A 72,089-nucleotide genomic window follows, 5' to 3' on the forward strand; every position below is an offset into this window, starting at 1 on the left:
GAAAACACTCAAAAGAAGCACCTAGGAAAAGAAAGAGGTCTTTCCTAATAACTCCAATACTCAGCATGCTTGGGGTGCTAGTTCCCATCCAACAAAATCACACTCCATGACTGAATAAACATAGCAGTCATGAAACAGAATCTCCCTGTTGAGAGGCAAGACACATGTACCACAATTTGTGCATGTGGTGTCAAATATGCACCAAAAGACCATTGAAAGGGGAATCTGCTTTCTGGTCATACAACCAGATGACCCTGCTCTAAACAAAAAACATTTACACACATTTGACGAATCAAATACATTACTCCACAGCGAAACAGATGAATATAAGGTATAAGGGTAACAATCAACAGAAGCACCTAGGAAAAGAAAGAGTTCTTTCCTAATAACTAAAATACTCAGGATGCTTGGAGTGGTAGTTCCCATCCAACAAAATCACACTCGATGTTTGAACCAACATAGCAGTCATGAAACAAAATCTCCAAGTTGAGAGGCAAGAGACATGTACCACAATTTGTGCATGTGGTGTCAAATATGCACCGAAAGACGATTGAATGGGGAATCTGCTTTCTGGCCATACAACCAGGTGACCCTGCTGTAAACAACAAACATTTACCCACATTTAACGATTCAAATACATTACTCCACTGCAAAAAAGATGAATATAAGTTATAAGGCTAACAATCAAAAGAAGCACCTAGGAAAAGAAAGAGTTCTTTCCTAATAACTCCAATACTCAGGATGCTTGGTGTGGTAGTTCCCATCCAACAAAATCACACCCCATTTTTGAACAAACATAGCAGTCACGAAACAGAATCTCCCTGTTGAGAGGCAAGAAACATGTACCACAATTTGTGCATGTGGTGTCAAATTTGCACCAAAAGACGATTGAATGGGGAATCTGCTTTCTGGCCATACGACCAGATGACACTGCTGTAATCAACAAACATTTACCCACATTTCACGATTCAAATATATTACTCCACTGTGAAATTGATGAATATATGTGATGAGGGTAACAATCAAAACAAGGTCTCAGCGAAAGAAAGAAGTCTTTCCTAATAACTCCAATTGTCAGAATGCTCGAAGTAGTGCTTCCCATCCAACAAAATCACACACAAATGTAGAACGAACATAGCAGGCATTAAACGGAATCTCCCTGTTGAGAGAAAAGAAACATGTACCACAATTTGTGCCGACATTGATTATTTTTAGTGACCAGTGCAATAAGATTTGTAAAAATAAAAAGCAAATGAAGGAGATACCTAAACAAAAAGATTTATCAAATTCCGAACATTCGATATTCAGTAAAGTGCATGTGGTGTCCAATCTGCACCAAAAGACCATTGAATAGAGAATCTGCTTTCTGGCCATACAACCAGATGACCCTGCTGTAAACAACAAACTTTTACCCACTTTTCATGAATCAAATACATTACTCCACTGTGATATTGACGAATATAACTGATAAAGCTATCAATGAAAGGAAGCACGTAGCAAAAGAAAACAGTATTTCTAATCACTCCAATCGTCAGAACGCTCAGAGTGGTGATTTCCATCCAACATAATCACATTCGATGTTTGAATAAACATAGCAGTCATGAAACGGAATCTCCCTGTTGAGAGAGAAGAAACATTTACCACAATTTGTGCAGCACATTGATTATTTTTAGTGAACATTGCAATAAGATTTTTAAAAATTTAAATCAATTGATGGAGATACGAAAACAAGAATATTTATCAATTTCCTAACATTTGTTATTCAGTAAAATGCAAGTGGTGTCCAAGCTGCACTAAAAATCCTCTGAATGGAGAATCTGTTTCTGGTCATACAACCAGATGACCCTTCTCTAAACAAAAAACATTTACACACATTTGACGATTCAAATACATTACTCCACTGCGAAACAGATGAATGTAAGTTATAAGTGGAACAATCAAAAGAAGCACCTAGGAAAAGAAAGAGTTCTTTCCTACTAACTCCAATACTCAGCATGCTTGGGGTGGTAGTTCCCATCCAACAAAATCACACTACATGTTAGAACAAACAAAGCAGTCATGAAACAGAATCTAACTATTGAGAGGGAAGAAACATATACCACAATTTGGGCAGCACATTGATTATTTTTAGTGACCATTGGAATAAGATTTTTAAAAATACAAAGCAAATGAAGGAGATACCTAATAAAGAAGATTTATCAAACTCCGAACATTCGTTATTCAGTAAAGTGCATGTGGTGTCCAATCTGCACCAAAAGACCATTGAATAGAGAATCTGCTTTCTGGCCTTACAACCAGAAGACCCTGCTGTAATCAACAAACATTTACCCACATTTGACTAATCAAATATATTACTCCACTGTGAAATTGATGAATATATGTGGTGAGGGTAACAATCAAAACAAGGACTCAGCAAAAGAAAGAAATCTTTCCTAATAACTCCAATTGTCTGAATGCTTGAAGTAGTGCTTCCCATATAACAAAATCTCACTCAAATGTAGAACGAACATAGCAGGCATTTAACAGAATCTCCCTGTTGAGAGGGAAGAAACATGTACCACAATTTGTGCAGCACATTGATTATTTTTAGTGACAATTGCTATAATATTTTTAAAAATATAAAGCAAATGAAGGAGATACCTCAACAAGAGGATTTATCAAATTTGGAACTTTTGTTATTCAGTAAAGTGCATGTGGTGTCCAATCTGCACCAAAAGACCAGTGAAGAGAGAATCTTGCTTCCTGGCCATACAACCAGATGACCCTGCTGTAAACAACAAACATTTTCCCACAGTTCACGAATCAAATACATTACTCCACTGTGAAATTGACGAATATAAGTGATAAAGGTATCAATCAAAGGAAGCACCTAGCAAAAGAAAACAGTATTACTAATAACTCCATTTGTCAGAACGCTTGGAGTGGAGATTTCCATCCAACATAATCACACTCGATGTTTGAATAACCATAGCAGTCATGAAACGGAATCTCCCTGTTGAGAGAGAAGAAACATGTACCACAATTTGTGCAGCACATTGATTATTTTTAGTGACCATTGCAATAAGATTTTTAAAATTTTAAAGCAATTGAAGGGGTTGCAAACAAGAATATTTATCAAATTCCTAACATTTGTTATTCAGTAAAATGCAAGTGGTGTCCCATCTGCACTAAAAACCCATTGAATGGAGAATCTGCTTTCCGGTCACACAACCAGATGACCCTGCTCTAAACAAAAAACATTTCCACACATTTAACGATTCAAATACATTACTCCACTGCGAAAAAGATGAATATAAGTTATAAGGGTAACAATCAAAAGAAGCACCTAGGAAAAGAAAGAGTTCTTTCCTAATAACTCCAATACTCAGGATGCTTGGAGTGGTAGTTCCCATCCAACAAAATCACACCCCATTTTTGAACAAACATAGCAGTCATCAAACACAATCGCCCTATTGAGAGGCAAGAAACATGTACCACAATTTGTGCATGTGGTGTCAAATATGCAACAAAAGACGATTGAATGGGGAATCTGCTTTCTGGCCATTCAGCCAGATGACCCTGCTGCAACCAACAAACATTTACCCACATTTCACGATTCAAATATATTACTCCAATTTGAAATTGACGAATATATGTGATGAGGGTAACAATCAAAACAAGGACTCAGCAAAAGAATGAAGTCTTTCCTAATAACTCCAATTGTCAGAATGCTCGAAGTAGTGCTTCCCATCCAACAACATCACACTCAAATGTAGAATGAACATAGCAGGCATTAAACGGAATCTCCCTGTTGAGACGGAAGAAACATTTACCACAATTTTTGCAGACATTGATTATTATTAGTGACCATTGCAATAAGATTTGTAAAAATAAAAAGCAAATGAAGGAGATACCTAAACAAGAAGATTTATCAAATTCCGAAAATTCGTTATTCAGTAAAATGCAAGTGGTGTCCAATCTGCACTAAAAACCCATTGAATGGAGAATCTAACAAAAAACATTTACACTCATTAACCAATTCAAATACATTACTCCACTGCAAAACAGATGAAAATAAGTTATAAGGGTAACACTCAAAAGAAGCACCTAGGAAAAGAAAGAGGTCTTTCCTAATAACTCCAATACTCAGGATGGTTGGAGTGGTAGTTCCCATCCAACAAAATCACACCCCATTTTTGAACAAACATAGCAGTCACGAAACAGAATCTCCCTGTTGAGAGGCAAGAAACATGTACCACAATTTGTGCATGTGGTGTCAAATTTGCACCAAAAGACGATTGAATGGGGAATCTGCTTTCTGGCCATACAACCAGATGACACTGCTGTAATCAACAAACATTTACCCACATTTCACGATTCAAATATATAACTCCACTGTGAAATTGATGAATATTTGTGATGAGGGTAACAATCAAAACAAGGTCTCAGCGAAAGAAAGAAGTCTTTCCTAATAACTCCAATTGTCAGAATGCTCGAAGTAGTGCTTCCCATCCAACAAAATCACACTCAAATGTAGAAAGAACATAGCAGGCATTAAACGGAATCTCCCTGTTGAGAGAAAAGAAACATGTACCACAATTTGTGCCAAAATTGATTATTTTTAGTGACCAGTGCAATAAGATTTGTAAAAATAAAAAGCAAATGAAGGAGATACCTAAACAAGAAGATTTATCAAATTCCGAACATTCGATATTCAGTAAAGTGCATGTGGTGTCCAATCTGCACCAAAAGACCATTGAATAGAGAATCTGCTTTCTGGCCATACAACCAGATGACCCTGCTGTAAACAACAAACTTTTACCCACTTTTCATGAATAAAATACATTACTCCACTGTGATATTGACGAATATAACTGATAAAGATATCAATGAAAGGAAGCACGTAGCAAAAGAAAACAGTATTTCTAATCACTCCAATCGTCAGAACGCTCAGAGTGGTGATTTCCATCCAACATAATCACATTCGATGTTTGAATAAACATAGCAGTCATGAAACGGAATCTCCCTGTTGAGAGAGAAGAAACATTTACCACAATTTGTGCAGCACATTGATTATTTTTAGTGAACATTGCAATAAGATTTTTAAAAATTTAAAGCAATTGAAGGAGATACGAAAACAAGAATGTTGATCAAATTCCTAACTTTTGTTATTCAGTAAAATGCAAGTGGTGTCCAATCTGCACTAAAAACCCATTGAATGGAGAATCTAACAAAAAACATTTACACTCATTTAACAATTCAAATACATTACTCCACTGCAAAACAGATGAATTAAAGTTATAAGGAAAACACTCAAAAGAAGCACCTAGGAAAAGAAAGAGGTCTTTCCTAATAACTCCAATACTCAGCATGCTTGGGGTGCTAGTTCCCATCCAACAAAATCACACTCCATGACTGAATAAACATAGCAGTCATGAAACAGAATCTCTCGGTTGAGAGGCAAGACACATGTACCACAATTTGTGCATGTGGTGTCAAATATGCACCAAAAGACCATTGAAAGGGGAATCTGCTTTCTGGTCATACAACCAGATGACCCTGCTCTAAACAAAAAACATTTACACACATTTGACGAATCAAATACATTACTCCACAGCGAAACAGATGAATATAAGGTATAAGGGTAACAATCAACAGAAGCACCTAGGAAAAGAAAGAGTTCTTTCCTAATAACTAAAATACTCAGCATGCTTGGAGTGGTAGTTCCCATCCAACAAAATCACACTCGATGTTTGAACCAACATAGCAGTCATGAAACAAAATCTCCCTGTTGAGAGGCAAGAAACATGTACCACAATTTGTGCATGTGGTGTCAAATATGCACCGAAAGACGATTGAATGGGGAATCTGCTTTCTGGCCATACAACCAGGTGACCCTGCTGTAAACAACAAACATTTACCCACATTTAACGATTCAAATACATTACTCCACTGCGAAAAAGATGAATATAAGTTATAAGGCTAACAATCAAAAGAAGCACCTAGGAAAAGAAAGAGTTCTTTCCTAATAACTCCAATACTCAGGATGCTTGGAGTGGTAGTTCCCATCCAACAAAATCACACCCCATTTTTGAACAAACATAGCAGTCACGAAACAGAATCTCCCTGTTGAGAGGCAAGAAACATGTACCACAATTTGTGCATGTGGTGTCAAATTTGCACCAAAAGACGATTGAATGGGGAATCTGCTTTCTGGCCATACAACCAGATGACACTGCTGTAATCAACAAACATTTACCCACATTTCACGATTCAAATTGATGAATATATGTGACGAGGGTAACAATCAAAACAAGGTCTCAGCGAAAGAAAGAAGTCTTTCCTAATAACTCCAATTGTCTGAATGCTCGAAGTAGTGCTTCCCATCCAACAAAATCACACTCAAATGTAGAACGAACATAGCAGTCATGAAACGGAATCTCCCTGTTGAGAGAGAAGAAACATGTACCACAATTTGTGCAGCACATTGATTATTTTTAGTGACCATTGCAATAAGATTTTTAAAAATTTAAAGCAATTGAAGGAGATACGAAAACAAGAATATTTATCAATTTCCTAACATTTGTTATTCAGTAAAATGCAAGTGGTGTCCAAGCTGCACTAAAAATCCTCTGAATGGAGAATCTGTTTCTGGTCATACAACCAGATGACCCTTCTCTAAACAAAAAACATTTACACACATTTGACGATTCAAATACATTACTCCACTGCGAAACAGATGAATGTAAGTTATAAGTGGAACAATCAAAAGAAGCACCTAGGAAAAGAAAGAGTTCTTTCCTACTAACTCCAATACTCAGCATGCTTGGGGTGGTAGTTCCCATCCAACAAAATCACACTACATGTTAGAACAAACAAAGCAGTCATGAAACAGAATCTAACTATTGAGAGGGAAGAAACATATACCACAATTTGGGCAGCACATTGATTATTTTTAGTGACCATTGGAATAAGATTTTTAAAAATACAAAGCAAATGAAGGAGATACCTAATAAAGAAGATTTATCAAACTCCGAACATTCGTTATTCAGTAAAGTGCATGTGGTGTCCAATCTGCACCAAAAGACCATTGAATAGAGAATCTGCTTTCTGGCCTTACAACCAGAAGACCCTGCTGTAATCAACAAACATTTACCCACATTTGACTAATCAAATATATTACTCCACTGTGAAATTGATGAATATATGTGGTGAGGGTAACAATCAAAACAAGGACTCAGCAAAAGAAAGAAATCTTTCCTAATAACTCCAATTGTCAGAATGCTTCAAGTAGTGCTTCCCATAAAACAAAATCACACTCAAATGTAGAACGAACATAGCAGTCATGAAACGGAATCTCCCTGTTGAGAGAGAAGAAACATGTACCACAATTTGTGCAGCACATTGATTATTTTTAGTGACCATTGCAATAAGATTTTTAAAAATTTAAAGCAATTGAAGGGGTTGCGAACAAGAATATTTATCAAATTCCTAACATTTGTTATTCAGTAAAATGCAAGTGGTGTCCAATCTGCACTAAAAACCCATTGAATGGAGAATCTGCTTTCTGGTCATACAACCAGATGACCCTGCTCTAAACAAAAAACATTTCCACACATTTAACGATTCAAATACATTACTCCACTGCGAAAAAGATGAATATAAGTTATAAGGGTAACAATCAAAAGAAGCACCTAGGAAAAGAAAGAGTTCTTTCCTAATAACTCCAATACTCAGGATGCTTGGAGTGGTAGTTCCCATCCAACAAAATCACACCCCATTTTTGAACAAACATAGCAGTCATGAAACAGAATCTCCCTGTTGAGAGGCAAGAAACATGTACCACAATTTGTGCATGTGGTGTCAAATATGCACCAAAAGACGATTGAATGGGGAATCTGCTTTCTGGCCATTCAGCCAGATGACCCTGCTGCAACCAAATAACATTTACCCACATTTCACGATTCAAATATATTACTCCAATTTGAAATTGACGAATATATGTGATGAGGGTAACAATCAAAACAAGGACTCAGCAAAAGAATGAAGTCTTTCCTAATAACTCCAATTGTCAGAATGCTCGAAGTAGTGCTTCCCATCCAACAAAATCACACTCAAATGTAGAATGAACATAGCAGGCATTAAACGGAATCTCCCTGTTGAGACGGAAGAAACATTTACCACAATTTTTGCAGACATTGATTATTATTAGTGACCATTGCAATAAGATTTGTAAAAATGAAAAGCAAATGAAGGAGATACCTAAACAAGAAGATTTATCAAATTCCGAACATTCGTTATTCAGTAAAGTACATGTGGTGTCCAATCTGCAACAAAAGACCATTGAATAGAGAATCTGCTTTCTGGCCATACAACCAGATGACCCTGCTGTAATCAACAAACATTTACCCACATTTCACGATTCAAATATATCATTCCACTGTGAAATTGAGAAATATCTGTGATGAGGGGAACAAACAAAACAAGGACTCAGCAAAAGAAAGAAGTCTTTCCTAATAAATACAATTGTCAGAATGCTCGGAGTAGTGCTTCCCATCCAACAAAATCACACTCAAATGTAGAACGAACATAGCAGGCATTAAACGGAATCTCCCTGTTGAGAGGGAAGAAACATGTACCACAATTTGTGCAGCTCATTGATTATTTTTCGTGACTATTGCAATAAGATTTTTAAAAATTTAAAGCAATTAAAGGAGATACGAAAACAAGAATAATTATCAAATTCCTAACATTTGTTATTCAGTAAAATGCAAGTGGTGTCCAATCTGCACTAAAAACCCATTGAATGGAGAATCTAACAAAAAACATTTACACTCATTTAACAATTCAAATACATTACTCCACTGCAAAACAGATGAAAATAAGTTATAAGGGTAACACTCAAAAGAAGCACCTAGGAAATGAAAGAGGTCTTTCCTAATAACTCCAATACTCAGGATGCTTGGAGTGGTAGTTCCCATCCAACAAAATCACACCCCATTTTTGAACAAACATAGCAGTCACGAAACAGAATCTCCCTGTTGAGAGGCAAGAAACATGTACCACAATTTGTGCATGTGGAGTAAAATTTGCACCAAAAGACGATTGAATGGGGAATCTGCTTTCTGGCCATACAACCAGATGACACTGCTGTAATCAACAAACATTTACCCACATTTCACGATTCAAATATATTACTCCACTGTGAAATTGATGAATATTTGTGATGAGGGTAACAATCAAAACAAGGTCTCAGCGAAAGAAAGAAGTCTTTCATAATAACTCCAATTGTCAGAATGCTCGAAGTAGTGCTTCCCATCCAACAAAATCACACTCAAATGTAGAAAGAACATAGCAGGCATTAAACGGAATCTCCCTGTTGAGAGAAAAGAAACATGTACCACAATTTGTGCCAAAATTGATTATTTTTAGTGACCAGTGCAATAAGATTTGTAAAAATAAAAAGCAAATGAAGGAGATACCTAAACAAGAAGATTTATCAAATTCGGAACATTCGATATTCAGTAAAGTGCATGTGGTGTCCAATCTGCACCAAAAGACCATTGGATAGAGAATCTGCTTTCTGGCCATACAACCAGATGACCCTGCTGTAAACAACAAACTTTTACCCACTTTTCATGAATCAAATACATTACTCCACTGTGAAATTGACGAATATAACTGATAAAGCTAACAATGAAAGGAAGCACGTAGCAAAAGAAAACAGTATTTCTAATCACTCCAATCGTCAGAACGCTCAGAGTGGTGATTTCCATCAAACATAATCACATTCGATGTTTGAATAAACATAGCAGTCATGAAACGGAATCTCCCTGTTGAGAGAGAAGAAACATTTACCACAATTTGTGCAGCACATTGATTATTTTTAGTGAACATTGCAATAAGATTTTTAAAAATTTAAAGCAATTGAAGGAGATACGAAAACAAGAATGTTGATCAAATTCCTAACATTTGTTATTCAGTAAAATGCAAGTGGTGTCCAATCTGCCCTAAAAACCCATTGAATGGAGAATCTAACAAAAAACATTTACACTCATTTAACAATTCAAATACATTACTCCACTGCAAAACAGATGAATTAAAGTTATAAGGGTAACACTCAAAAGAAGCACCTAGGAAAAGAAAGAGGTCTTTCCTAATAACTCCAATACTCAGCATGCTTGGGGTGCTAGTTCCCATCCAACAAAATCACACTCCATGACTGAATAAACATAGCAGTCATGAAACAGAATCTCCCTGTTGAGAGGCAAGAAACATGTACCACAATTTGTGCATGTGGTGTCAAATATGCACCGAAAGACGATTGAATGGGGAATCTGCTTTCTGGCCATACAACCAGGTGACCCTGCTGTAAACAACAAACATTTACCCACATTTAACGATTCAAATACATCACTCCACTGCGAAAAAGATGAATATAAGTTATAAGGCTAACAATCAAAAGAAGCACCTAGGAAAAGAAAGAGTTCTTTCCTAATAACTCCAATACTCAGGATGCTTGGAGTGGTAGTTCCCATCCAACAAAATCACACCCCATTTATGAACAAACATAGCAGTCACGAAACAGAATCTCCCTGTTGAGAGGCAAGAAACATGTACCACAATTTGTGCATGTGGTGTCAAATTTGCACCAAAAGACGATTGAATGGGGAATCTGCTTTCTGGCCATACAACCAGATGACACTGCTGTAATCAACAAACATTTACCCACATTTCACGATTCAAATATATTACTCCACTGTGAAATTGATGAATATATGTGATGAGGGTAACAATCAAAACAAGGTCTCAGCGAAAGAAAGAAGTCTTTCCTAATAACTCCAATTGTCAGAATGCTCGAAGTAGTGCTTCCCATCCAACAAAATCACACTCAAATGTAGAACGAACATAGCAGGCATTAAACGGAATCTCCCTGTTGAGAGAAAAGAAACATGTACCACAATTTGTGCCGACATTGATTATTTTTAGTGCCCAGTGCAATAAGATTTGTAAAAATAAAAAGCAAATGAAGGAGATACCTGAACAAGAAGATTTATCAAATTCCGAACATTCGATATTCAGTAAAGTGCATGTGGTGTCCAATCTGCACCAAAAGACCATTGAATAGAGAATCTGCTTTCTGGCCTTACAACCAGAAGACCCTGCTGTAATCAACAAACATTTACCCACATTTGACTAATCAAATATATTACTCCACTGTGAAATTGATGAATATATGTGGTGAGGGTAACAATCAAAACAAGGACTCAGCAAAAGAAAGAAATCTTTCCTAATAACTCCAATTGTCTGAATGCTTGAAGTAGTGCTTCCCATATAACAAAATCTCACTCAAATGTAGAACGAACATAGCAGGCATTAAACAGAATCTCCCTGTTGAGAGGGAAGAAACATGTACCACAATTTGTGCAGCACATTGATTATTTTTAGTGACAATTGCTATAATATTTTTAAAAATATAAAGCAAATGAAGGAGATACCTCAACAAGAGGATTTATCAAATTTGGAACTTTTGTTATTCAGTAAAGTGCATGTGGTGTCCAATCTGCACCAAAAGACCAGTGAAGAGAGAATCTTGCTTCCTGGCCATACAACCAGATGACCCTGCTGTAAACAACAAACATTTTCCCACAGTTCACGAATCAAATACATTACTCCACTGTGAAATTGACGAATATAAGTGATAAAGGTATCAATCAAAGGAAGCACCTAGCAAAAGAAAACAGTATTACTAATAACTCCATTTGTCAGAACGCTTGGAGTGGAGATTTCCATCCAAAATAATCACACTCGATGTTTGAATAACCATAGCAGTCATGAAACGGAATCTCCCTGTTGAGAGAGAAGAAACATGTACCACAATTTGTGCAGCACATTGATTATTTTTAGTGACCATTGCAATAAGATTTTTAAAATTTTAAAGCAATTGAAGGGGTTGCGAACAAGAATATTTATCAAATTCCTAACATTTGTTATTCAGTAAAATGCAAGTGGTGTCCCATCTGCACTAAAAACCCATTGAATGGAGAATCTGCTTTCCGGTCATACAACCAGATGACCCTGCTCTAAACAAAAAACATTTCCACACATTTAACGATTCAAATACATTACTCCACTGCGAAAAAGATGAATATAAGTTATAAGGGTAACAATCAAAAGAAGCACCTAGGAAAAGAAAGAGTTCTTTCCTAATAACTCCAATACTCAGGATGCTTGGAGTGGTAGTTCCCATCCAACAAAATCACACCCCATTTTTGAACAAACATAGCAGTCATCAAACACAATCACCCTATTGAGAGGCAAGAAACATGTACCACAATTTGTGCATGTGGTGTCAAATATGCAACAAAAGACGATTGAATGGGGAATCTGCTTTCTGGCCATTCAGCCAGATGACCCTGCTGCAACCAACAAACATTTACCCACATTTCACGATTCAAATATATTACTCCAATTTGAAATTGACGAATATATGTGATGAGGGTAACAATCAAAACAAGGACTCAGCAAAAGAATGAAGTCTCTCCTAATAACTCCAATTGTCAGAATGCTCGAAGTAGTGCTTCCCATCCAACAAAATCACACTCAAATGTAGAATGAACATAGCAGGCATTAAACGGAATCTCCCTGTTGAGACGGAAGAAACATTTACCACAATTTTTGCAGACATTGATTATTATTAGTGACCATTGCAATAAGATTTGTAAAAATAAAAAGCAAATGAAGGAGATACCTAAACAAGAAGATTTATCAAATTCCGAAAATTCGTTATTCAGTAAAATGCAAGTGGTGTCCAATCTGCACTAAAAACCCATTGAATGGAGAATCTAACAAAATACATTTACACTCATTAACCAATTCAAATACATTACTCCACTGCAAAACAGATGAAAATAAGTTATAAGGGTAACACTCAAAAGAAGCACCTAGGAAAAGAAAGAGGTCTTTCCTAATAACTCCAATACTCAGGATGGTTGGAGTGGTAGTTCCCATCCAACAAAATCACACCCCATTTTTGAACAAACATAGCAGTCACGAAACAGAATCTCCCTGTTGAGAGGCAAGAAACATGTACCACAATTTGTGCATGTGGTGTCAAATTTGCACCAAAAGACGATTGAATGGGGAATCTGCTTTCTGGCCATACAACCAGATGACACTGCTGTAATCAACAAACATTTACCCACATTTCACGATTCAAATATATAACTCCACTGTGAAATTGATGAATATTTGTGATGAGGGTAACAATCAAAACAAGGTCTCAGCGAAAGAAAGAAGTCTTTCATAATAACTCCAATTGTCAGAATGCTCGAAGTAGTGCTTCCCATCCAACAAAATCACACTCAAATGTAGAAAGAACATAGCAGGCATTAAACGGAATCTCCCTGTTGAGAGAAAAGAAACATGTACCACAATTTGTGCCAAAATTGATTATTTTTAGTGACCAGTGCAATAAGATTTGTAAAAATAAAAAGCAAATGAAGGAGATACCTAAACAAGAAGATTTATCAAATCCCGAACATTCGATATTCAGTAAAGTGCATGTGGTGTCCAATCTGCACCAAAAGACCATTGAATAGAGAATCTGCTTTCTGGCCATACAACCAGATGACCCTGCTGTAAACAACAAACTTTTACCCACTTTTCATGAATAAAATACATTACTCCACTGTGATATTGACGAATATAACTGATAAAGATATCAATGAAAGGAAGCACGTAGCAAAAGAAAACAGTATTTCTAATCACTCCAATCGTCAGAATGCTCAGAGTGGTGATTTCCATCCAACATAATCACATTCGATGTTTGAATAAACATAGCAGTCATGAAACGGAATCTCCCTGTTGAGAGAGAAGAAACATTTACCACAATTTGTGCAGCACATTGATTATTTTTAGTGAACATTGCAATAAGATTTTTAAAAATTTAAAGCAATTGAAGGAGATACGAAAACAAGAATGTTGATCAAATTCCTAACTTTTGTTATTCAGTAAAATGCAAGTGGTGTCCAATCTGCACTAAAAACCCATTGAATGGAGAATCTAACAAAAAACATTTACACTCATTTAACAATTCAAATACATTACTCCACTGCAAAACAGATGAATTAAAGTTATAAGGAAAACACTCAAAAGAAGCACCTAGGAAAAGAAAGAGGTCTTTCCTAATAACTCCAATACTCAGCATGCTTGGGGTGCTAGTTCCCATCCAACAAAATCACACTCCATGACTGAATAAACATAGCAGTCATGAAACAGAATCTCTCGGTTGAGAGGCAAGACACATGTACCACAATTTGTGCATGTGGTGTCAAATATGCACCAAAAGACCATTGAAAGGGGAATCTGCTTTCTGGTCATACAACCAGATGACCCTGCTCTAAACAAAAAACATTTACACACATTTGACGAATCAAATACATTACTCCACAGCGAAACAGATGAATATAAGGTATAAGGGTAACAATCAACAGAAGCACCTAGGAAAAGAAAGAGTTCTTTCCTAATAACTAAAATACTCAGCATGCTTGGAGTGGTAGTTCCCATCCAACAAAATCACACTCGATGTTTGAACCAACATAGCAGTCATGAAACAAAATCTCCCTGTTGAGAGGCAAGAAACATGTACCACAATTTGTGCATGTGGTGTCAAATATGCACCGAAAGACGATTGAATGGGGAATCTGCTTTCTGGCCATACAACCAGGTGACCCTGCTGTAAACAACAAACATTTACCCACATTTAACGATTCAAATACATTACTCCACTGCGAAAAAGATGAATATAAGTTATAAGGCTAACAATCAAAAGAAGCACCTAGGAAAAGAAAGAGTTCTTTCCTAATAACTCCAATACTCAGGATGCTTGGAGTGGTAGTTCCCATCCAACAAAATCACACCCCATTTTTGAACAAACATAGCAGTCACGAAACAGAATCTCCCTGTTGAGAGGCAAGAAACATGTACCACAATTTGTGCATGTGGTGTCAAATTTGCACCAAAAGACGATTGAATGGGGAATCTGCTTTCTGGCCATACAACCAGATGACACTGCTGTAATCAACAAACATTTACCCACATTTCACGATTCAAATTGATGAATATATGTGACGAGGGTAACAATCAAAACAAGGTCTCAGCGAAAGAAAGAAGTCTTTCCTAATAACTCCAATTGTCAGAATGCTCGAAGTAGTGCTTCTCATCCAACAAAATCACACTCAAATGTAGAACAAACATAGCAGGCATTAAACGGAATCTCCCTGTTGAGAGAAAAGAAACATGTACCACAATTTGTGCCGACATTGATTATTTTTAGTGACCAGTGCAATAAGATTTGTAAAAATAAAAAGCAAATGAAGGAGATACCTAAACAAGAAGATTTATCAAATTCCGAACATTCGATATTCAGTAAAGTGCATGTGGTGTCCAATCTACACCAAAAGACCATTGAATAGAGAATCTGCTTTCTGGCCATACAACCAGATGACCCTGCTGTAAACAACAAACTTTTACCCACTTTTCATGAATCAAATACATTACTCCACTGTGAAATTGACGAATATAACTGATAAAGCTATCAATGAAAGGAAGCACGTAGCAAAAGAAAACAGTATTTCTAATCACTCCAATCGTCAGAACGCTCAGAGTGGTGATTTCCATCCAACATAATCACATTCGATGTTTGAATAAACATAGCAGTCATGAAACGGAATCTCCCTGTTGAGAGAGAAGAAACATTTACCACAATTTGTGCAGCACATTGATTATTTTTAGTGAACATTGCAATAAGATTTTTAAAAATTTAAATCAATTGATGGAGATACGAAAACAAGAATATTTATCAATTTCCTAACATTTGTTATTCAGTAAAATGCAAGTGGTGTCCAAGCTGCACTAAAAATCCTCTGAATGGAGAATCTGTTTCTGGTCATACAACCAGATGACCCTTCTCTAAACAAAAAACATTTACACACATTTGACGATTCAAATACATTACTCCACTGCGAAACAGATGAATGTAAGTTATAAGGGTAACAATCAAAAGAAGCACCTAGGAAAAGAAAGAGTTCTTTCCTACTAACTCCAATACTCAGCATGCTTGGGGTGGTAGTTCCCATCCAACAAAATCACACTACATGTTAGAACAAACAAAGCAGTCATGAAACAGAATCTAACTATTGAGAGGGAAGAAACATATACCACAATTTGGGCAGCACATTGATTATTTTTAGTGACCATTGGAATAAGATTTTTAAAAATACAAAGCAAATGAAGGAGATACCTAATAAAGAAGATTTATCAAACTCCGAACATTCGTTGTTCAGTAAAGTGCATGTGGTGTCCAATCTGCACCAAAAGACCATTGAATAGAGAATCTGCTTTCTGGCCTTACAACCAGAAGACCCTGCTGTAATCAACAAACATTTACCCACATTTGACTAATCAAATATATTACTCCACTGTGAAATTGATGAATATATGTGGTGAGGGTAACAATCAAAACAAGGACTCAGCAAAAGAAAGAAATCTTTCCTAATAACTCCAATTGTCAGAATGCTTCAAGTAGTGCTTCCCATAAAACAAAATCACACTCAAATGTAGAACGAACATAGCAGTCATGAAACGGAATCTCCCTGTTGAGAGAGAAGAAACATGTACCACAATTTGTGCAGCACATTGATTATTTTTAGTGACCATTGCAATAAGATTTTTAAAAATTTAAAGCAATTGAAGGGGTTGCGAACAAGAATATTTATCAAATTCCTAACATTTGTTATTCAGTAAAATGCAAGTGGTGTCCAATCTGCACTAAAAACCCATTGAATGGAGAATCTGCTTTCTGGTCATACAACCAGATGACCCTGCTCTAAACAAAAAACATTTCCACACATTTAACGATTCAAATACATTACTCCACTGCGAAAAAGATGAATATAAGTTATAAGGGTAACAATCAAAAGAAGCACCTAGGAAAAGAAAGAGTTCTTTCCTAATAACTCCAATACTCAGGATGCTTGGAGTGGTAGTTCCCATCCAACAAAATCACACCCCATTTTTGAACAAACATAGCAGTCATGAAACAGAATCTCCCTGTTGAGAGGCAAGAAACATGTACCACAATTTGTGCATGTGGTGTCAAATATGCACCAAAAGACGATTGAATGGGGAATCTGCTTTCTGGCCATTCAGCCAGATGACCCTGCTGCAACCAAATAACATTTACCCACATTTCACGATTCAAATATATTACTCCAATTTGAAATTGACGAATATATGTGATGAGGGTAACAATCAAAACAAGGACTCAGCAAAAGAATGAAGTCTTTCCTAATAACTCCAATTGTCAGAATGCTCGAAGTAGTGCTTCCCATCCAACAAAATCACACTCAAATGTAGAATGAACATAGCAGGCATTAAACGGAATCTCCCTGTAGAGACGGAAGAAACATTTACCACAATTTTTGCAGACATTGATTATTATTAGTGACCATTGCAATAAGATTTGTAAAAATGAAAAGCAAATGAAGGAGATACCTAAACAAGAAGATTTATCAAATTCCGAACATTCGTTATTCAGTAAAGTACATGTGGTGTCCAATCTGCACCAAAAGACCATTGAATAGAGAATCTGCTTTCTGGCCATACAACCAGATGACCCTGCTGTAATCAACAAACATTTACCCACATTTCACGATTCAAATATATCATTCCACTGTGAAATTGAGAAATATCTGTGATGAGGGGAACAAACAAAACAAGGACTCAGCAAAAGAAAGAACTCTTTCCTAATAAATACAATTGTCAGAATGCTCGGAGTAGTGCTTCCCATCCAACAAAATCACACTCAAATGTAGAACGAACATAGCAGGCATTAAACGGAATCTCCCTGTTGAGAGGGAAGAAACATGTACCACAATTTGTGCAGCTCATTGATTATTTTTCGTGACTATTGCAATAAGATTTTTAAAAATTTAAAGCAATTAAAGGAGATACGAAAACAAGAATAATTATCAAATTCCTAACATTTGTTATTCAGTAAAATGCAAGTGGTGTCCAATCTGCACTAAAAACCCATTGAATGGAGAATCTAACAAAAAACATTTACACTCATTTAACAATTCAAATACATTACTCCACTGCAAAACAGATGAAAATAAGTTATAAGGGTAACACTCAAAAGAAGCACCTAGGAAAAGAAAGAGGTCTTTCCTAATAACTCCAATACTCAGGATGCTTGGAGTGGTAGTTCCCATCCAACAAAATCACACCCCATTTTTGAACAAACATAGCAGTCACGAAACAGAATCTCCCTGTTGAGAGGCAAGAAACATGTACCACAATTTGTGCATGTGGAGTAAAATTTGCACCAAAAGACGATTGAATGGGGAATCTGCTTTCTGGCCATACAACCAGATGACACTGCTGTAATCAACAAACATTTACCCACATTTCACGATTCAAATATATTACTCCACTGTGAAATTGATGAATATTTGTGATGAGGGTAACAATCAAAACAAGGTCTCAGCGAAAGAAAGAAGTCTTTCATAATAACTCCAATTGTCAGAATGCTCGAAGTAGTGCTTCCCATCCAACAAAATCACACTCAAATGTAGAAAGAACATAGCAGGCATTAAACGGAATCTCCCTGTTGAGAGAAAAGAAACATGTACCACAATTTGTGCCAAAATTGATTATTTTTAGTGACCAGTGCAATAAGATTTGTAAAAATAAAAAGCAAATGAAGGAGATACCTAAACAAGAAGATTTATCAAATTCGGAACATTCGATATTCAGTAAAGTGCATGTGGTGTCCAATCTGCACCAAAAGACCATTGGATAGAGAATCTGCTTTCTGGCCATACAACCAGATGACCCTGCTGTAAACAACAAACTTTTACCCACTTTTCATGAATCAAATACATTACTCCACTGTGAAATTGACGAATATAACTGATAAAGCTAACAATGAAAGGAAGCACGTAGCAAAAGAAAACAGTATTTCTAATCACTCCAATCGTCAGAACGCTCAGAGTGGTGATTTCCATCAAACATAATCACATTCGATGTTTGAATAAACATAGCAGTCATGAAACGGAATCTCCCTGTTGAGAGAGAAGAAACATTTACCACAATTTGTGCAGCACATTGATTATTTTTAGTGAACATTGCAATAAGATTTTTAAAAATTTAAAGCAATTGAAGGAGATACGAAAACAAGAATGTTGATCAAATTCCTAACATTTGTTATTCAGTAAAATGCAAGTGGTGTCCAATCTGCCCTAAAAACCCATTGAATGGAGAATCTAACAAAAAACATTTACACTCATTTAACAATTCAAATACATTACTCCACTGCAAAACAGATGAATTAAAGTTATAAGGGTAACACTCAAAAGAAGCACCTAGGAAAAGAAAGAGGTCTTTCCTAATAACTCCAATACTCAGCATGCTTGGGGTGCTAGTTCCCATCCAACAAAATCACACTCCATGACTGAATAAACATAGCAGTCATGAAACAGAATCTCCCTGTTGAGAGGCAAGAAACATGTACCACAATTTGTGCATGTGGTGTCAAATATGCACCGAAAGACGATTGAATGGGGAATCTGCTTTCTAACCATACAACCACGTGACCCTGCTGTAAACAACAAACATTTACCCACATTTAACGATTCAAATACATTACTCCACTGCGAAAAAGATGAATATAAGTTATAAGGCTAACAATCAAAAGAAGCACCTAGGAAAAGAAAGAGTTCTTTCCTAATAACTCCAATACTCAGGATGCTTGGAGTGGTAGTTCCCATCCAACAAAATCACACCCCATTTTTGAACAAACATAGCAGTCACGAAACAGAATCTCCCTGTTGAGAGGCAAGAAACATGTACCACAATTTGTGCATGTGGTGTCAAATTTGCACCAAAAGACGATTGAATGGGGAATCTGCTTTCTGGCCATACAACCAGATGACACTGCTGTAATCAACAAACATTTACCCACATTTCACGATTCAAATATATTACTCCACTGTGAAATTGATGAATATATGTGATGAGGGTAACAATCAAAACAAGGTCTCAGGGAAATAAAGAAGTCTTTCCTAATAACTCCAATTGTCAGAATGCTCGAAGTAGTGCTTCCCATCCAACAAAATCACACTCAAATGTAGAACGAACATAGCAGGCATTAAACGGAATCTCCCTGTTGAGAGAAAAGAAACATGTACCACAATTTGTGCCGACATTGATTATTTTTAGTGCCCAGTGCAATAAGATTTGTAAAAATAAAAAGCAAATGAAGGAGATACCTGAACAAGAAGATTTATCAAATTCCGAACATTCGATATTCAGTAAAGTGCATGTGGTGTCCAATCTGCACCAAAAGACCATTGAATAGAGAATCTGCTTTCTGGCCATACAACCAGATGACCCTGCTGTAAACAACAAACTTTTACCCACTTTTCATGAATCAAATACATTACTCCACTGTGAAATTGACGAATATAACTGATAAAGCTAACAATGAAAGGAAGCACGTAGCAAAAGAAAACAGTATTTCTAATCACTCCAATCGTCAGAACGCTCAGAGTGGTGATTTCCATCCAACATGATCACATTCGATGTTTGAATAAACATAGCAGTCATGAAACGGAATCTCCCTGTTGAGAGAGAAGAAACATTTACCACAATTTGTGCAGCACATTGATTATTTTTAGTGAACACTGCAATAAGATTTTTAAAAATTTAAAGCAATTGAAGTAGATACGAAAACAAGAATGTTGATCAAATTCCTAACATTTGTTATTCAGTAAAATGCAAGTGGTGTCCAATCTGCACTAAAAACCCATTGAATGGAGAATCTAACAAAAAACATTTACACTCATTTAACAATTCAAATACATTACTCCACTGCAAAACAGATGAATTAAAGTTATAAGGAAAACACTCAAAAGAAGCACCTAGGAAAAGAAAGAGGTCTTTCCTAATAACTCCAATACTCAGCATGCTTGGGGTGCTAGTTCCCATCCAACAAAATCACACTCCATGACTGAATAAACATAGCAGTCATGAAACAGAATCTCCCTGTTGAGAGGCAAGACACATGTACCACAATTTGTGCATGTGGCGTCAAATATGCACCAAAAGACCATTGAAAGGGGAATCTGCTTTCTGGTCATACAACCAGATGACCCTGCTCTAAACAAAAAACATTTAAACACATTTGAAGAATCAAATACATTACTCCAAAGCGAAACAGACGAATATAAGGTATAAGGGTAACAATCAACAGAAGCACCTAGGAAAAGAAAGAGTTCTTTCCTAATAACTAAAATACTCAGGATGCTTGGAGTGGTAGTTCCCATCCAACAAAATCACACTCGATGTTTGAACCAACATAGCAGTCATGAAACAAAATCTCCCTGTTGAGAGGCAAGAAACATGTACCACAATTTGTGCATGTGGTGTCAAATATGCACCGAAAGACGATTGAATGGGGAATCTGCTTTCTGGCCATACAACCAGGTGACCCTGCTGTAAACAACAAACATTTACCCACATTTAACGATTCAAATACATTACTCCACTGCGAAAAAGATGAATATAAGTTATAAGGGTAACAATCAAAAGAAGCACCTAGGATAAGAAAGAGTTCTTTCCTAATAACTCCAATACTCAGGATGCTTGGAGTGGTAGTTCCCATCCAACAAAATCACACCCCATTTTTGAACAAACATAGCAGTCACGAAACAGAATCTCCCTGTTGAGAGGCAAGAAACATGTACCACAATTTGTGCATGTGGTGTCAAATTTGCACCAAAAGACGATTGAATGGGGAATCTGCTTTCTGGCCATACAACCAGATGACACTGCTGTAATCAACAAACATTTACCCACATTTCACGATTCAAATATCTTACTCCACTGTGAAATTGATGAATATATGTGATGAGGGTAACAAACAAAACAAGGTGTCAGCGAAAGAAAGAAGTCTTTCCTAATAACTCCAATTGTCAGAATGCTCGAAGAAGTGCTTCCCATCCAACAAAATCACACTCAAATGTAGAACGAACATAGCAGGCATTAAACGGAATCTCCCTGTTGAGAGAAAAGAAACATGTACCACAATTTGTGCCGACATTGATTATTTTTAGTGACCAGTGCAATTAGATTTGTAAAAATAAAAAGCAAATGAAGGAGATACCTAAACAAGAAGATTTATCAAATTCCGAACATTCGATATTCAGTAAAGTGCATGTGGTGTCCAATCTGCACCAAAAGACCATTGAATAGAGAATCTGCTTTCTGGCCATACAACCAGATGACCCTGCTGTAAACAACAAACTTTTACCCACTTTTCATGAATCAAATACATTACTCCACTGTGAAATTGACGAATATAACTGATAAAGCTATCAATGAAAGGAAGCACGTAGCAAAAGAAAACAGCGTATCTAATAACTCCAATAGACAGAATGCTCGGAGTGGTGATTTCCATCCAACATAATCACACTCAATGATTGAATAAACATAGCAGTCATGAAGCGGAATCTCCCTGTTGAGAGACAAGAAACATGTACCACAATTTGTGCAGCACATTGATTATTTTCAGTGACCATTCCAATAAGATTTTTAAAAATTTAAAGCAATTGAAGGAGATACGAAAACAAGAATAATTATCAAATTCCTAACATTTGTTATTCAGTAAAATGCAAGTGGTGTCCAATCTGCACTAAAAACCCATTGAATGGGGAATCTGCTTTCTGGCCATACAACCAGATGACCCTTCTGTAATCAACAAACTTTTACCCACATTTCACGATTCAAATATATTATTCCACTGTGAAATTGACGAATATATGTGATGAGGGTAACAATCAAAACAAGGACTCAGCAAAAGAAAGAAGGCTTTCCTAATAACTCCAATTGTCAGAATGCTCGGAGTAGTGCTTCCATCCAACAAAATTACACTCGAAAGTAGAACATAGCAGGCATTAAACGGAATCTCCCTGTTGAGAGGGAAGAAACATGTTCCACAAATTCTGCAGCACATTGATTACTTTTAGTGACTCTTGCAAGAAAATTTTTAAAAATAAAATGCAAATGAAGGAGATACCTAAACAAGAAGATTTATCAAATTCTGAACATTTGTTATTCAGTAAAGTGCATGTGATGTCCAATCTGCACCAAAAGACCGTTGAATAGAGAATCTGGTTTCTGGCCATACAACCAGATGACCCTGCTGTAAACAACAAACATTACCCACATTTCACGAAAAAAATACATTACTCCACTGTGAAATTGAAGAATATAAGTGATAAAAGTATCAATCAAAGGAAGCACCTAGCAAAAGAAAACAGCATATCTAATAACTCCAATCGTCAGAACGCTCGGAGTGGTGATTTCCATCCAACATAATCACACTCGATGTTTGAATAAACATAGCAGTCATGAAACGGAAACTCCCTGTTATGAGAGAAGAAACATGTACCACAATTTGTGCAGTACATTGATTATTCTTAGTGACCATTGCAATTAGATTTTTAAAAATTTAAAGCAATTGGAGGAGATATGAAAAAAAGAATAATTATCAAAATCCTAACATATGTTATTCAGTAAAATGCAAGTGGTGTCCAATCTGCACCAAAAATCCATTGAATGGAGAATCTGCTTTCTGGTCATACAACCAGATGACCCTGCTGTAAACAACAAACTTTTACCCACATTTCACGAATCAAATACATTACTCCACTGTGAAATTGACGAATATAAGTGATAAAGGTATCAATCAAAGGAAGCACCTAGCAAAAGAAAACAGTATTTCTAATAACTCCAATCGTCAGAACGCTCGGAGTGGTGATTTCCATCCAACATAAACACACTTGATGTTTGAATAAACATAGCAGTCATGAAATGGAATCTCCCTGTTGAGAGAGAAGAAACATGTACCACAATTTGTGCAGCACATTGATTATTTTTTGTGACCATTGCAATAAGATTTTTAAAAATTTAAAGCAATTGAAGGAGATACGAAAACAAGAATAATTATCAAATTCCTAACATTTGTTATTCAGTAAAATGCAAGTGGTGTCCAATCTGCACTAAAAACCCATTGAATGGAGAATCTGATTTATGGTCATACAACCAGATGACCCTGCTCTAAACAAAAAACATTTACACACATTTAACAATTCAAATACATTACTCCACTATGAAACAGATGAATATAACTTATAAGGGTAACAATCAAAAGAACCACCTAGGAAAAGAAAGAGATCTTTCCTAATAATTGCAATACTCAGAATGCTTGGAGTGGTAGTTCCCATCCAAAAAAATCACACTCCATGTTTGAACAAACATAGCAGTCATGAAACAGGATCTCCCTGTTGAGAGGCAAGAAACATGTACCACAATTTGTGCATGTGGTGTCAGATATGCACCAAAAGACTATTGAATGGGGAATCTGCTTTCTGGCCATACAACCAGATGACCTTGCTGTAATCAACAATCATTTACCCACATTTCACGATTCACATATATTATTCCACTGTGTAATTGATGAATATATGTGATGAGGGTAACAATCAAAACTAGGACTCAGCAAAAGAAAGAAGTCTTTCCTAATAACTCCAATTGTCAGAATGCTCGGATTAGTGCTTCCATCCAACAAAATTACACTCGAAAGTAGAACATAGCAGGCAGTAAACGGAATCTCCCTGTTGAGAGGGAAAAAACATGTACCACAATTTGTGCAGCTCATTTATTATTTTTAGTGACGATTGCAATAATATTTTTAAAAATATAAAGCAAATCAAGGAGATACCTCAACAAGAAGATTTATCAAATTCCGAACATTTGTTATTCAGTAAAGTGCATGTGGTGTGCAATCTGCACCAAAAGACCATTCAATAGAGAATCTGCTTTCTGGCCATACAACCAGATGACCCTGCTGTCAACAACAAACATTTACCCACATTTCATGTATCAAATATATTATTCCACTGTGAAACTGATGTATATATGTGATGAGGGTAACATTCAAAACTAGGACTCAGCAAAAGAAGATGTCTTTACTAATAATTCAAATTGTCAGAATGCTCGGAGTAGTGCTTCCATTCAACAAAATTACACTCGAAAGTAGAACATAGCAGGCATTAAACGCGATCTCCCTGTTGAGAGGGAAGAAACATGTACCACAATTTGTGCAGCACATTGATTATTTTTAGTGACCATTGCAATAAAATTTTTAAAAATTTAAAGCAATTGACGGAGATACGAAAACAAGAATAATTATCAAATTCCTAACATTTGTTATTCAGTAATATGCAAGTGGTGTCCAATCTGCACTAAAAACCCATTCAATGGAGAATCTGCTTTCTGGTCATACAACCAGATGACCCTGCTCTAAACAAAAAACATTTACACACATTTAACGATTCAAATACACTACTCCACTGCGAAACAGATGAATATAAGTTATAAGGGTAAAAATCAAAAGAAGCACCTAGGAAAAGGAGGAGGTCTTTCCCAATAACACCTATACTCAGGATGCTTGGAGTGGTAGTTCCCATCCAACAAAATCACACTCCATGTTTGAACAAACATGTTGTTGTTGTTGTCTTCAGTCCTGAGACTGGTTTGATGCAGCTCTCCATGCTACTCTATCCTGTGCAAGCTGCTTCATCTCCCAGTACCTACTGCAACCTACATCCTTCTGAATCTGCTTAGTGTAGTCATCTCTCGGTCTCTCTCTACGATTTTTACCATCATGAGTTATTATACTTCCTAAATAGCAAAACTCCTTTACTACTTTAAGTGTCTCATTTCCTAATCTAATTCCCTCAGCATCACCCAATTTAATTTGACTACATTCCATTATCCTCGTTTTGCTTTTGTTAATTTTCATCTTATATCCTCCTTTCAAGGCACTGTCCATTCCGTTCAACTGCTCTTCCAAGTCCTTTGCCGTCTCTGACAGAATTACAATGTCATCGGCGAACCTCAAAGATTTTACTTCGTCTCCATGAATTTTAATACCTACTCCAAATTTTTCTTTTGTTTCCTTTACTGCTTGCTCAATATACAGATTGAATAACATCGGGGAGAGGCTACAACCCTGTCTCACTCCTTTCCCAACCACTGCTTCCCTTTCATGCCCCTCGACTCTTATTACTGCCATCTGGTTTCTGTACAAATTATAAATAGCCTTTCGCTCCCTGTATTTTACCCCTGCCACCTTTAGAATTTGAAAAAGAGTATTCCAGTCAACATTGTCAAAAGCTTTCTCTAAGTCTACAAATGCTAGAAATGTAGGTTTGCCTTTTCTTAATCTTTCTTCTAAGATAAGTCGTAAGGTCAGTATTGCCTCACGTGTTCCAACATTTCGACGGAATCCAAACTCATCTTCCCCGAGGTCTGCATCTACCAGTTTTTCCATTCATCTGTAAAGAATTCGCGTTAGTATTTTGCAGCCGTGGCTTATTAAACTGATAGTTCGGTAATTTTCACATCTGTCAGCACCTGCTTTCTTTGGGATTGGAATTATTATATTCTTCTTGAAGTCTGAGGGTATTTCGCCTGTCTCATACATCTTGCTCACCAGCTGGTAGAGTTTTGTCATGACTGGCTCTCCCAAGGCCGTCAGTAGTTCTAATGGAATGTTGTCTACTCCGGGGACCTTGTTTCAACTCAGGTCTTTCAGTGCTCTGTCAAACTCTTCACGCAGTATCGTATCTCCCATTTCGTCTTCATCTACATCCTCTTCTATTTCCATAATATTGTCCTCAAGTACATCGCCCTTGTATAAACCTTCTATATACTCCTTCCACCTTTCTGCCTTCCCTTCTTTGCTTAGAACTGGGCTGCCATCTGAGCTCTTGATATTCATACACGTGATTCTCTTCCCTCCAAAGGTCTCTTTAATTTTCCTGTAGGCAGTATCTCTCTTACCCCTAGTGAGATAAGCTTCTACATCGTTACATTTGTCTTCTAGCCATCCCTGTTTAGCCATTTTGCACTTCCTGTCGATCTCATTTTTGAGACGTTTGTATTCCTTTTTGCCTGCTTCATTTACTGCATTTTTATATTTTCTCCTTTCATCAATTAAATTCAATATTTCTTCTGTTACCAAAGGCTTTCTAGCAGCCCTCGTCTTTGTACCTACTTTATCCTCTGCTGCCTTCACTACTACATCCCTCAGAGCTACCCATTCTTCTTCTACTGTATTTCTTTCCCCTATTCCTGTCAATTGTTCCCTTATGGTCTCTCTGAAACTCTGTACAACCTCTGGTTCTTTCAGTTTATCCAGGTCCCATCTCCTTAATTTCCCACATTTTTGCAGTTTCTTCAGTTTTAATCTACAGGTCATAACCAATAGATTGTGGTCAGAGTCCACATCTGCCCCTGGAAATGTCTTACAACTTAAAACCTGGTTCCTAAATCTCTGTCTTACCATTATATAATCTATCTGATACCTTTTAGTATCTCCAGGGTTCTTCCACGTATACAACCTTCTTTCATGATTCTTAAACCAAGTGTTAGCTATGATTAAGTTGTGCTCTGTGCAAAATTCTACTAGGCGGCTTCCTCTTTCATTTCTTAGCCCCAATCCATATTCACCGACTATGTTTCCTTCTCTCCCTTTTCCTACACTCGAATTCCAGTCACCCATTACTATTAAATTTTCGTCTCCCTTCACTAATAATTTCTTTTATTTCATCGTACATTTCTTCAATTTCTTCATCATCTGCAGAGCTAGTTGGCATATAAACTTGTACTACTGTAGTAGGTGTGGGCTTCGTATCTATCTTGGCCACAATAATGCGTTCACTATGCTGTTTGTAGTAGCTTACCCGCATTCCTATTTTCCTATTCATTATTAAACCTACTCCTGCATTACCCCTATTTGATTTTGTGTTTATAACCATGTAGTCACCTGACCAGAAGTCTTGTTCCTCCTGCCAACGGACTTCACTAATTCCCACTATATCTAACTTCAACCTATCCATTTCCCTTTTTAAATTTTCTAACCTATCTGCCCGATTAAGGGATCTGACATTCCACGCTCCGATCCGTAGGACGCCAGTTTTCTTTCTCCTGATAACGACATCCTCCTGAGTAGTCCCCGCCCGGAGATCCGAATGGGGGACTATTTTACCTCCGGAATATTTTACCCAAGAGGATGCCATCATCATTTAATCATACAGTAAAGCTGCATGTCCTCGGGAAAAATTACGGCTGTAGTTTCCCCTTGCTTTCAGCCGTTCGCAGTACCAGTACAGCAAGGCCGATCTGGATAATGTTGCAAAGCCAGATCAGTCAATCATCCAGACTGTTGCCCCTGCAACTACTGAAAAGGCTGCTGCCCCTCTTCAGGAACCACACGTTTGTCTGGCCTAACAGATACCCCTCCGTTGTGGTTGCACCTACGGTACGGCCATCTGTATCGCTGAAACACGCAAGCCTCCCCACCAACGGCAAGGTCCATGGTTCATGGGGGGAGCACACATAGCAGTCATGAAACAGAATCTCCCTGTTGAGAGGCAAGAAACATGTACCACAATCTGTGCATGTGGTGTCAAATATGCACCAAAAGAAGATTGAATGGGGAATCTGCTTTCTGGCCATACAACCAGATGACCCTGTTGTAATTAACAAACATTTACAAACATTTCACGATTCAAATATATTATTCCACTGAGAAATTGATGAATATATGTGATGAGGGTAACAATCAAAACAAGGACTCAGCAAAAGAAAGATGTCTTTCCTAATAACTACAATTGTCAGAATGCTCGGAGTAGTGCTTCCCATCCAACAAAATCACACTCAAAATTAGAACATAGCAGGCATTAAACGGAAACTCCCTGTTGAGAGGGAAGAAACATGTACCACAATTTGTGCAGCACATTTATTATTTTTAGTGACCATTGCAATAATATTTTTAAAAATATAAAGCAAATGAAGGAGATACCTAAACAAGAAGATTTATCAAATTCCGAACATTCGTTATTCAGTAATGTGCATGTGGTGTCCAATCTGCATCAAAAGACCATTGAATAGAGAATCTGCTTTCTACTCATACAACCAGATGACCCTGCTGTAAACAACAAACATTTACCAACATTTCACGAATCAAATACATTACTCCACTGTGAAATTGACGAATATAAGTGATTAAGGTATCAATCAAAGGAAGCACCTAGCAAAAGAAAACAGTATTTCTAATAACTCCAATCGTCAGAACGTTCGGAGTGGTGATTTCCATCCAACATAATCACACTTGATGTTTGAATAAACATAGCAGTCATGAAACAGAATCTCCCTGTTGAGAGAGAAGAAACATGTACCACAATTTGTGCAGCACATTGATCATTTTTAGTGACCTTTGCAATACGATTCTTAATAATTTAAAGCAATTGAAGGAGATACGAAAACAAGAATAATTATCAAATTCCTAACATTTGTTATTCAGTAAAATGCAAGTGGTGTCCAATCTGCACTAAAAACCGATTCAATGGAGAATCTGCTTTCTGGTCATACAACCAGATGACCCTGCTCAAAACAAAAAACATTTACACACATTTAACGATTCAAATACATTACACCACTGCGAAACAGATGAATATAAGTTATAAGGGTAACAATCAAAAGAAGCACCTAGGAAAAGAAAGAGGTTTTTCCTAATAACTCCAATACTCAGGATGCTTGGAGTGGTAGTTCCCATCCAACAAAATCACACTCCATGTTTGAACAAACATAGCAGTCATAAAACAGAATCTCCCTGTTGAGAGGCAAGAAACATGTACCACAATTTGTGCATGTGGTGTCAAATATGCACCAAAAGACGATTGAATGGGGAATCTGCTTTCTGGCCATACAACCAGATGACCTTGCTGTAATCAACAATCATTTACCCACATTTCACGATTCAAATATATTATTCCACTGTGAAATTGATGAATATATGTGATGAGGGTAACAATCAAAACAAGGACTCAGCAAAAGAAAGAAGTCATTGCTAATAACTCCAATTGGCAGAATGCTCGAAGTAGTGCTTCCCATCCATCAAAATCACACTCAAAAGTAGAACAAACATAGCAGGCATTGAACAGAACTTCCCTGTTCAGGGAAGAAACATGTACCACAATTTGTGCAGCACTTTGATTATTTTTAGTGACCATTGCAATAAAATTTTTAAAAATAAAATGCAAATGAAGGAGATACCTCAACAAGAAGATTTATGAAATTCCGAACATTCGTTATTCAGTAAAGTGCATGTGGTGTCCAATCTGCACCAAAAGACCATTGAATAGAGAATCTGATTTCTGGCCATACAACCAGATGACCCTGCTGTAAACAACAAACATTTACCCACATTTCACGAATCAAATACATTACTCCACTGTGAAACTGACGAATATAAGTGATAAAGGTATCAATCAAAGGAAGCACCTAGCAAAAGAAGACAGTATTTCTAATAACTCCAATCGTCAGAACGCTCGGAGTGGTGTTTTCCATCCAACATAAGCACACTTGATGTTTGAATAAACATAGCAGTCATGAAACGGAATCTCCCTGTTGAGAGAGAAGAAACATGTACCACAATTTGTGCAGCACATTGATTATTTTTTGTGACCATTGCAATAAGATTTTTAAAAATTTAAAGCAATTGAAGGAGATACGAAAACAAGAATAATTATCAAATTCCTAACATTTGTTATTCAGTAAAATGCAAGTGGTGTCCAATCTGCACTAAATACCCATTCAATGGAGAATCTGCTTTCTGGTCATACAACCAGATGACCCTGCTCTAAACAAAAAACATTTACATACATTTAACAATTCAAATACATTACTCCACTACGAAACAGATGAATATAAGTTATAAGGGTAACAATCAAAAGAACCACCTAGGAAAATAAAGAGATCTTTCCTAATAATTCCAATACTCAGGATGCTTGGAGTGGTAGTTCCCATCCAATAAAATCACACTCCATGTTTGAACAAACATAGCAGTCATGAAACAGAATCTCCCTGTTGAGAGACAAGAAACATGTACCACAATTTGTGCATGTGGTGTCAAATATGCACCAAAAGACGATTGAATGGGGAATCTGCTTTCTGGCCATACAACCAGATGACCTTGCTGTAATCAACAATCATTTACCCACATTTCACGATTCACATATATTATTCCACTGTGTAATTGATTAATATATGTGATGAGGGTAACAAACAAAACTAGGACTCAGCAAAAGAAAGAAGTCTTTCCTAATAACTCCAATTGTCAGAATGCTCGGATTAGTGCTTCCATCCAACAAAATTACACTCGAAAGTAGAACATAGCAGGCAGTAAACGGAATCTCCCTGTTGAGAGGGAAGAAACATGTACCACAATTTGTGCAGCTCATTTATTATTTTTAGTGACGATTGCAATAATATTTTTAAAAATATAAAGCAAATCAAGGAGATACCTGAACAAGAAAAATTTATCAAATTCCGAACATTTGTTATTCAGTAAAGTGCATGTGGTGTGCAATCTGCACCAAAAGACCATTCAATAGAGAATCTGCTTTCTGGCCATACAACCAGATGACCCTGCTGTCAACAACAAACATTTACCCACATTTCACGTATCAAATATATTATTCCACTGTGAAACTGATGTATATATGTGATGAGGGTAACAATCAAAACTAGGACTCAGCAAAAGAAAGATGTCTTTCCTAATAATTCAAATTGTCAGAATGCTCGGAGTAGTGCTTCCATTCAACAAAATTACACTCGAAAGTAGAACATAGCAGGCATTAAACAGGATCTCCCTGTTGAGAGGGAAGAAACATGTACCACAATTTGTGCAGCACATTGATTATTTTTAGTGACCATTGCAATAAGATTTTTAAAAATTTAAAGCAATTGAAGGAGATACGAAAACAAGAATAATTATCAAATTCCTAACATTTGTTATTCAGTAAAATAAAAGTGGTGTCCAATCTGCACTAAAAACCCATTCAATGGAGAATCTGCTTTCTGGTCATACAACCAGATGACCCTGCTCTAAACAAAAAACATTTACACACATTTAACGATTCAAATACATTACTCCACTGCGAAACAGATGAATATAAGTTATAAGGGTAAAAATCAAAAGAAGCACCTAGGAAAAGGAGGAGGTCTTTCCCAATAACACCTATACTCAGGATGCTTGGAGTGGTAGTTCCCATCCAACAAAATCACACTCCATGTTTAAACAAACATGTTGTTGTTGTTGTCTTCAGTCCTGAGACTGGTTTGATGCAGCTCTCCATGCTACTCTATCCTGTGCAAGCTGCTTCATCTCCCAGTACCTACTGCAACCTACATCCTTCTGAATCTGCTTAGTGTAGTCATCTCTCGGTCTCCCTCTACGATTTTTACCCTCCATGCTGCCCTCCAATGCTAAATTTGTGATCCCTTGATGCCTCAAAACATGTCCTACCAACTGATCCCTTCTTCTAGTCAAGTTGTGCCACAAACTTCTCTTCTCCCCAATCCTATTCAATACCTCCTCATTAGTTACGTGATCTATCCACCTTATCTTCAGTATTCTTCTGTAGCACCACATTTCGAAAGCTTCTATTCTCTTCTTGTCCAAACTAGTTATCGTCCATGTTTCACTTCCATACATGGCTACACTCCAAACAAATACTTTCAGAAACGACTTCCTGATACATAAATCTATATTCGATGTTAACAAATTTCTCTTCTTCAGAAACGCTTTCTTTGTCATTGCCAGTCTACATTTTATATCCTCTCTACTGTGACCATCATGAGTTATTATACTTCCTAAATAGCAAAACTCCTTTACTACTTTAAGTGTCTCATTTTCTAATCTAATTCCCTCAGCATCACCCAATTTAATTTGACTACATTCCATTATCCTCGTTTTGCTTTTGTTAATTTTCATCTTATATCCTCCTTTCAAGACACTGTCCATTCCGTTCAACTGCTCTTCCAAGTCCTTTGCCGTCTCTGACAGAATTACAATGTCATCGGCGAACCTCAAAGATTTTACTTCGTCTCCATGAATTTTAATACCTACTCCAAATTTTTCTTTTGTTTCCTTTACTGCTTGCTCAATATACAGATTGAATAACATTGGGGAGAGGCTACAACCCTGTCTCACTCCTTTCCCAACCACTGCTTCCCTTTCATGCCCCTCGACTCCTATTACTGCCATCTGGTTTCTGTACAAATTATAAATAGCCTTTCGCTCCCTGTATTTTACCCCTGCCACCTTTAGAATTTGAAAAAGAGTATTCCAGTCAACATTGTCAAAAGCTTTCTCTAAGTCTACAAATGCTAGAAATGTAGGTTTGCCTTTTCTTAATCTTTCTTCTAAGATAAGTCGTAAGGTCAGTATTGCCTCACGTGTTCCAACATTTCGACGGAATCCAAACTCATCTTCCCCGAGGTCTGCATCTACCAGTTTTTCCATTCATCTGTAAAGAATTCGCGTTAGTATTTTGCAGCCGTGGCTTATTAAACTGATAGTTCGGTAATTTTCACATCTGTCAGCACCTGCTTTCTTTGGGATTGGAATTATTATATTCTTTTTGAAGTCTGAGGGTATTTCTCCTGTCTCATACATCTTGCTCACCAGCTGGTAGAGTTTTGTCATGACTGGCTCTCCCAAGGCCGTCAGTAGTTCTAATGGAATGTTGTCTACTCCGGGGGCCTTGTTTCAACTCAGTTCTTTCAGTGCTCTGTCAAACTCTTCACGCAGTATCGTATCTCCCATTTCGTCTTCATCTACATCCTCTTCTATTTCCATAATATTGTCCTCAAGTACATCGCCCTTGTATAAACCTTCTATATACTCCTTCCACCTTTCTGCCTTCCCTTCTTTGCTTAGAACTGGGCTGCCATCTGAGCTCTTGATATTCATACATGTGATTCTCTTCCCTCCAAAGGTCTCTTTAATTTTCCTGTAGGCAGTATCTATCTTACGCCTAGTGAGATAAGCTTCTACATCGTTACATTTGTCCTCTAGCCATCCCTGTTTAGCCATTTTGCACTGCCTGTCGATCTCATTTTTGAGACGTTTGTATTCCTTTTTGCCTGCTTCATTTACTGCATTTTTATATTTTCTACTTTCATCAATTAAATTCAATATTTCTTCTGTTACCCAAGGATTTCTAGCAGCCCTCGTCTTTGTACCTACTTTATCCTCTGCTGCCTTCACTACTACATCCCTCAGAGCTACCCATTCTTCTTCTACTGTATTTCTTTCCCCTATTCCTGTCAATTGTTCCCTTATGGTCTCTCTGAAACTCTGTACAACCTCTGGTTCTTTCAGTTTATCCAGGTCCCATCTCCTTAATTTCCCACATTTTTGCAGTTTCTTCAGTTTTAATCTACAGGTCATAACCAATAGATTGTGGTCAGAGTCCACATCTGCCCTGGAAATGTCTTACAACTTAAAACCTGGTTCCTAAATATCTGTCTTACCATTATATAATCTATCTGATACCTTTTAGTATCTCCAGGGTTCTTCCACGTATACAACCTTCTTTCATGATTCTTAAACCAAGTGTTAGCTATGATTAAGTTGTGCTCTGTGCAAAATTCTACTAGGCGGCTTCCTCTTTCATTTCTTAGCCCCAATCCATATTCACCTACTATGTTTCCTTCTCTCCCTTTTCCTACACTCGAATTCCAGTCACCCATTACTATTAAATTTTCGTCTCCCTTCACTATCTGAATAATTTCTTTTATTTCATCGTACATTTCTTCAATTTCTTCATCATCTGCAGAGCTAGTTGGCATATAAACTTGTACTACTGTAGTAGGTGTGGGCTTCGTATCTATCTTGGCCACAATAATGCGTTCACTATGCTGTTTGTAGTAGCTTACCCGCATTCCTATTTTCCTATTCATTATTAAACCTACTCCTGCATTACCCCTATTTGATTTTGTGTTTATAACCCTGTAGTCACCTGACCAGAAGTCTTGTTCCTCCTGCCACCGGACTTCACTAATTCCCACTATATCTAACTTTAACCTATCCATTTCCCTTTTTAAATTTTCTAACCTACCTGCCCGATTAAGGGATCTGACATTCCACGCTCCGATCCATAGGACGCCAGTTTTCTTTCTCCTGATAACGACATCCTCCTGAGTAGTCCCCGCCCGGAGATCCGAATGGTGGACTATTTTACCTCCGGAATATTTTACCCAAGAGGATGCCATCATCATTTAATCATACAGTAAAGCTGCATGTCCTCGGGAAAAATTACGGCTGTAGTTTCCCCTTGCTTTCAGCCGTTCGCAGTACCAGCACAGCAAGGCCGATCTGGATAATGTTGCAAAGCCAGATCAGTCAATCATCCAGACTGTTGCCCCTGCAACTACTGAAAAGGCTGCTGCCCCTCTTCAGGAACCACACGTTTGTCTGGCCTCTCAACAGATACCCCTCCGTTGTGGTTGTACCTACGGTACGGCCATCTGTATCGCTGAAACACGCAAGCCTCCCCACCAACGGCAAGGTCCATGGTTCATGGGGGGAGCACACATAGCAGTCATGAAACAGAATCTCCCTGTTGAGAGGCAAGAAACATGTACCACAATCTGTGCATGTGGTGTCAAATATGCACCAAAAGAAGATTGAATGGGGAATCTGCTTTCTGGCCATACAACCAGATGACCCTGTTGTAATTAACAAACATTTACAAACATTTCACGATTCAAATATATTATACCACTGAGAAATTGATGAATATATGTGATGAGGGTAACAATCAAAACAAGGACTCAGCAAAAGAAAGATGTCTTTCCTAATAACTACAATTGTCAGAATGCTCGGAGTAATGCTTCCCATCCAACAAAATCACACTCGAAATTAGAACACAGCAGGCATTAAACGGAAACTCCCTGTTGAGAGGGAAGAAACATGTACCACAATTTGTGCAGCACATTTATTATTTTTAGTGACCATTGCAATAATATTTTTAAAAATATAAAGCAAATGAAGGAGATACCTAAACAAGAAGATTTATCAAATTCCGAACATTCGTTATTCAGTAATGTGCATGTGGTGTCCAATCTGCATCAAAAGACCATTGAATAGAGAATCTGCTTTCTGGCCATACAACCAGATGACCCTGCTGTAAACAACAAACATTTACCAACATTTCACGAATCAAATACATTATCCATTGTGAAATTGACGAATATAAGTGATAAAGGTATCAATCAAAGGAAGCACCTAGCAAAAGAAAACAGTATTTCTAATAACTCCAATCGTCAAAACACTCGGAGTGGTGATTTCCATCCAACATAATCACACTTGATGTTTGAATAAACATAGCAGTCATGAAACGGAATCTCCCTGTTGAGAGAGAAGAAACATGTACCACAATTTGTGCAGCACATTGATTATTGTTAGTGACCATTGCAATAAGATTTTTAAAAATTTAAAGCAATTGAAGGAGATACGAAAACAAGAATAATTATCAAATTCCTAACATTTGTTATACAGTAAAATGCAAGTGGTGTCCAATCTGCACTAAAAACCCATTGAATGGATAATCTGCTTTCTGATCATACAACAAGATGATCCTGCTATAAACAAAAAACATTTACACACATTTAACGATTCAAAAACATTACTCCACTGCTAAACAGATGAATATAAGTTATAAGGGTAAAATCAAAAGAAGCACCTACGAAAAGAAAGAGGTCTTTCCCAATAACACCTATACTCACGTTGCTTGGTGAGGTAGTTCCCATCCAACAAAATCACACTCCATGTTTGAACAAACATAGCAGTCATGAAACATAATCTCCCTGTTGAGAGGCAAGAAACATGTACCACAATCTGTGCATGTGGTGTCAAATATGCACCAAAAGACGATTGAATGGGGAATCTGCTTTCTGGCCATACAACCAGATAACCCTGCTCTAATTAACAAACATTTACCCACATTTCACGATTCAAATATATTATTCCAGTGTGAAATTAATGAATATATGTGATAAGGGTAACAATCAAAACAAGGACTCAGCAAAAGAAAGAAGTCATTGCTAATAACTCCAATTGTCAGAATGCTCGAAGTAGTGCTTCCCATCCAACAAAATTACACTCAAAAGTAGAACAAACATAGCAGGCATTAAACAGAATTTCGCTGTTGAGAGGAAAGAAACATGTTCCATAATTTGTGCAGCACATTGATTATATTTAGTGACCATTGCAATAAAATTTTTAAAAATTTAAAGCAATTGAAGGAGATACGAAAACAAGAATAATTATCAAATTCCTAACATTTGTTATTCAGTAAAATGCAAGTGGTGTCCAATCTGCACCAAAAAGCCATTGAATGGATAATCTGCTTTCTGGTCATACAACAAGATGACCCTGCTATAAAAAAAAAAAAAAAAAAAAAAAAAAAAAAAAAAAAAAAAAAAAAAAAAAAAAAAAAAAAAAAAAACATTTACACACATTTAACAAATAAAAAACATAACTCCACTGCGAAGCAGATGAATATAAGTTATAAGGGTAACAATCAAAAGAAGCACCTAGGAAAAGAAAGAGGTCTTTCCCACTAACTCCTACACTCAGGATGCTTGGAGTAGTAGTTCCCATCCAACAAAATCACACTCCATGTTTGAACAAACATAGCAGTCATGAAACAGAATCTCCCTGTTGAGAGGCAAGAAATATGTACCACAATTTGTGCATGTGGTGTCAAATATGCACCAAAAGACGATTGAATGGGGAATCTGCTTTCTGGCCATACAACCAGATGACCTTGCTGTAATCAACAATCATTTACCCACATTTCACGATTCAAATATATTATTCCACTGTGAAATTGATGAATATATGTGATGAGGGTAACAATCAAAACAAGGACTCATCAAAAGAAAGATGTCTTTCCTAATAACTACAATTGTCAGAATGCTCGGAGTAGTGCTTCCCATCCAACAAAATCACACTCGAAATTAGAACATAGCAGGCATTAAACGGAATCTCCCTGTTGAGAGGGAAGAAACCTGTACCACAATTTGTGCAGCACATGTATTATTTTAGTGACCACTGCAATAATATTTCTAAAAATAAAAAGCAAATGAAGGAGATAACTCAATAAGCAGATTTATCAAATTCTGAACATTCGTTATTCAGTAAAGTGCATGTGGTGTCCAATCTGCACCAAAAGACCACTGAATAGAGAATCTGCTTTCTGGCCATACAACCAGATGACCCTGCTGTAAACAACAAACATTTACCCACATTTCACGAATCAAATACATTACTCCACTGTGAAATCGACGAATATAAGTGATAAAGGTATCAATCAAAGGAAGCACCTAGCAAAAGAAAACAGTATTTCTAATAACTCCAATCGTCACAATGCTCGGAGTGGTGATTTCCATCCAACAAAATCACACTCGATGTTTGAATAAACATAGCAGTCATGAAACGGAATCTCCCTGTTGACAGAGAAGAAAGGTGTACCACAATTTGTGCAGCACATTGATTATTTTTAGTGACCATTGCAATAAGATTTTTAAAAATTTAAAGCAATTGAAGGAGATACGAAAACAAGACTGTCAAATTCCTAACATTTGTTATTCAGTAAAATGCAAGTGGTGTCCAATCTGCACTAAAAACTCATTGAATGGAGAATCTGCTTTCTGGCCATACAACCAGATAACCCTGCTGTAATCAACAAACATTTACCCACATTTCACGATTCAAATATATTATTCCACTGTGAAATTGACGAATATATGTGATGAGGGTAACAATCAAAACAAGGACTCAGCAAAAGAAAGAAGGCTTTCCTAATAACTCCAATTGTCAGAATGCTCGGAGTAGTGCTTCCATCCAACAAAATTACACTCGAAAGTAGAACATAGCAGGCATTAAACGGAATCTCCCTGTTGAGAGGGAAGAAACATGTTCCACAAATTCTGCAGCACATTGATTACTTTTAGTGACTCTTGCAAGAAAATTTTTAAAAATAAAATGCAAATGAAGGAGATACCTAAACAAGAAGATTTATCAAATTCTGAACATTTGTTATTCAGTAAAGTGCATGTGATGTCCAATCTGCACCAAAAGACCGTTGAATAGAGAATCTGGTTTCTGGCCATACAACCAGATGACCCTGCTGTAAACAACAAACATTACCCACATTTCACGAAAAAAATACATTACTCCACTGTGAAATTGAAGAATATAAGTGATAAAAGTATCAATCAAAGGAAGCACCTAGCAAAAGAAAACAGCATATCTAATAACTCCAATCGTCAGAACGCTCGGAGTGGTGATTTCCATCCAACATAATCACACTCGATGTTTGAATAAACATAGCAGTCATGAAACGGAAACTCCCTGTTATGAGAGAAGAAACATGTACCACAATTTGTGCAGTACATTGATTATTCTTAGTGACCATTGCAATTAGATTTTTAAAAATTTAAAGCAATTGGAGGAGATATGAAAAAAAGAATAATTATCAAAATCCTAACATATGTTATTCAGTAAAATGCAAGTGGTGTCCAATCTGCACCAAAAATCCATTGAATGGAGAATCTGCTTTCTGGTCATACAACCAGATGACCCTGCTGTAAACAACAAACTTTTACCCACATTTCACGAATCAAATACATTACTCCACTGTGAAATTGACGAATATAAGTGATAAAGGTATCAATCAAAGGAAGCACCTAGCAAAAGAAAACAGTATTTCTAATAACTCCAATCGTCAGAACGCTCGGAGTGGTGATTTCCATCCAACATAAACACACTTGATGTTTGAATAAACATAGCAGTCATGAAATGGAATCTCCCTGTTGAGAGAGAAGAAACATGTACCACAATTTGTGCAGCACATTGATTATTTTTTGTGACCATTGCAATAAGATTTTTAAAAATTTAAAGCAATTGAAGGAGATACGAAAACAAGAATAATTATCAAATTCCTAACATTTGTTATTCAGTAAAATGCAAGTGGTGTCCAATCTGCACTAAAAACCCATTGAATGGAGAATCTGATTTATGGTCATACAACCAGATGACCCTGCTCTAAACAAAAAACATTTACACACATTTAACAATTCAAATACATTACTCCACTATGAAACAGATGAATATAACTTATAAGGGTAACAATCAAAAGAACCACCTAGGAAAAGAAAGAGATCTTTCCTAATAATTGCAATACTCAGAATGCTTGGAGTGGTAGTTCCCATCCAAAAAAATCACACTCCATGTTTGAACAAACATAGCAGTCATGAAACAGGATCTCCCTGTTGAGAGGCAAGAAACATGTACCACAATTTGTGCATGTGGTGTCAGATATGCACCAAAAGACTATTGAATGGGGAATCTGCTTTCTGGCCATACAACCAGATGACCTTGCTGTAATCAACAATCATTTACCCACATTTCACGATTCACATATATTATTCCACTGTGTAATTGATGAATATATGTGATGAGGGTAACAATCAAAACTAGGACTCAGCAAAAGAAAGAAGTCTTTCCTAATAACTCCAATTGTCAGAATGCTCGGATTAGTGCTTCCATCCAACAAAATTACACTCGAAAGTAGAACATAGCAGGCAGTAAACGGAATCTCCCTGTTGAGAGGGAAAAAACATGTACCACAATTTGTGCAGCTCATTTATTATTTTTAGTGACGATTGCAATAATATTTTTAAAAATATAAAGCAAATCAAGGAGATACCTCAACAAGAAGATTTATCAAATTCCGAACATTTGTTATTCAGTAAAGTGCATGTGGTGTGCAATCTGCACCAAAAGACCATTCAATAGAGAATCTGCTTTCTGGCCATACAACCAGATGACCCTGCTGTCAACAACAAACATTTACCCACATTTCATGTATCAAATATATTATTCCACTGTGAAACTGATGTATATATGTGATGAGGGTAACATTCAAAACTAGGACTCAGCAAAAGAAGATGTCTTTACTAATAATTCAAATTGTCAGAATGCTCGGAGTAGTGCTTCCATTCAACAAAATTACACTCGAAAGTAGAACATAGCAGGCATTAAACGCGATCTCCCTGTTGAGAGGGAAGAAACATGTACCACAATTTGTGCAGCACATTGATTATTTTTAGTGACCATTGCAATAAAATTTTTAAAAATTTAAAGCAATTGACGGAGATACGAAAACAAGAATAATTATCAAATTCCTAACATTTGTTATTCAGTAATATGCAAGTGGTGTCCAATCTGCACTAAAAACCCATTCAATGGAGAATCTGCTTTCTGGTCATACAACCAGATGACCCTGCTCTAAACAAAAAACATTTACACACATTTAACGATTCAAATACACTACTCCACTGCGAAACAGATGAATATAAGTTATAAGGGTAAAAATCAAAAGAAGCACCTAGGAAAAGGAGGAGGTCTTTCCCAATAACACCTATACTCAGGATGCTTGGAGTGGTAGTTCCCATCCAACAAAATCACACTCCATGTTTGAACAAACATGTTGTTGTTGTTGTCTTCAGTCCTGAGACTGGTTTGATGCAGCTCTCCATGCTACTCTATCCTGTGCAAGCTGCTTCATCTCCCAGTACCTACTGCAACCTACATCCTTCTGAATCTGCTTAGTGTAGTCATCTCTCGGTCTCTCTCTACGATTTTTACCATCATGAGTTATTATACTTCCTAAATAGCAAAACTCCTTTACTACTTTAAGTGTCTCATTTCCTAATCTAATTCCCTCAGCATCACCCAATTTAATTTGACTACATTCCATTATCCTCGTTTTGCTTTTGTTAATTTTCATCTTATATCCTCCTTTCAAGGCACTGTCCATTCCGTTCAACTGCTCTTCCAAGTCCTTTGCCGTCTCTGACAGAATTACAATGTCATCGGCGAACCTCAAAGATTTTACTTCGTCTCCATGAATTTTAATACCTACTCCAAATTTTTCTTTTGTTTCCTTTACTGCTTGCTCAATATACAGATTGAATAACATCGGGGAGAGGCTACAACCCTGTCTCACTCCTTTCCCAACCACTGCTTCCCTTTCATGCCCCTCGACTCTTATTACTGCCATCTGGTTTCTGTACAAATTATAAATAGCCTTTCGCTCCCTGTATTTTACCCCTGCCACCTTTAGAATTTGAAAAAGAGTATTCCAGTCAACATTGTCAAAAGCTTTCTCTAAGTCTACAAATGCTAGAAATGTAGGTTTGCCTTTTCTTAATCTTTCTTCTAAGATAAGTCGTAAGGTCAGTATTGCCTCACGTGTTCCAACATTTCGACGGAATCCAAACTCATCTTCCCCGAGGTCTGCATCTACCAGTTTTTCCATTCATCTGTAAAGAATTCGCGTTAGTATTTTGCAGCCGTGGCTTATTAAACTGATAGTTCGGTAATTTTCACATCTGTCAGCACCTGCTTTCTTTGGGATTGGAATTATTATATTCTTCTTGAAGTCTGAGGGTATTTCGCCTGTCTCATACATCTTGCTCACCAGCTGGTAGAGTTTTGTCATGACTGGCTCTCCCAAGGCCGTCAGTAGTTCTAATGGAATGTTGTCTACTCCGGGGACCTTGTTTCAACTCAGGTCTTTCAGTGCTCTGTCAAACTCTTCACGCAGTATCGTATCTCCCATTTCGTCTTCATCTACATCCTCTTCTATTTCCATAATATTGTCCTCAAGTACATCGCCCTTGTATAAACCTTCTATATACTCCTTCCACCTTTCTGCCTTCCCTTCTTTGCTTAGAACTGGGCTGCCATCTGAGCTCTTGATATTCATACACGTGATTCTCTTCCCTCCAAAGGTCTCTTTAATTTTCCTGTAGGCAGTATCTATCTTACCCCTAGTGAGATAAGCTTCTACATCGTTACATTTGTCTTCTAGCCATCCCTGTTTAGCCATTTTGCACTTCCTGTCGATCTCATTTTTGAGACGTTTGTATTCCTTTTTGCCTGCTTCATTTACTGCATTTTTATATTTTCTCCTTTCATCAATTAAATTCAATATTTCTTCTGTTACCAAAGGCTTTCTAGCAGCCCTCGTCTTTGTACCTACTTTATCCTCTGCTGCCTTCACTACTACATCCCTCAGAGCTACCCATTCTTCTTCTACTGTATTTCTTTCCCCTATTCCTGTCAATTGTTCCCTTATGGTCTCTCTGAAACTCTGTACAACCTCTGGTTCTTTCAGTTTATCCAGGTCCCATCTCCTTAATTTCCCACATTTTTGCAGTTTCTTCAGTTTTAATCTACAGGTCATAACCAATAGATTGTGGTCAGAGTCCACATCTGCCCCTGGAAATGTCTTACAACTTAAAACCTGGTTCCTAAATCTCTGTCTTACCATTATATAATCTATCTGATACCTTTTAGTATCTCCAGGGTTCTTCCACGTATACAACCTTCTTTCATGATTCTTAAACCAAGTGTTAGCTATGATTAAGTTGTGCTCTGTGCAAAATTCTACTAGGCGGCTTCCTCTTTCATTTCTTAGCCCCAATCCATATTCACCGACTATGTTTCCTTCTCTCCCTTTTCCTACACTCGAATTCCAGTCACCCATTACTATTAAATTTTCGTCTCCCTTCACTAATAATTTCTTTTATTTCATCGTACATTTCTTCAATTTCTTCATCATCTGCAGAGCTAGTTGGCATATAAACTTGTACTACTGTAGTAGGTGTGGGCTTCGTATCTATCTTGGCCACAATAATGCGTTCACTATGCTGTTTGTAGTAGCTTACCCGCATTCCTATTTTCCTATTCATTATTAAACCTACTCCTGCATTACCCCTATTTGATTTTGTGTTTATAACCATGTAGTCACCTGACCAGAAGTCTTGTTCCTCCTGCCAACGGACTTCACTAATTCCCACTATATCTAACTTCAACCTATCCATTTCCCTTTTTAAATTTTCTAACCTATCTGCCCGATTAAGGGATCTGACATTCCACGCTCCGATCCGTAGGACGCCAGTTTTCTTTCTCCTGATAACGACATCCTCCTGAGTAGTCCCCGCCCGGAGATCCGAATGGGGGACTATTTTACCTCCGGAATATTTTACCCAAGAGGATGCCATCATCATTTAATCATACAGTAAAGCTGCATGTCCTCGGGAAAAATTACGGCTGTAGTTTCCCCTTGCTTTCAGCCGTTCGCAGTACCAGTACAGCAAGGCCGATCTGGATAATGTTGCAAAGCCAGATCAGTCAATCATCCAGACTGTTGCCCCTGCAACTACTGAAAAGGCTGCTGCCCCTCTTCAGGAACCACACGTTTGTCTGGCCTAACAGATACCCCTCCGTTGTGGTTGCACCTACGGTACGGCCATCTGTATCGCTGAAACACGCAAGCCTCCCCACCAACGGCAAGGTCCATGGTTCATGGGGGGAGCACACATAGCAGTCATGAAACAGAATCTCCCTGTTGAGAGGCAAGAAACATGTACCACAATCTGTGCATGTGGTGTCAAATATGCACCAAAAGAAGATTGAATGGGGAATCTGCTTTCTGGCCATACAACCAGATGACCCTGTTGTAATTAACAAACATTTACAAACATTTCACGATTCAAATATATTATTCCACTGAGAAATTGATGAATATATGTGATGAGGGTAACAATCAAAACAAGGACTCAGCAAAAGAAAGATGTCTTTCCTAATAACTACAATTGTCAGAATGCTCGGAGTAGTGCTTCCCATCCAACAAAATCACACTCAAAATTAGAACATAGCAGGCATTAAACGGAAACTCCCTGTTGAGAGGGAAGAAACATGTACCACAATTTGTGCAGCACATTTATTATTTTTAGTGACCATTGCAATAATATTTTTAAAAATATAAAGCAAATGAAGGAGATACCTAAACAAGAAGATTTATCAAATTCCGAACATTCGTTATTCAGTAATGTGCATGTGGTGTCCAATCTGCATCAAAAGACCATTGAATAGAGAATCTGCTTTCTACTCATACAACCAGATGACCCTGCTGTAAACAACAAACATTTACCAACATTTCACGAATCAAATACATTACTCCACTGTGAAATTGACGAATATAAGTGATTAAGGTATCAATCAAAGGAAGCACCTAGCAAAAGAAAACAGTATTTCTAATAACTCCAATCGTCAGAACGTTCGGAGTGGTGATTTCCATCCAACATAATCACACTTGATGTTTGAATAAACATAGCAGTCATGAAACGGAATCTCCCTGTTGAGAGAGAAGAAACATGTACCACAATTTGTGCAGCACATTGATCATTTTTAGTGACCTTTGCAATACGATTCTTAATAATTTAAAGCAATTGAAGGAGATACGAAAACAAGAATAATTATCAAATTCCTAACATTTGTTATTCAGTAAAATGCAAGTGGTGTCCAATCTGCACTAAAAACCGATTCAATGGAGAATCTGCTTTCTGGTCATACAACCAGATGACCCTGCTCAAAACAAAAAACATTTACACACATTTAACGATTCAAATACATTACACCACTGCGAAACAGATGAATATAAGTTATAAGGGTAACAATCAAAAGAAGCACCTAGGAAAAGAAAGAGGTTTTTCCTAATAACTCCAATACTCAGGATGCTTGGAGTGGTAGTTCCCATCCAACAAAATCACACTCCATGTTTGAACAAACATAGCAGTCATAAAACAGAATCTCCCTGTTGAGAGGCAAGAAACATGTACCACAATTTGTGCATGTGGTGTCAAATATGCACCAAAAGACGATTGAATGGGGAATCTGCTTTCTGGCCATACAACCAGATGACCTTGCTGTAATCAACAATCATTTACCCACATTTCACGATTCAAATATATTATTCCACTGTGAAATTGATGAATATATGTGATGAGGGTAACAATCAAAACAAGGACTCAGCAAAAGAAAGAAGTCATTGCTAATAACTCCAATTGGCAGAATGCTCGAAGTAGTGCTTCCCATCCATCAAAATCACACTCAAAAGTAGAACAAACATAGCAGGCATTGAACAGAACTTCCCTGTTCAGGGAAGAAACATGTACCACAATTTGTGCAGCACTTTGATTATTTTTAGTGACCATTGCAATAAAATTTTTAAAAATAAAATGCAAATGAAGGAGATACCTCAACAAGAAGATTTATGAAATTCCGAACATTCGTTATTCAGTAAAGTGCATGTGGTGTCCAATCTGCACCAAAAGACCATTGAATAGAGAATCTGATTTCTGGCCATACAACCAGATGACCCTGCTGTAAACAACAAACATTTACCCACATTTCACGAATCAAATACATTACTCCACTGTGAAACTGACGAATATAAGTGATAAAGGTATCAATCAAAGGAAGCACCTAGCAAAAGAAGACAGTATTTCTAATAACTCCAATCGTCAGAACGCTCGGAGTGGTGTTTTCCATCCAACATAAGCACACTTGATGTTTGAATAAACATAGCAGTCATGAAACGGAATCTCCCTGTTGAGAGAGAAGAAACATGTACCACAATTTGTGCAGCACATTGATTATTTTTTGTGACCATTGCAATAAGATTTTTAAAAATTTAAAGCAATTGAAGGAGATACGAAAACAAGAATAATTATCAAATTCCTAACATTTGTTATTCAGTAAAATGCAAGTGGTGTCCAATCTGCACTAAATACCCATTCAATGGAGAATCTGCTTTCTGGTCATACAACCAGATGACCCTGCTCTAAACAAAAAACATTTACATACATTTAACAATTCAAATACATTACTCCACTACGAAACAGATGAATATAAGTTATAAGGGTAACAATCAAAAGAACCACCTAGGAAAATAAAGAGATCTTTCCTAATAATTCCAATACTCAGGATGCTTGGAGTGGTAGTTCCCATCCAATAAAATCACACTCCATGTTTGAACAAACATAGCAGTCATGAAACAGAATCTCCCTGTTGAGAGACAAGAAACATGTACCACAATTTGTGCATGTGGTGTCAAATATGCACCAAAAGACGATTGAATGGGGAATCTGCTTTCTGGCCATACAACCAGATGACCTTGCTGTAATCAACAATCATTTACCCACATTTCACGATTCACATATATTATTCCACTGTGTAATTGATTAATATATGTGATGAGGGTAACAAACAAAACTAGGACTCAGCAAAAGAAAGAAGTCTTTCCTAATAACTCCAATTGTCAGAATGCTCGGATTAGTGCTTCCATCCAACAAAATTACACTCGAAAGTAGAACATAGCAGGCAGTAAACGGAATCTCCCTGTTGAGAGGGAAGAAACATGTACCACAATTTGTGCAGCTCATTTATTATTTTTAGTGACGATTGCAATAATATTTTTAAAAATATAAAGCAAATCAAGGAGATACCTGAACAAGAAAAATTTATCAAATTCCGAACATTTGTTATTCAGTAAAGTGCATGTGGTGTGCAATCTGCACCAAAAGACCATTCAATAGAGAATCTGCTTTCTGGCCATACAACCAGATGACCCTGCTGTCAACAACAAACATTTACCCACATTTCACGTATCAAATATATTATTCCACTGTGAAACTGATGTATATATGTGATGAGGGTAACAATCAAAACTAGGACTCAGCAAAAGAAAGATGTCTTTCCTAATAATTCAAATTGTCAGAATGCTCGGAGTAGTGCTTCCATTCAACAAAATTACACTCGAAAGTAGAACATAGCAGGCATTAAACAGGATCTCCCTGTTGAGAGGGAAGAAACATGTACCACAATTTGTGCAGCACATTGATTATTTTTAGTGACCATTGCAATAAGATTTTTAAAAATTTAAAGCAATTGAAGGAGATACGAAAACAAGAATAATTATCAAATTCCTAACATTTGTTATTCAGTAAAATAAAAGTGGTGTCCAATCTGCACTAAAAACCCATTCAATGGAGAATCTGCTTTCTGGTCATACAACCAGATGACCCTGCTCTAAACAAAAAACATTTACACACATTTAACGATTCAAATACATTACTCCACTGCGAAACAGATGAATATAAGTTATAAGGGTAAAAATCAAAAGAAGCACCTAGGAAAAGGAGGAGGTCTTTCCCAATAACACCTATACTCAGGATGCTTGGAGTGGTAGTTCCCATCCAACAAAATCACACTCCATGTTTAAACAAACATGTTGTTGTTGTTGTCTTCAGTCCTGAGACTGGTTTGATGCAGCTCTCCATGCTACTCTATCCTGTGCAAGCTGCTTCATCTCCCAGTACCTACTGCAACCTACATCCTTCTGAATCTGCTTAGTGTAGTCATCTCTCGGTCTCCCTCTACGATTTTTACCCTCCATGCTGCCCTCCAATGCTAAATTTGTGATCCCTTGATGCCTCAAAACATGTCCTACCAACTGATCCCTTCTTCTAGTCAAGTTGTGCCACAAACTTCTCTTCTCCCCAATCCTATTCAATACCTCCTCATTAGTTACGTGATCTATCCACCTTATCTTCAGTATTCTTCTGTAGCACCACATTTCGAAAGCTTCTATTCTCTTCTTGTCCAAACTAGTTATCGTCCATGTTTCACTTCCATACATGGCTACACTCCAAACAAATACTTTCAGAAACGACTTCCTGATACATAAATCTATATTCGATGTTAACAAATTTCTCTTCTTCAGAAACGCTTTCTTTGTCATTGCCAGTCTACATTTTATATCCTCTCTACTGTGACCATCATGAGTTATTATACTTCCTAAATAGCAAAACTCCTTTACTACTTTAAGTGTCTCATTTTCTAATCTAATTCCCTCAGCATCACCCAATTTAATTTGACTACATTCCATTATCCTCGTTTTGCTTTTGTTAATTTTCATCTTATATCCTCCTTTCAAGACACTGTCCATTCCGTTCAACTGCTCTTCCAAGTCCTTTGCCGTCTCTGACAGAATTACAATGTCATCGGCGAACCTCAAAGATTTTACTTCGTCTCCATGAATTTTAATACCTACTCCAAATTTTTCTTTTGTTTCCTTTACTGCTTGCTCAATATACAGATTGAATAACATTGGGGAGAGGCTACAACCCTGTCTCACTCCTTTCCCAACCACTGCTTCCCTTTCATGCCCCTCGACTCCTATTACTGCCATCTGGTTTCTGTACAAATTATAAATAGCCTTTCGCTCCCTGTATTTTACCCCTGCCACCTTTAGAATTTGAAAAAGAGTATTCCAGTCAACATTGTCAAAAGCTTTCTCTAAGTCTACAAATGCTAGAAATGTAGGTTTGCCTTTTCTTAATCTTTCTTCTAAGATAAGTCGTAAGGTCAGTATTGCCTCACGTGTTCCAACATTTCGACGGAATCCAAACTCATCTTCCCCGAGGTCTGCATCTACCAGTTTTTCCATTCATCTGTAAAGAATTCGCGTTAGTATTTTGCAGCCGTGGCTTATTAAACTGATAGTTCGGTAATTTTCACATCTGTCAGCACCTGCTTTCTTTGGGATTGGAATTATTATATTCTTTTTGAAGTCTGAGGGTATTTCTCCTGTCTCATACATCTTGCTCACCAGCTGGTAGAGTTTTGTCATGACTGGCTCTCCCAAGGCCGTCAGTAGTTCTAATGGAATGTTGTCTACTCCGGGGGCCTTGTTTCAACTCAGTTCTTTCAGTGCTCTGTCAAACTCTTCACGCAGTATCGTATCTCCCATTTCGTCTTCATCTACATCCTCTTCTATTTCCATAATATTGTCCTCAAGTACATCGCCCTTGTATAAACCTTCTATATACTCCTTCCACCTTTCTGCCTTCCCTTCTTTGCTTAGAACTGGGCTGCCATCTGAGCTCTTGATATTCATACATGTGATTCTCTTCCCTCCAAAGGTCTCTTTAATTTTCCTGTAGGCAGTATCTATCTTACGCCTAGTGAGATAAGCTTCTACATCGTTACATTTGTCCTCTAGCCATCCCTGTTTAGCCATTTTGCACTGCCTGTCGATCTCATTTTTGAGACGTTTGTATTCCTTTTTGCCTGCTTCATTTACTGCATTTTTATATTTTCTACTTTCATCAATTAAATTCAATATTTCTTCTGTTACCCAAGGATTTCTAGCAGCCCTCGTCTTTGTACCTACTTTATCCTCTGCTGCCTTCACTACTACATCCCTCAGAGCTACCCATTCTTCTTCTACTGTATTTCTTTCCCCTATTCCTGTCAATTGTTCCCTTATGGTCTCTCTGAAACTCTGTACAACCTCTGGTTCTTTCAGTTTATCCAGGTCCCATCTCCTTAATTTCCCACATTTTTGCAGTTTCTTCAGTTTTAATCTACAGGTCATAACCAATAGATTGTGGTCAGAGTCCACATCTGCCCTGGAAATGTCTTACAACTTAAAACCTGGTTCCTAAATATCTGTCTTACCATTATATAATCTATCTGATACCTTTTAGTATCTCCAGGGTTCTTCCACGTATACAACCTTCTTTCATGATTCTTAAACCAAGTGTTAGCTATGATTAAGTTGTGCTCTGTGCAAAATTCTACTAGGCGGCTTCCTCTTTCATTTCTTAGCCCCAATCCATATTCACCTACTATGTTTCCTTCTCTCCCTTTTCCTACACTCGAATTCCAGTCACCCATTACTATTAAATTTTCGTCTCCCTTCACTATCTGAATAATTTCTTTTATTTCATCGTACATTTCTTCAATTTCTTCATCATCTGCAGAGCTAGTTGGCATATAAACTTGTACTACTGTAGTAGGTGTGGGCTTCGTATCTATCTTGGCCACAATAATGCGTTCACTATGCTGTTTGTAGTAGCTTACCCGCATTCCTATTTTCCTATTCATTATTAAACCTACTCCTGCATTACCCCTATTTGATTTTGTGTTTATAACCCTGTAGTCACCTGACCAGAAGTCTTGTTCCTCCTGCCACCGGACTTCACTAATTCCCACTATATCTAACTTTAACCTATCCATTTCCCTTTTTAAATTTTCTAACCTACCTGCCCGATTAAGGGATCTGACATTCCACGCTCCGATCCATAGGACGCCAGTTTTCTTTCTCCTGATAACGACATCCTCCTGAGTAGTCCCCGCCCGGAGATCCGAATGGTGGACTATTTTACCTCCGGAATATTTTACCCAAGAGGATGCCATCATCATTTAATCATACAGTAAAGCTGCATGTCCTCGGGAAAAATTACGGCTGTAGTTTCCCCTTGCTTTCAGCCGTTCGCAGTACCAGCACAGCAAGGCCGATCTGGATAATGTTGCAAAGCCAGATCAGTCAATCATCCAGACTGTTGCCCCTGCAACTACTGAAAAGGCTGCTGCCCCTCTTCAGGAACCACACGTTTGTCTGGCCTCTCAACAGATACCCCTCCGTTGTGGTTGTACCTACGGTACGGCCATCTGTATCGCTGAAACACGCAAGCCTCCCCACCAACGGCAAGGTCCATGGTTCATGGGGGGAGCACACATAGCAGTCATGAAACAGAATCTCCCTGTTGAGAGGCAAGAAACATGTACCACAATCTGTGCATGTGGTGTCAAATATGCACCAAAAGAAGATTGAATGGGGAATCTGCTTTCTGGCCATACAACCAGATGACCCTGTTGTAATTAACAAACATTTACAAACATTTCACGATTCAAATATATTATACCACTGAGAAATTGATGAATATATGTGATGAGGGTAACAATCAAAACAAGGACTCAGCAAAAGAAAGATGTCTTTCCTAATAACTACAATTGTCAGAATGCTCGGAGTAATGCTTCCCATCCAACAAAATCACACTCGAAATTAGAACACAGCAGGCATTAAACGGAAACTCCCTGTTGAGAGGGAAGAAACATGTACCACAATTTGTGCAGCACATTTATTATTTTTAGTGACCATTGCAATAATATTTTTAAAAATATAAAGCAAATGAAGGAGATACCTAAACAAGAAGATTTATCAAATTCCGAACATTCGTTATTCAGTAATGTGCATGTGGTGTCCAATCTGCATCAAAAGACCATTGAATAGAGAATCTGCTTTCTGGCCATACAACCAGATGACCCTGCTGTAAACAACAAACATTTACCAACATTTCACGAATCAAATACATTATCCATTGTGAAATTGACGAATATAAGTGATAAAGGTATCAATCAAAGGAAGCACCTAGCAAAAGAAAACAGTATTTCTAATAACTCCAATCGTCAAAACACTCGGAGTGGTGATTTCCATCCAACATAATCACACTTGATGTTTGAATAAACATAGCAGTCATGAAACGGAATCTCCCTGTTGAGAGAGAAGAAACATGTACCACAATTTGTGCAGCACATTGATTATTGTTAGTGACCATTGCAATAAGATTTTTAAAAATTTAAAGCAATTGAAGGAGATACGAAAACAAGAATAATTATCAAATTCCTAACATTTGTTATACAGTAAAATGCAAGTGGTGTCCAATCTGCACTAAAAACCCATTGAATGGATAATCTGCTTTCTGATCATACAACAAGATGATCCTGCTATAAACAAAAAACATTTACACACATTTAACGATTCAAAAACATTACTCCACTGCTAAACAGATGAATATAAGTTATAAGGGTAAAATCAAAAGAAGCACCTACGAAAAGAAAGAGGTCTTTCCCAATAACACCTATACTCACGTTGCTTGGTGAGGTAGTTCCCATCCAACAAAATCACACTCCATGTTTGAACAAACATAGCAGTCATGAAACATAATCTCCCTGTTGAGAGGCAAGAAACATGTACCACAATCTGTGCATGTGGTGTCAAATATGCACCAAAAGACGATTGAATGGGGAATCTGCTTTCTGGCCATACAACCAGATAACCCTGCTCTAATTAACAAACATTTACCCACATTTCACGATTCAAATATATTATTCCAGTGTGAAACTAATGAATATATGTGATAAGGGTAACAATCAAAACAAGGACTCAGCAAAAGAAAGAAGTCATTGCTAATAACTCCAATTGTCAGAATGCTCGAAGTAGTGCTTCCCATCCAACAAAATTACACTCAAAAGTAGAACAAACATAGCAGGCATTAAACAGAATTTCGCTGTTGAGAGGAAAGAAACATGTTCCATAATTTGTGCAGCACATTGATTATATTTAGTGACCATTGCAATAAAATTTTTAAAAATTTAAAGCAATTGAAGGAGATACGAAAACAAGAATAATTATCAAATTCCTAACATTTGTTATTCAGTAAAATGCAAGTGGTGTCCAATCTGCACCAAAAAGCCATTGAATGGATAATCTGCTTTCTGGTCATACAACAAGATGACCCTGCTATAAAAAAAAAAAAAAAAAAAAAAAAAAAAAAAAAAACATTTACACACATTTAACAAATAAAAAACATAACTCCACTGCGAAGCAGATGAATATAAGTTATAAGGGTAACAATCAAAAGAACCACCTAGGAAAAGAAAGAGGTCTTTCCTAATAACTCCAATACTCAGGATGCTTGGAGTAGTAGTTCCCATCCAACAAAATCACACTCCATGTTTGAACAAACATAGCAGTCATGAAACAGAATCTCCCTGTTGAGAGGCAAGAAATATGTACCACAATTTGTGCATGTGGTGTCAAATATGCACCAAAAGACGATTGAATGGGGAATCTGCTTTCTGGCCATACAACCAGATGACCTTGCTGTAATCAACAATCATTTACCCACATTTCACGATTCAAATATATTATTCCACTGTGAAATTGATGAATATATGTGATGAGGGTAACAATCAAAACAAGGACTCATCAAAAGAAAGATGTCTTTCCTAATAACTACAATTGTCAGAATGCTCGGAGTAGTGCTTCCCATCCAACAAAATCACACTCGAAATTAGAACATAGCAGGCATTAAACGGAATCTCCCTGTTGAGAGGGAAGAAACCTGTACCACAATTTGTGCAGCACATGTATTATTTTAGTGACCACTGCAATAATATTTCTAAAAATAAAAAGCAAATGAAGGAGATAACTCAATAAGCAGATTTATCAAATTCTGAACATTCGTTATTCAGTAAAGTGCATGTGGTGTCCAATCTGCACCAAAAGACCACTGAATAGAGAATCTGCTTTCTGGCCATACAACCAGATGACCCTGCTGTAAACAACAAACATTTACCCACATTTCACGAATCAAATACATTACTCCACTGTGAAATCGACGAATATAAGTGATAAAGGTATCAATCAAAGGAAGCACCTAGCAAAAGAAAACAGTATTTCTAATAACTCCAATCGTCACAATGCTCGGAGTGGTGATTTCCATCCAACAAAATCACACTCGATGTTTGAATAAACATAGCAGTCATGAAACGGAATCTCCCTGTTGACAGAGAAGAAAGGTGTACCACAATTTGTGCAGCACATTGATTATTTTTAGTGACCATTGCAATAAGATTTTTAAAAATTTAAAGCAATTGAAGGAGATACGAAAACAAGACTGTCAAATTCCTAACATTTGTTATTCAGTAAAATGCAAGTGGTGTCCAATCTGCACTAAAAACTCATTGAATGGAGAATCTGCTTTCTGGCCATACAACCAGATAACCCTGCTGTAATCAACAAACATTTACCCACATTTCACGATTCAAATATATTATTCCACTGTGAAATTGATGAATATATGTGATGAGAGTAACAATCAAAACAAGGACTCAGCAAAAGAAAGATGTCTTTCCTAATAACTACAATTGTCAGAATGCTGGGAGTAGTGCTTCCCATCCAACAAAAACACGCTCGAAATTAGAACATAGCAGGCATTAAACGGAATCTCCCTGTTGAGAGGGAAGAAACATGTACCACAATTTATGCAGCACATTGATTATTTCTAGTGACCATTGCAATAAGATTCTTACAAATTTAAAGCAACTGAAGGTGATACGAAAACAAGATTAATTATCAAATTCCTAACATTTGTTGTTCAGTAAAATGCAAGTGGTGTCCAATCTGCACTAAAAACCCATTCAATGGAGAATCTGCTCTCTGGTCATACAACCAGATGACCCTGCTCTAAACAAAAAACATTTACACACATTTAACGATTCAAATACATTACTCTACTGCGAAAAAGATGAATATAAGTTATAAGGGTAAAAATCAAAAGAAGCACCTAGGAAAAGAAGGAGGTCTTTCCCAATAACTCCTAAACTCAGGATGCTTGGAGTGGTAGTTCCCATCCAACAAAATCACACTCCATGTTTGAACAAACATAGCAAACATGCAACTGAATCTCCCTGTTGAGAGGCAAGAAACATGTACCACAATTTCTGCAGCACATTTATTATTTTTAGTGAACATTGCAAAAATATTTTTAAAAATAAAAAGCAAATGAAGGAGATACCTCAACAAGAAGACTTATCAAATTCCGAACGTTCATTATTCAGTAAAGTGCATGTGGTGTCCAATCTGCACCAAAAGACCATTGAATAGAGAATCTGCTTTCTGGCCATACAACCAGATGACCCTGCTGTAAACAACAAACATTTACCCACATTTCACGAATCAAATACATTACTCCACTGTGAAATCGACGAATATAAGTGATAAAGGTATTAATCAAAGGAAGCACTTAGCAAAAGAAAACAGCATATCTAATAACTCCAATCGTCAGAACGCTCAGAGTGGTGATTTCCATCCAACATAATCACACTCGATGTCTGAATAAACATAGCAGTCATGAAACGGAATCTCCCCATTGAGAGAGAAGAAACATGTACCACAATTTGTGCAGCACATTCATTATTATTAGTGACCATTGCAATAAGATTTTTAAAAATTTAAAGCAATTGAAGGAGATACGAAAACAAGACTGTCAAATTCCTAACATTTGTTATTCAGTAAAATGCAAGTGGTGTCCAATCTGCACTAAAAACCCATTCAATGGAGAATCTGCTTTCTGGCCAACCAACCAGATGACCCTGCTCTAATCAAAAAACATTTACACACATTTAACAATTTAAATACATTACTGCCCTGCGAAACAGATGAATATAAGTTATAAGGGTAACAATCAAAAGAAGCACCTAGGAAAAGAAAGAGGTCTTTCCCACTAACTCCTACACTCAGGATGCTTGGAGTGGTAGTTCCCATCCAACAAAATCACTCTCCATGTTTGAACAAACATAGCAGTCATGAAACAGAATCTCCCTGTTGAGAGGCAAGAAACATGTACCACAATTTGTGCATGTGGTGTCAAATATGCACCAAAAGAAGATTGAATGGGGAATCTGCTTTCTGGCCATACAACCAGATGACCCTGCTGTAAACAGAAAACATTTATACACATTTAACGATTCAAATACATTACTCCACTGCGAAAGAGATGAATATAAGTTATAAGGGTAACAATCAAAAGAAGCACCTAGGAAGAGAAAGAGGTCTTTCCTAATAACTCCAATACTCAGGGTGCTTGGAGTGGTAGTTTCCATCCAACAAAATCACACTCCATGTTTGAACAAACATAGCAGTCATGAAACAGAATCTCCCTGTTCAGAGGCAAGAAACATGTACCACAATTTGTGCATGTGGTGTCAAATATGCACCAAAAGAAGATTGAATGGTGAATCTGCTTTCTGGCCATACAACCAGATGACCTTGCTGTAATCAACAATCATTTACCCACATTTCACGATTCAAATATATTATTCCACTGTGAAATTGATGAATATATGTGATGAGGGTAACAATCAAAACCAGGACTTAGCAAAAGAAAGACGTCTTTCCTAATAACTCCAATTGTCAGAATGCTCGGAGTAGAGCTTCCATCCAACAAAATAACACTCGAAAGTAGAACATAGCAGGCATTAAACGGAATCTCCCTGCTGAGAGGGAAGAAACATGTACCACAATTTGTGCAGCACATTTATTATTTTTAGTGACCATTGCAATAATATTTTTAAAAATATAAAGGAAATGAAGGACATACCTCAACAAGAAGATTTATCAAATTCCGAACATTTGTTATTTAGTAAGGTAAATACTAACGCGAATTCTTTACAGACGAATGGAAAAACTGGTAGATGCAGACCTCGGGGAGGATCAGTTTGGATTCCGTCGAAATGTTGGAACACGTGAGGCAATACTGACCTTACGACTTATCTTAGAAGAAAGATTAAGAAAAGGCAAACCTACGTTTCTAGCATTTGTAGACTTAGAGAAAGCTTTTGACAATGTTGACTGGAATACTCTTTTTCAAATTCTAAAGGTGGCAGGGGTAAAATACAGGGAGCGAAAGGCTATTTGTAATTTGTACAGAAACCAGATGGCAGTAATAAGAGTCGAGGGGCATGAAAGGGAAGCAGTGGTTGGGAAAGGAGTGAGACAGGGTTGTAGCCTCTCCCCGATGTTATTCAATCTGTATATTGAGCAAGCAGTAAAGGAAACAAAAGAAAAATTTGGAGTAGGTATTAAAATTCATGGAGACGAAGTAAAAACTTTGAGGTTCGCCGATGACATTGTAATTCTGTCAGAGACGGCAAAGGACTTGGAAGAGCAGTTGAACGGAATGGACAGTGTCTTGAAAGGAGGATATAAGATGAACATTAACAAAAGCAAAACGAGGATAATGGAATGTAGTCAAATTAAATCGGGTGATGCTGAGGGAATTAGATTAGGAAATGAGACACTTAAAGTAGTAAAGGAGTTTTGCTATTTAGGAAGTAAAATAACTGATGATGGTCGAAGTAGAGAGGATATAAAATGTAGACTGGCAATGGCAAGGAAAGCGTTTCTGAAGAAGAGAAATTTGTTAACATCGAATATAGATTTATGTATCAGGAAGTCGTGTCTGAAAGTATTTGTTTGGAGTGTAGCCATGTATGGAAGTGAAACATGGACGATAACTAGTTTGGACAAGAAGAGAATAGAAGCTTTGGAAATGTGGTGCTACAGAAGAATACTGAAGATAAGGTGGATAGATCACGTAACTAATGAGGAGGTATTGAATAGGATTGGGGAGAAGAGAAGTTTGTGGCACAACTTGACTAGAAGAAGGGATCGGTTGGTAGGACATGTTTTGAGGCATCAAGGGATCACAAATTTAGCATTGGAGGGCAGCATGGAGGGTAAAAATCGTAGAGGGAGACCGAGAGATGACTACACTAAGCAGATTCAGAAGGATGTAGGTTGCAGTAGGTACTGGGAGATGAAGCAGCTTGCACAGGATAGAGTAGCATGGAGAGCTGCATCAAACCAGTCTCAGGACTGAAGACAACAACAACAACAACAAGGTGCATGTGGTGTCCAATCTGCACCAAAAGACCATTGAATAGAGAATCTGCTTTCTGGCCATACAACCAGACGACCCTCCCGTAAGCAACAAACATTTACCCACATTTCACGAATCAAATACATTACTCCACTGTGAAATTGACGAATATATGTGATAAAGGTATCAATCAGGGGAAGCACCTAGCAAAAGAAAACAGTATTTCTAATCACTCCAATCGTCAGAATGCTCAGAGTGGTGATTTCCATCCAACATAATCACATTCGATGTTTGAATAAACATAGCAGTCATGAAACGGAGTCTCCCTGTTGAGAGAGAAGAAACATTTACCACAATTTGTGCAGCACATTGATTATTTTTAGTGTCCATTGGAATATTATCCTTAATAACTCATTGAATGGAAAATCAGCTTTCTGGTCATACAACCAGATGACCCTGCTCTAAACAAAAAACATTTACACAATCTAACAATTTAAATACATTACTGCCCTGAGAAACAGATGAATATAAGTTATAAGGGTAACAATCAAAAGAAGCACCTAGGAAGAGAAAGAGGTCTTTCCTAATAACTCCAATACTCAGGGTGCTTGGAGTGGTAGTTGCCATCCAACAAAATCACAATCCATTTTTGATCAAACATAGCAGTCATGAAACAAAGTCTCCCTTTTGAGAGGGAAGAAACATGTTAAACAATTTGTGCAGCACATTTATTATTTTTAGTGACCATTGCAATAAGATTGTTAAAAATAAAAAACAAATGAAGGAGATACCTAAACAAGAAGATTTATCAAATTCCGAACATTCGTTATTCATTAAAGTGCATGTGGCGTCCAATCTGCACCAAAAGACCACTGAATAGAGAATCTGCTTTCTGGCCATACAACCAGATGACCCTGCTGTAAACAACAAACATTTACCCACATTTCACGAATCAAATACATTACTCCACTGTGAAATTGACGAATATAAGTGATAAAGGTATCAATCAAAGGAAGCACCTAGCAAAAGAAAACAGCATATCTAATAACTCCAATCGTCAGAACGCTCGGAGTGGTGATTTCTATCCAACATAATCACACTCGATGTTTGAATAAACACAGCAGTCATGAAACGGAATCTCCCTGTTGAGGGAGAAGAAACTTGTACCACAATTTGTGCAGCACATTGATTATATTTAGTGACCATTGCAATAAGACTTTTAAAAATTTAAAGCAATTGAAGGAGATACGAAAACAAGAATAATTATCAAATTCCTAACATTTGTTATTCAGTAAAATGCAAGTGGTTGCCAAACTGCACCAAAAACCCATTGAATGGATAATCTGCTTTCTGGTCGTACAACCAGATGACCCTGCTCTAAACAAAAAACATTTACACACATTTAACGACTCAAATACATTACTCCACTGCGAAACAGATGAACATAAGTTATAACGGTAACAATCAAAAGAACCACCTAGGAAAAGAAAAAGGTCTTTCCTAATAACTCCAATACTCAATATGCTTGGAGTGGTAGTTCCCATCCAACAAAATCACACTCCATGGTTGAACAAACATAGCAGTCATGAAACAGAATCTCCCTGTTGAGAGGCAAGAAACATGTACCACAATTTGTGCATGTGGTGTCAAATATGCACCATAAGACGATTGAATGGGGAATATGCTTTCTGGCCATACAACCAGATGACCCTGCTGTAATCAACAAACATTTAAACACATTTCATTATTCAAATGTATTATTCCACTGTGAAATTGATGAATATATGTGATGCGGGTAACAATCAAAACAAGGACACAGCAAAAGAAAGAAGACTTTCCTAATAACTCCAATTGTCAGAATGCTCGGAACAGTGCTTCCCATCAAACTAAATCACACTCAAAAGTAGTACAAACATAGCAGGCATTTAAACGGAATCTCCCTGTTGAGAGGGAAGAAACATGTAACACAATTTGTGCAGCACAATTATTATTTTTAGTTACCACTGCAATAAGATTTTTAAAAATTTAAAGCAATTGAAGGAGATACAAAAACAAGACTATTTATGAAATTCCTAACATTTGTTATTCAGTAAAATGCAAGTGGTGTCCAATCTGCACTAATAACTCATTGAATGGAGAATCTGCTTTCTGGCCATACAACCAGATGACCCTGCTCTAAACAAAAAACATTTACACACATTTAACAATTCAAATACATCACTCCACTGCGAAACAGATGAATATAAGTTATAACGGTAACAATCAAAAGAACCACCTAGGAAAAGAAAGAGGTCTTTCCTAATAACTCCAATACTCAGGATGCTTGGAGTGGCAGTTCCCATCCAACAAAATCACACTCCATGTTTGAACAAACATAGCACTCATGAAACAGAATCTCCCTGTTGAGAGGCAAGAAACATGTACCACAATTTGTGCATGTGGTGTCAAATATGCACCAAAAGACGATTGAATGGGGAATCTGCTTTCTGCCCATACAACCAGAGGACCTTGCTGTAATCAACAATCATTTACCCACATTTCACGATTCAAATATATTATTCCACTGTGAAATTGATGAATATATGTGATGAGGGTAACAATCAAAACAAGGACACAGCAAAAGAAAGAAGACTTTCCTAATAACTCCAATTGTCAGAATGCTCGAAGTAGTGCTTCCCATCCAACAAAATCACACTCAAATGTAGAAAGAACATAGCAGGCATTAAACGGAATCTCCCTGTTGAGAGAAAAGAAACATGTACCACAATTTGTGCCAAAATTGATTATTTTTAGTGACCAGTGCAATAAGATTTGTAAAAATAAAAAGCAAATGAAGGAGATACCTAAACAAGAAGATTTATCAAATTCCGAACATTCGATATTCAGTAAAGTGCATGTGGTGTCCAATCTGCACCAAAAGACCATTGAATAGAGAATCTGCTTTCTGGCCATACAACCAGATGACCCTGCTGTAAACAACAAACTTTTACCCACTTTTCATGAATAAAATACATTACTCCACTGTGATATTGACGAATATAACTGATAAAGATATCAATGAAAGGAAGCACGTAGCAAAAGAAAACAGTATTTCTAATCACTCCAATCGTCAGAACGCTCAGAGTGGTGATTTCCATCCAACATAATCACATTCGATGTTTGAATAAACATAGCAGTCATGAAACGGAATCTCCCTGTTGAGAGAGAAGAAACATTTACCACAATTTGTGCAGCACATTGATTATTTTTAGTGAACATTGCAATAAGATTTTTAAAAATTTAAAGCAATTGAAGGAGATACGAAAACAAGAATGTTGATCAAATTCCTAACTTTTGTTATTCAGTAAAATGCAAGTGGTGTCCAATCTGCACTAAAAACCCATTGAATGGAGAATCTAACAAAAAACATTTACACTCATTTAACAATTCAAATACATTACTCCACTGCAAAACAGATGAATTAAAGTTATAAGGAAAACACTCAAAAGAAGCACCTAGGAAAAGAAAGAGGTCTTTCCTAATAACTCCAATACTCAGCATGCTTGGGGTGCTAGTTCCCATCCAACAAAATCACACTCCATGACTGAATAAACATAGCAGTCATGAAACAGAATCTCTCGGTTGAGAGGCAAGACACATGTACCACAATTTGTGCATGTGGTGTCAAATATGCACCAAAAGACCATTGAAAGGGGAATCTGCTTTCTGGTCATACAACCAGATGACCCTGCTCTAAACAAAAAACATTTACACACATTTGACGAATCAAATACATTACTCCACAGCGAAACAGATGAATATAAGGTATAAGGGTAACAATCAACAGAAGCACCTAGGAAAAGAAAGAGTTCTTTCCTAATAACTAAAATACTCAACATGCTTGGAGTGGTAGTTCCCATCCAACAAAATCACACTCGATGTTTGAACCAACATAGCAGTCATGAAACAAAATCTCCCTGTTGAGAGGCAAGACACATGTACCACAATATGTGCATGTGGTGTCAAATATGCACCAAAAGACCATTGAAAGGGGAATCTGCTTTCTGGTCATACAACCAGATGACCCTGCTCTAAACAAAAAACATTTACACACATTTGACGAATCAAATACATTACTCCACAGCGAAACAGATGAATATAAGGTATAAGGGTAACAATCAACAGAAGCACCTAGGAAAAGAAAGAGTTCTTTCCTAATAACTAAAATACTCAGGATGCTTGGAGTGGTAGTTCCCATCCAACAAAATCACACTCGATGTTTGAACCAACATAGCAGTCATGAAACAAAATCTCCCTGTTGAGAGGCAAGAAACATGTACCACAATTTGTGCATGTGGTGTCAAATATGCACCGAAAGACGATTGAATGGGGAATCTGCTTTCTGGCCATACAACCAGGTGACCCTGCTGTAAACAACAAACATTTACCCACATTTAACGATTCAAATACATTACTCCACTGCGAAAAAGATGAATATAAGTTATAAGGCTAACAATCAAAAGAAGCACCTAGGAAAAGAAAGAGTTCTTTCCTAATAACTCCAATACTCAGGATGCTTGGAGTGGTAGTTCCCATCCAACAAAATCACACCCCATTTTTGAACAAACATAGCAGTCACGAAACAGAATCTCCCTGTTGAGAGGCAAGAAACATGTACCACAATTTGTGCATGTGGTGTCAAATTTGCACCAAAAGACGATTGAATGGGGAATCTGCTTTCTGGCCATACAACCAGATGACACTGCTGTAATCAACAAACATTTACCCACATTTCACGATTCAAATATATTACTCCACTGTGAAATTGATGAATATATGTGATGAGGGTAACAATCAAAACAAGGTCTCAGCGAAAGAAAGAAGTCTTTCCTAATAACTCCAATTGTCAGAATGCTCGAAGTAGTGCTTCCCATCCAACAAAATCACACTCAAATGTAGAACGAACATAGCAGGCATTAAACGGAATCTCCCTGTTGAGAGAAAAGAAACATGTACCACAATTTGTGCCGACATTGATTATTTTTAGTGCCCAGTGCAATAAGATTTGTAAAAATAAAAAGCAAATGAAGGAGATACCTAAACAAGAAGATTTATCAAATTCCGAACATTCGATATTCAGTAAAGTGCATGTGGTGTCCAATCTGCACCAAAAGACCATTGAATAGAGAATCTGCTTTCTGGCCATACAACCAGATGACCCTGCTGTAAACAACAAACCTTTACCCACTTTTCATGAATCAAATACATTACTCCACTGTGAAATTGACGAATATAACTGATAAAGCTATCAATGAAAGGAAGCACGTAGCAAAAGAAAACAGTATTTCTAATCACTCCAATCGTCAGAATGCTCAGAGTGGTGATTTCCATCCAACATAATCACATTCGATGTTTGAATAAACATAGCAGTCATGAAACGGAATCTCCCTGTTGAGAGAGAAGAAACATTTACCACAATTTGTGCAGCACATTGATTATTTTTAGTGAACATTGCAATAAGATTTTTAAAAATTTAAAGCAATTGAAGGAGATACGAAAACAAGAATGTTGATCAAATTCCTAACATTTGTTACTCAGTAAAATGCAAGTGGTGTCCAATCTGCACTAAAAACCCATTGAATGGAGAATCTAACAAAAAACATTTACACTCATTTAACAATTCAAATACATTACTCCACTGCAAAACAGATGAATTAAAGTTATAAGGGTAACACTCAAAAGAAGCACCTAGGAAAAGAAAGAGGTCTTTCCTAATAACTCCAATACTCAGCATGCTTGGGGTGCTAGTTCCCATCCAACAAAATCACACTCCATGACTGAATAAACATAGCAGTCATGAAACAGAATCTCCCTGTTGAGAGGCAAGACACATGTACCACAATTTGTGCATGTGGTGTCAAATATGCACCAAAAGACCATTGAAAGGGGAATCTGCTTTCTGGTCATACAACCAGATGACCCTGCTCTAAACAAAAAACATTTACACACATTTGACGAATCAAATACATTACTCCACAGCGAAACAGATGAATATAAGGTATAAGGGTAACAATCAACAGAAGCACCTAGGAAAAGAAAGAGTTCTTTCCTAATAACTAAAATACTCAGGATGCTTGGAGTGGTAGTTCCCATCCAACAAAATCACACTCGATGTTTGAACCAACATAGCAGTCATGAAACAAAATCTCCAAGTTGAGAGGCAAGAGACATGTACCACAATTTGTGCATGTGGTGTCAAATATGCACCGAAAGACGATTGAATGGGGAATCTGCTTTCTGGCCATACAACCAGGTGACCCTGCTGTAAACAACAAACATTTACCCACATTTAACGATTCAAATACATTACTCCACTGCAAAAAAGATGAATATAAGTTATAAGGCTAACAATCAAAAGAAGCACCTAGGAAAAGAAAGAGTTCTTTCCTAATAACTCCAATACTCAGGATGCTTGGTGTGGTAGTTCCCATCCAACAAAATCACACCCCATTTTTGAACAAACATAGCAGTCACGAAACAGAATCTCCCTGTTGAGAGGCAAGAAACATGTACCACAATTTGTGCATGTGGTGTCAAATTTGCACCAAAAGACGATTGAATGGGGAATCTGCTTTCTGGCCATACGACCAGATGACACTGCTGTAATCAACAAACATTTACCCACATTTCACGATTCAAATATATTACTCCACTGTGAAATTGATGAATATATGTGATGAGGGTAACAATCAAAACAAGGTCTCAGCGAAAGAAAGAAGTCTTTCCTAATAACTCCAATTGTCAGAATGCTCGAAGTAGTGCTTCCCATCCAACAAAATCACACTCAAATGTAGAACGAACATAGCAGGCATTAAACGGAATCTCCCTGTTGAGAGAAAAGAAACATGTACCACAATTTGTGCCGACATTGATTATTTTTAGTGACCAGTGCAATAAGATTTGTAAAAATAAAAAGCAAATGAAGGAGATACCTAAACAAAAAGATTTATCAAATTCCGAACATTCGATATTCAGTAAAGTGCATGTGGTGTCCAATCTGCACCAAAAGACCATTGAATAGAGAATCTGCTTTCTGGCCATACAACCAGATGACCCTGCTGTAAACAACAAACTTTTACCCACTTTTCATGAATCAAATACATTACTCCACTGTGATATTGACGAATATAACTGATAAAGCTATCAATGAAAGGAAGCACGTAGCAAAAGAAAACAGTATTTCTAATCACTCCAATCGTCAGAACGCTCAGAGTGGTGATTTCCATCCAACATAATCACATTCGATGTTTGAATAAACATAGCAGTCATGAAACGGAATCTCCCTGTTGAGAGAGAAGAAACATTTACCACAATTTGTGCAGCACATTGATTATTTTTAGTGAACATTGCAATAAGATTTTTAAAAATTTAAATCAATTGATGGAGATACGAAAACAAGAATATTTATCAATTTCCTAACATTTGTTATTCAGTAAAATGCAAGTGGTGTCCAAGCTGCACTAAAAATCCTCTGAATGGAGAATCTGTTTCTGGTCATACAACCAGATGACCCTTCTCTAAACAAAAAACATTTACACACATTTGACGATTCAAATACATTACTCCACTGCGAAACAGATGAATGTAAGTTATAAGTGGAACAATCAAAAGAAGCACCTAGGAAAAGAAAGAGTTCTTTCCTACTAACTCCAATACTCAGCATGCTTGGGGTGGTAGTTCCCATCCAACAAAATCACACTACATGTTAGAACAAACAAAGCAGTCATGAAACAGAATCTAACTATTGAGAGGGAAGAAACATATACCACAATTTGGGCAGCACATTGATTATTTTTAGTGACCATTGGAATAAGATTTTTAAAAATACAAAGCAAATGAAGGAGATACCTAATAAAGAAGATTTATCAAACTCCGAACATTCGTTATTCAGTAAAGTGCATGTGGTGTCCAATCTGCACCAAAAGACCATTGAATAGAGAATCTGCTTTCTGGCCTTACAACCAGAAGACCCTGCTGTAATCAACAAACATTTACCCACATTTGACTAATCAAATATATTACTCCACTGTGAAATTGATGAATATATGTGGTGAGGGTAACAATCAAAACAAGGACTCAGCAAAAGAAAGAAATCTTTCCTAATAACTCCAATTGTCTGAATGCTTGAAGTAGTGCTTCCCATATAACAAAATCTCACTCAAATGTAGAACGAACATAGCAGGCATTAAACAGAATCTCCCTGTTGAGAGGCAAGAAACATGTACCACAATTTGTGCATGTGGTGTCAAATTTGCACCAAAAGACGATTGAATGGGGAATCTGCTTTCTGGCCATACAACCAGATGACACTGCTGTAATCAACAAACATTTACCCACATTTCACGATTCAAATATATAACTCCACTGTGAAATTGATGAATATTTGTGATGAGGGTAACAATCAAAACAAGGTCTCAGCGAAAGAAAGAAGTCTTTCCTAATAACTCCAATTGTCAGAATGCTCGAAGTAGTGCTTCCCATCCAACAAAATCACACTCAAATGTAGAAAGAACATAGCAGGCATTAAACGGAATCTCCCTGTTGAGAGAAAAGAAACATGTACCACAATTTGTGCCAAAATTGATTATTTTTAGTGACCAGTGCAATAAGATTTGTAAAAATAAAAAGCAAATGAAGGAGATACCTAAACAAGAAGATTTATCAAATTCCGAACATTCGATATTCAGTAAAGTGCATGTGGTGTCCAATCTGCACCAAAAGACCATTGAATAGAGAATCTGCTTTCTGGCCATACAACCAGATGACCCTGCTGTAAACAACAAACTTTTACCCACTTTTCATGAATAAAATACATTACTCCACTGTGATATTGACGAATATAACTGATAAAGATATCAATGAAAGGAAGCACGTAGCAAAAGAAAACAGTATTTCTAATCACTCCAATCGTCAGAACGCTCAGAGTGGTGATTTCCATCCAACATAATCACATTCGATGTTTGAATAAACATAGCAGTCATGAAACGGAATCTCCCTGTTGAGAGAGAAGAAACATTTACCACAATTTGTGCAGCACATTGATTATTTTTAGTGAACATTGCAATAAGATTTTTAAAAATTTAAAGCAATTGAAGGAGATACGAAAACAAGAATGTTGATCAAATTCCTAACTTTTGTTATTCAGTAAAATGCAAGTGGTGTCCAATCTGCACTAAAAACCCATTGAATGGAGAATCTAACAAAAAACATTTACACTCATTTAACAATTCAAATACATTACTCCACTGCAAAACAGATGAATTAAAGTTATAAGGGTAACACTCAAAAGAAGCACCTAGGAAAAGAAAGAGGTCTTTCCTAATAACTCCAATACTCAGCATGCTTGGGGTGCTAGTTCCCATCCAACAAAATCACACTCCATGACTGAATAAACATAGCAGTCATGAAACAGAATCTCTCGGTTGAGAGGCAAGACACATGTACCACAATTTGTGCATGTGGTGTCAAATATGCACCAAAAGACCATTGAAAGGGGAATCTGCTTTCTGGTCATACAACCAGATGACCCTGCTCTAAACAAAAAACATTTACACACATTTGACGAATCAAATACATTACTCCACAGCGAAACAGATGAATATAAGGTATAAGGGTAACAATCAACAGAAGCACCTAGGAAAAGAAAGAGTTCTTTCCTAATAACTAAAATACTCAGCATGCTTGGAGTGGTAGTTCCCATCCAACAAAATCACACTCGATGTTTGAACCAACATAGCAGTCATGAAACAAAATCTCCCTGTTGAGAGGCAAGAAACATGTACCACAATTTGTGCATGTGGTGTCAAATATGCACCGAAAGACGATTGAATGGGGAATCTGCTTTCTGGCCATACAACCAGGTGACCCTGCTGTAAACAACAAACATTTACCCACATTTAACGATTCAAATACATTACTCCACTGCGAAAAAGATGAATATAAGTTATAAGGCTAACAATCAAAAGAAGCACCTAGGAAAAGAAAGAGTTCTTTCCTAATAACTCCAATACTCAGGATGCTTGGAGTGGTAGTTCCCATCCAACAAAATCACACCCCATTTTTGAACAAACATAGCAGTCACGAAACAGAATCTCCCTGTTGAGAGGCAAGAAACATGTACCACAATTTGTGCATGTGGTGTCAAATTTGCACCAAAAGACGATTGAATGGGGAATCTGCTTTCTGGCCATACAACCAGATGACACTGCTGTAATCAACAAACATTTACCCACATTTCACGATTCAAATTGATGAATATATGTGACGAGGGTAACAATCAAAACAAGGTCTCAGCGAAAGAAAGAAGTCTTTCCTAATAACTCCAATTGTCTGAATGCTCGAAGTAGTGCTTCCCATCCAACAAAATCACACTCAAATGTAGAACGAACATAGCAGTCATGAAACGGAATCTCCCTGTTGAGAGAGAAGAAACATGTACCACAATTTGTGCAGCACATTGATTATTTTTAGTGACCATTGCAATAAGATTTTTAAAAATTTAAAGCAATTGAAGGAGATACGAAAACAAGAATATTTATCAATTTCCTAACATTTGTTATTCAGTAAAATGCAAGTGGTGTCCAAGCTGCACTAAAAATCCTCTGAATGGAGAATCTGTTTCTGGTCATACAACCAGATGACCCTTCTCTAAACAAAAAACATTTACACACATTTGACGATTCAAATACATTACTCCACTGCGAAACAGATGAATGTAAGTTATAAGTGGAACAATCAAAAGAAGCACCTAGGAAAAGAAAGAGTTCTTTCCTACTAACTCCAATACTCAGCATGCTTGGGGTGGTAGTTCCCATCCAACAAAATCACACTACATGTTAGAACAAACAAAGCAGTCATGAAACAGAATCTAACTATTGAGAGGGAAGAAACATATACCACAATTTGGGCAGCACATTGATTATTTTTAGTGACCATTGGAATAAGATTTTTAAAAATACAAAGCAAATGAAGGAGATACCTAATAAAGAAGATTTATCAAACTCCGAACATTCGTTATTCAGTAAAGTGCATGTGGTGTCCAATCTGCACCAAAAGACCATTGAATAGAGAATCTGCTTTCTGGCCTTACAACCAGAAGACCCTGCTGTAATCAACAAACATTTACCCACATTTGACTAATCAAATATATTACTCCACTGTGAAATTGATGAATATATGTGGTGAGGGTAACAATCAAAACAAGGACTCAGCAAAAGAAAGAAATCTTTCCTAATAACTCCAATTGTCAGAATGCTTCAAGTAGTGCTTCCCATAAAACAAAATCACACTCAAATGTAGAACGAACATAGCAGTCATGAAACGGAATCTCCCTGTTGAGAGAGAAGAAACATGTACCACAATTTGTGCAGCACATTGATTATTTTTAGTGACCATTGCAATAAGATTTTTAAAAATTTAAAGCAATTGAAGGGGTTGCGAACAAGAATATTTATCAAATTCCTAACATTTGTTATTCAGTAAAATGCAAGTGGTGTCCAATCTGCACTAAAAACCCATTGAATGGAGAATCTGCTTTCTGGTCATACAACCAGATGACCCTGCTCTAAACAAAAAACATTTCCACACATTTAACGATTCAAATACATTACTCCACTGCGAAAAAGATGAATATAAGTTATAAGGGTAACAATCAAAAGAAGCACCTAGGAAAAGAAAGAGTTCTTTCCTAATAACTCCAATACTCAGGATGCTTGGAGTGGTAGTTCCCATCCAACAAAATCACACCCCATTTTTGAACAAACATAGCAGTCATGAAACAGAATCTCCCTGTTGAGAGGCAAGAAACATGTACCACAATTTGTGCATGTGGTGTCAAATATGCACCAAAAGACGATTGAATGGGGAATCTGCTTTCTGGCCATTCAGCCAGATGACCCTGCTGCAACCAAATAACATTTACCCACATTTCACGATTCAAATATATTACTCCAATTTGAAATTGACGAATATATGTGATGAGGGTAACAATCAAAACAAGGACTCAGCAAAAGAATGAAGTCTTTCCTAATAACTCCAATTGTCAGAATGCTCGAAGTAGTGCTTCCCATCCAACAAAATCACACTCAAATGTAGAATGAACATAGCAGGCATTAAACGGAATCTCCCTGTTGAGACGGAAGAAACATTTACCACAATTTTTGCAGACATTGATTATTATTAGTGACCATTGCAATAAGATTTGTAAAAATGAAAAGCAAATGAAGGAGATACCTAAACAAGAAGATTTATCAAATTCCGAACATTCGTTATTCAGTAAAGTACATGTGGTGTCCAATCTGCAACAAAAGACCATTGAATAGAGAATCTGCTTTCTGGCCATACAACCAGATGACCCTGCTGTAATCAACAAACATTTACCCACATTTCACGATTCAAATATATCATTCCACTGTGAAATTGAGAAATATCTGTGATGAGGGGAACAAACAAAACAAGGACTCAGCAAAAGAAAGAAGTCTTTCCTAATAAATACAATTGTCAGAATACTCGGAGTAGTGCTTCCCATCCAACAAAATCACACTCAAATGTAGAACGAACATAGCAGGCATTAAACGGAATCTCCCTGTTGAGAGGGAAGAAACATGTACCACAATTTGTGCAGCTCATTGATTATTTTTCGTGACTATTGCAATAAGATTTTTAAAAATTTAAAGCAATTAAAGGAGATACGAAAACAAGAATAATTATCAAATTCCTAACATTTGTTATTCAGTAAAATGCAAGTGGTGTCCAATCTGCACTAAAAACCCATTGAATGGAGAATCTAACAAAAAACATTTACACTCATTTAACAATTCAAATACATTACTCCACTGCAAAACAGATGAAAATAAGTTATAAGGGTAACACTCAAAAGAAGCACCTAGGAAAAGAAAGAGGTCTTTCCTAATAACTCCAATACTCAGGATGCTTGGAGTGGTAGTTCCCATCCAACAAAATCACACCCCATTTTTGAACAAACATAGCAGTCACGAAACAGAATCTCCCTGTTGAGAGGCAAGAAACATGTACCACAATTTGTGCATGTGGAGTAAAATTTGCACCAAAAGACGATTGAATGGGGAATCTGCTTTCTGGCCATACAACCAGATGACACTGCTGTAATCAACAAACATTTACCCACATTTCACGATTCAAATATATTACTCCACTGTGAAATTGATGAATATTTGTGATGAGGGTAACAATCAAAACAAGGTCTCAGCGAAAGAAAGAAGTCTTTCATAATAACTCCAATTGTCAGAATGCTCGAAGTAGTGCTTCCCATCCAACAAAATCACACTCAAATGTAGAAAGAACATAGCAGGCATTAAACGGAATCTCCCTGTTGAGAGAAAAGAAACATGTACCACAATTTGTGCCAAAATTGATTATTTTTAGTGACCAGTGCAATAAGATTTGTAAAAATAAAAAGCAAATGAAGGAGATACCTAAACAAGAAGATTTATCAAATTCGGAACATTCGATATTCAGTAAAGTGCATGTGGTGTCCAATCTGCACCAAAAGACCATTGGATAGAGAATCTGCTTTCTGGCCATACAACCAGATGACCCTGCTGTAAACAACAAACTTTTACCCACTTTTCATGAATCAAATACATTACTCCACTGTGAAATTGACGAATATAACTGATAAAGCTAACAATGAAAGGAAGCACGTAGCAAAAGAAAACAGTATTTCTAATCACTCCAATCGTCAGAACGCTCAGAGTGGTGATTTCCATCAAACATAATCACATTCGATGTTTGAATAAACATAGCAGTCATGAAACGGAATCTCCCTGTTGAGA

The sequence above is a fragment of the Schistocerca gregaria genome, chromosome 6 (assembly GCF_023897955.1).
Source record: "Schistocerca gregaria isolate iqSchGreg1 chromosome 6, iqSchGreg1.2, whole genome shotgun sequence".
Classification (NCBI taxonomy): domain Eukaryota; kingdom Metazoa; phylum Arthropoda; class Insecta; order Orthoptera; family Acrididae; genus Schistocerca; species Schistocerca gregaria.